The sequence below is a fragment of the Pterocles gutturalis genome, unplaced genomic scaffold, assembly GCF_000699245.1.
Source record: "Pterocles gutturalis isolate BGI_N339 unplaced genomic scaffold, ASM69924v1 scaffold45224, whole genome shotgun sequence".
NCBI lineage: Eukaryota > Metazoa > Chordata > Aves > Pterocliformes > Pteroclidae > Pterocles > Pterocles gutturalis.
The window spans coordinates 1-59,984 of NW_010134881.1; the positions used below are offsets into that span (position 1 = coordinate 1).

Here is a 59,984-nt window from a genome sequence, read left to right on the forward strand (position 1 = left end):
AGGGAGCCGCTGAGCTGTCCCTGAGCGGTAGCTCGGGCTGCGGTGACTTGTTGGAGGGGGCAGGTGTTGAGTTTTGTGAGACTCTGAAATCGCTTCTGTTTCTTAAGTGTGCTTAAAAGATATAATGCCGCTTGTCAATGTGATTGGCACAGGGACATTTCCAGAGACTTGTGCGAGCTACACAAAAGTGACTGACTTGAGAAGCCTTTCGGGGTGGAATCCCAGGTCTTCTGTGCTGCCTGCCTGCTCTGCCGTGACAGAGACAAGTTGAATCCCAAACATAGTGCGAGTTAGTGTAGGGCTAGTTGTAACTCATTTACTGGAGGGTATCACTATGCTCTGATTTCCTCCCTGTTATATTTTACTGTAATTTGTGCCCTTCATAATGGTGGTAGAGAGTGTCATCAGAGGGAGCTTTTTCAGACAGGTTTAATTGTTATGTAATGCAATTATCTTAAATAATTTTATAAAACCTCTGAAACATTTCATGGAAGACCCAAAAAAGATTATTGGTGAGGCGTTCAACTGTATGTTTTTCCTGTCAAGAAGTATAAATTAAAACCAGAATGGGGAATATCATTATCAGAAGTGCTGAAAACATGAACTTGGACTGTCAAGCTTTTATTCACTTTTTTTATTCATGGGTATGCATTGAAGACTTGATGCTTGGGAAATGTAAGAGAATTCCCTCCTTCCTGCCCTGACAGAGTATTCCTAGGTAGAATGTGCTTATTATCACAATGGACTTATCTGGTTTTTTACAGTTTAGGTTTCTTCTTATAACTGAAATCTTGCAATATTGACTCAGTGTTAAAATAGTTAGCTCAGGGATTTTGAAAGGCAGTACTTTGCTTTGGGATCTGGCTGTGTGTTGCTTTCACAAGGAGGCCTTGTGTGCTGGTTTTGGCTGGGACAGAGTTAATTGCCTTCATAGTAGCTAGCATGAGGCTGTGTTTTGGATTTGTGCTGAGAACAATGGTGATAACAGGGGGATGTTTTAGTTACTGCTGAGCAGCGCTTATGCAGAGTCAAGGCCTTTTCTGCTCCTCACAGCACCCTACCAGTCAGTAGGCTGGCGGTGCACAAAAAGTTGGGAGGGGACACAGCAGGGACAGCTGACCCCAGCTGACCAAAAGGGTATCCCATGCCATATGATGTCATGCTCAGCGTATAAAGCGGGGAGAAGAAAAAGGAAGTGGGGCATGTTCGGAGTGATGGCATTTGTCTTCCCAAGTAACTGTTAGGCATGATGGAGCCCTGCTTTCCTGGAGGTGGCTGAACACCTGCCTGCTGATGGGAAGTGGTGAATGAATTCCTGGTTTTGCTTTGCTTGTGCCCATGGCTTTTGCTTTACCTATTAAACTGTCTTTATCTCAGCCCAGGAGTTTTCTCACTTTTACTCTTCCAATTCTCTCCCCCATCCCACTGGGGGAGAGCGAGCGAGTGGCTGTGTGGGTCTCATTGCCAGGTGGGGTTAAACCATGACACCGTGTAACTGAGGGAAGGCAGAAGCAGGCATTCATATGAGGCCTTAAAATCATGTCACTCTAGAGCTGGCGTGTTTTCAGGGACCACTGCTTATAGTTGGTAGGTGTAGGTATTACCATAGAATAACGAATCAGAGGTAAGAAAATACAGAAATACAGTACTATGCCTTGAGGCAGGGTGGAGGTATGACTGGTCAATAGTGGGATTTTAAAGTAATGCTGGTTTGACTTTTCTGCCTTTAAAACTTCACATATTAAGAATCAGTATGTGGGCTTCTGGATTAGAGAGGAGATGGCAACTCAGAGTGCGCATTGAAATTCTGTTCCTGTTGAGAGTACGTGACGTTGTACAAGTTGTGTCTGTGGATGACAGTCAGTGAGACCCTAACATATGCAAGAGGTGCCGTTGACTTTGACAGCTGTCCTATTGTGGGAGTTCTTGATGGCCAAATAAATTGAGATCTGACTGCTTTTTGTGTTTTGCTAAATTATCTTGAACTATCAGTGCATTTGGAATTGAACCACTGCAGGTAATGTGTAGGCTAGATTGCAGTGCATAATGCTTGCTCTCTTGAAGATCCTGTCTGTAACGCCCTGCATAAAATACTCAGGATGGTTATAATTTTTGCCTGTGCTAGCAGTTTCTGTGGCTGCTTGCTCTCTTTGTAGAGTTGAACCAAGGATAGCAATACCCATAGATTTCCCTGTATTATGAGCAAAGTGCTTCCCAAATGGAGGCAGGTTGAAAGAAGCAGTCCTGTGGCATTAAAATGTGCTAACTCTTCATCTGGAAATGGCATTGGAGTGTTGGACTTCATGGAGAGCGGCCTGTAGAGTGGCTTCAGTGGAGCTGCATTAACGCTCAAGCTGAGGCATGAAGAGCTGCCTGTTTCATATGTGCACTGAGGATGCATCTGTCGATCCCATTTTGCACTAACATTAAACTCCCACAGTTCTTCTTCAACCCATTGTTAAATGTGGGATACAGTGGTGTTACATTGGAAATTTTTGTGGCACTTACGAAATGTGTTTATGAAAAAAAGGGATATGTGTATGTTATTTACTCATTAATGGCAAAATATCTGTACGTATATCTATGTGTACAGGATTTAACTGTCTTGTTTGGGGAATTTGTTAGCAATATTGATACAACTATAAAATTTATTAACTAAGTATGTACTTGTAAGGATCTGTAAAAGTATATTTCTTTAAGACAAAAAAAAATATTTTTTTGTCTGGGGTTGCACAGCACTTAGTTTAATGAAACCTGGATGGTTAAACCATGGAGTACATTGTCCGGGGTGATGTGCATGCCAATGGTTTGCCTGGGTTAGAACAGAGATTAGACAAAGTCGCAGGGCAAAAGGGTTACAAGGGCATTTTTTAAACACAAAGATAAAATTTCAGATATTTCTTGGCTGCTTATAAGAGGAAGCTGGATAAATGTCACTGTATTTACCCTACTGCTGTCATTTTCCCCCTGAGCTTTATTATAAACCAGTGTCAGACACAGGCTGTTAGGCTACTTTGGCCGTTGATCCATCCCGATACAGCTGTCCTTGTGTTCTGTAGTCGAGTTCCAGCACGCTCAGGGTACATGCCATTGGTGTCTCTGGAACAAACTTCTTCAGTTTATCTCAAAGAATTAAATGTGCTGCTTTGGCAAAACTGACATATCTTCTCTGAATTTTTTAACTGAGGGGAAATGGTTGAGTGATGATGAAATCTAGTTTTCTCTTTTTTTCATTTGATGCTAAAGTGCTTCAGACATTTTAACTGAAACATCTCATAATTGTTCTCAGATCCAAAGCTACAAAATATTTGGTAAACGTGAGGTAACTTCATTTGGAACTTGGTTTGGAGTGTCATCACTCGAAAATTGAATGGAAAAATAAATCTGCTTTAGATTAAAGTATTTAGTATATTGAGCATATGAGCAGCTTAGCTTCACAGTGTTGTTTGTATCAGCAGGATGCTTTATTCAGCTTTAAAAGCCAAGGAGATGTCTATTTACTTTGCCTGTGATCCTTTATATCTTTGCAGAGCAAAATGAATTTGTGTTTCCAGGGTTGTAGTGTTCTTTTCAAGTGGCTCTCTAGCCTTTTACATTCTCCTTACTAAAGCTGTAAATGGTTGAAATACCGCAGCTGAGAAGGTCCGTCTCAAGGAATTTGTTATGTGGTGTGGTGAAGAAGATAAAGCTGGTAGGAGTCACATGCTAGTATAACGCTGCCTGTCTTTCGAATAAATACTGAAGGGAAAAATCCTGAACACGTTTCCCCATCCCTCATCCCAAACTGCAGGAATTAAGTTTTCTTCTATTCAATTTGGCATATTATGTGTGTAGTCTAGTATATATGTACTCTAGTAACGTATTGTTTCATTTATATGTTGTTTTATAACCCTTTAAAATGAATGTAATTTACTTCAGGATGGCTGCATGACAGAGTTGGGTAATGCAAATTCTGTCTGTTGATTATGGAAGTAGATGACTAATATTTTGGTATAGAAGTGCTGGCATATCTTTAAATATCAAGTGTTCTCTAGATGTGTATGGTTGTTAGTTGAGTGCTTGTGGACATATTTAGATGAAAATCATGGGAGTGTGTATGTGTGGTTTGTGTCTGCGTGCAATGACAAGTCAAGCAAATTGTCTTATACAAGAGGCTAAACTACTCCTGGAGCAACACACTGAAATTTTTCTGCAGTGAGTAATAAAGAGGCAAGGATTTTTTGAGAGCTTTGCTGTTAGCTTGCAATGGCATTAGAACTTGTAAGACTAAATTTATAAGACCAAAAAAAACCCTGCAGCAGTCTTGGTTGATACTAAAGTGCAGAAGGCTGAAATAAACTTTTTTAACTTTTTCAGGTCATTGTGTAATGGAAAAAAATGGAGCTGACCGTGACGTTGCTATGGAAGGATCTAATGATTTGTTCATAGGCAACTGTAATAGCACAGGAGAGTCAGAAACAAGTGATCGGGTTTTTCAGGTGAGGTATGGGTGTCCTGTCTTTGTAGATACTTTACATCCTCTCTGTTGAATTTACAGTATGATATTTCGTCAATGTGTTTTTTCTTCCCTTTATAGTAATACGTTGCGTCTTTTAAAAAAGTACAGCAATTCCTTTCCTTGGATTCTTGTGCTATGCAGTTTTGAACTGATGAATATCTAGATGTTACATGTAACTACAACCTTTAGTAATTATATTAATAGATCCTGTTATAGGGCTGCATAAATATATGTTTCATTGTGTTAACAAAATCTTTTAATAAAGGAATACTTGATGACATGTCTTGGAGTAGGAGGGGTTCAGAACACTAGAAAATTGTGTCAAGTTGCTCAGTGACCAAATGTGGCAAATAAGAATCCAGGGACACAGGACATCTGTGTAGGTATCAGGGAACTGGGGTCTTTAGTGTGTTTATTATAAAATATTGCCAGATATTCCTAGTCAGAGCAATTTTTGTGCATGAATGTTTTTCTGCAGATTATTTCCACTAACATGAAATATCATTTGGGTAGTGATTTAGTAGTGTGTTTATGGTCTTTACACAATGTCTTTAACACAACTAATGTAATCTATTTGTTGCTGCTTTTCTGGTGTAGTTTACGGTAGACAGTTTCAGCACAGAAGATGTATACATGCAGAATTTTTAAGAAGTTTGTTTGACCTGGGTCTGGCTTTAGCGTAAAATTTAGAAACATTTTTCCTTTTTATTTGTAGTATACAAATTTTTGTAGCAGAAATGTCAGAGTTGTTCATGTGATTGCTGCAGGAGATACAACAAATTGCAGTACTTTCATTGGCCAAATGGCAGCCTGCAATGGTATTTTACACAAGAGCTGCCTATTTTCCATTATTTTTACATGTTTAGTATTTGTGTTGTCAGAGTTTCAACAAGACAGATACTTGTGCTTAAACATTTAAATTTAGTGAAAATGGGATGTGCTGTAAGGACTTGATCCTGCAAGCTTGATGAGAATAAGCTCTGAGTACCTATTTTTTGAGACTTGCAAAACCTGATTCTTGGTCTTGCACTGTGTAATTCCTGGACTTGAATTGGCAGGTTTGTGTTGCTTGTGTTTATTCTGTGGTAAAGAAATGTTTGTCTTCCTAGCTAAATGCATGTATCTAAAGGCCAAGTAGAATAGTATTTAGGATTTCTTGTGAAGTCAAATCAAGTTGGCAGATGTTTCACAGTTTTGTTTTGGTGTAAGTTCTGTCAGGTTCTGGGTAGACTTGTGATGTTTTAAAGTGATGAGAAGTTTTGGGGAACAGATTTTGGGCACAAGGGATTTTCTTTCCCCTTAGCAAAGAGAGTTTATTCTAGGAATGATAAATATAAATATATTTTCAGCATGGAAATGGAAAACAAGACGAGAGCTCCATCTGAGTAGACAACACAGCTCACTAGTTTTAAATGTTCTTTTCTTTTTCTTTTTTTTTAATAGAAATTGCTACTCAGGATTAAAGTACATTTTACTGTTTTTCCTCTGTGAAAGCACCTAACCTGCATGGATTCCAGGGATCCATTGTTTGGACAGAGTGACTCTCCCGCAGCCTTGCCCATCGCAGTACACCTCTCAGGCAGTTCTGCATCATCAGCTGCGCCTGCACGGCCACCCCAGCCACAGCCTCACTCTGCAGAGGAGTTCCACATGGTAGACCAAACCGGGCAGCCTCTCTATGAGCTGCAACCTGTAGGAGGGCCCACTGCGCAGATGGTGAGTGTGTCTGAAACAGGGCAGGTGGTGTGCTCACAGATGAGGGAGCCCTTTGAAGAACTTGTTGACATGGTGCTTGTTCGTTGTAACAACAGCTGATTCAGACTTTAGCAACAAGGTGAAACTTTTCAATGGTGCAGTTCATGTTCCAGTTGCTCTTCCTCAGGTAGGCATATCCTTTCTCCAGCCATTACTAATTTTATTAAACAACAACTTACATCTTTTGTCATTATCAAGCCTGGATGTTATTGTGAGATCTCATACTTCTGCGACTGCTGCTTTCTCTGTATTCCCTGGATAAGTCTCTCTGTGTTTTTTTGGGGAGACTGGAATACTAGCAATAAGCTAACCCATTATGTCTCTCTTCCCCCCGTCCCATTAATTTGCTTCAAACATCACTGTGTAATTCTTAATGCTTATTTTGTGAAAAGGTAACTCTCACCCAGAGGGTTTGGTTGGCATGTGTTGTACTCTCACTAAAGATACTTCACCCATGTAAAGTATAATAAATCTGAAAGAAGATAGTGTTTTGTATTATTCTACGTTTTCTAATGTTGTTGGTATCAAGTCCTTAATAATTATGGGAAAATATACTGTAGGGAGTTGTTTAAGTTTTCCAGAATTCTAGAATATTTAATTAAGTTTTTTTTTTTTTAAGTCCTGGAGCTTTTCTATCTGCTTTTGCATGAAATGCTGCCCATAGAGGTCAGTTTCTTAGGAGTAAAGGTCAAAATTTTTATATGTTGTAATTAATTCAGCTAGCCCACGAATGGGGTTACAGTGAATGGCTTTCAGGTTTTTGATGGCTTAATAATAGTGTTGTAAGTTTCAAATAAATATGGAATTCATTGTAGAATCCCTTAAGTTTTGTCTTTTTCTCTCATTTAATCAATTAAAGACTATTTTAAAAGGGGAAAAGTAATTTTAAGAAACTGGCAGTAAATAGGCAGTTTCCTTATAATGTGAAATTAAGTTAATTTACAGGTCTTAATTCCAACCAAAATATTTCCCATTCTGGTAGTAAGCAAACCCAGTTGTGCTGCATGATGATCACCGTACAAACTGGTGCCGTTCATGCCTTTGTGTGATTGCCTTACAGATGATTGTTGCCAGCCAGTCAGAACATGGACAGGTGCTGCATGTCATTCCTTCTGCCCAGCCAGGAATGGCCCAAGTGATTATTCCTCAAGGTCAGCTTCTGGATGTGACCAGCACACAGGGTGAGTTTAACCTGTGGGACTTGGGGTGTATGTTCCTGTGACTAAGCATATCCTACACAATCTTTTTAAGCACGTTGCTTTTATGTGTTTCCTTTCCTTAGTCATTTATAAGACAAAAATACATACTTACTGAATCTCCCTTCTGATTGTGAATCTGGCACCCCACACACCACATTTGCTGTTGGGCGAAAGCCTTATGAAATAAGAGCTAACATGCTCACTTTAGATATGTGACGTATAGATGAAGATATCAAACACGAAGCTGCTTCTTGCCTTTTTTACCATTGATAAGGATATTTGTGCCAAGTCAGACAGCTGTAATATCAACTTCAAATTTTCACTTTCTGTTTACTTAATTTTGAGTGAAGTAGTTAATTAATATAATGCAGATAGAAGAATTAATGTTCTTCTGGTCTGTTCCGGAGATCACTGGTGATGATGCATCTTTTGTAAAGCTAGAAATGAAGGACCTAGGTAGAAATTCAGTTCCCAATGAAGAAAATGAGATGTAACTTTCACTTCATTGCCAATTTCTTTCCCTTTCAGTGTGTTAAGTATCACATTTTAAGTATGTGGTGAGACATAAAACTAGAAGTGCAAATTTTAAGCTTTTCTCTAGAAAAGGGGTGTACTGAAATCTGCAAGCCTTGCTGGGTGGCAAAATGCTGTGCACTAGTTTGCATTCACAGAATAAGACTAAGAACTAGGTTGTCACGTTTTGTTAAACTCTCCAAGGTGTATTAAGCTGTTTTTGTGTTTTCTGTATGAAATTCTCAAAATCTGAGCAAATTCTCAAAATCTGAGTGCTAGTTAAGTGCTCCTGTGGAATGAGAGCTCAAAGGTAAGACTAGAGTCCTGATGTTGGGTGTATAGAAAAAAAGAGTTGGGATTCAGGTCATGATCTAGGCTTGCTCCTACCCTAATGCTCATCCTTCCCTTCCTCTCCACTTGCTCTTGCAGGGGTAAGACTACTCTCTGCTTAAGTGTAGTTGTACAGTCTTACGTGACTTAAGATGATTGTGATTGATTCAGTTGCTAAATAATTGCTACTACTTTTTGTAGGCAATAAGTTGCAACACTGAATATGAATAGTATTTCTGTATTCTCCTTTTTCATACTACATGGGGCTCCCTGTTTGCAAATAGCTCCATTTCACAGTATTTGAATACATGTTCTGCAACAGTGCTACAGGGGTTTTTTGTGTGTGTTTGTTTTTTTCCTAGAGACTTACTGTGTAAATGAGTTTATAGTTATTTGATCTTTAAAAGACAGTTAGGAAGACTTGTCAATGGTTTACTATGGAGATTAAAGGGGAAGGAGAATGGATTGCCAGTCCTTGAGTTTCACTTGCCTCCAGGTAGTAGTAATGTGTGAAATGGCACAGGCTTCAGAGCAGACCTTAGTGTCGCAAGCGCATGCCTATGTAGAAGGAACCAGCGCTATGAGCTTTGAGCCCGAGTGGTGTTTCTCTGAGGTGCATGCTTGTGAATCTTTTGGCACAAACTTTTTAGTGGAGTGATTTCTGTACTGAGTCAATAGCCTATCACTCTTGGGATGGGGGAGAGAAGGTTTCGTAATTGAACAGCAAAAATCCTGCATCTAAAGAGAGCTCACTTTTCTTTGTGTTGAGACCAAAATATCAAATGCCTGCTTTCACAGTTTTCCATTATGTTTTTGTTTGACTAAACACAGAGGCTTCAATCTAACTGTATTTTTTGGCTTATGGATTGCTCCCTGTTATCAAGAAACATTTGTTCGAACAGCATGTAGGATTCAATTACAAGAGCCCATTTTTTCTTGTTTAGTTGTTCTTTTCTAAGAACAAAGCAGTATCATAATCTTTTTTTCTTATTTTAAAAGCAACCAGTGTGTAATTTGTAGCTGAGCAAAATAGTTGTGCAATACTATATGGATTTGTGGAAATGTAAAGCAGAGTTCTTCTGATCATTTGCTTTGTGGTGAAAGGATTCGTTAGCAGTAGCATAATTGCCAAAGTCCTTGAGTACAAACAAACTTAAGAAGTGTATTTTCATATGTGTGCCTAGAGTTTTGAGTGTTGATTCACAACTACCAAACTACTTTATCATATAGAAATCTTACTTCATATATCAAAATGCTTGCGTTTCCAACACATAAAGTTTAATCATAGCTTGTAATTTCTCTATTCTGAGTCCAGTTATTAACCAGGAGGATGTTTTATTTTTGCAAAGATGTTTCAGAAGAGAAGCGTGGTGATGGGAGCTTGCAGACTGTGGCGGTGGCTGCTATAGCAGACAGTGCAAGTAGTTACATTCTACATCCACAGGCATCTCTCACTGTATCGAAAAAAACAACCACCAGGTAGGTCAGGAGTTAAAAAGATGAACAATCAGTTTGATCTGCTGTTACTACTGCCTTTTTTTCTTGCAGTTTATGTTTGCAGTGGTTATCATAAAATTACCATAGCATGCATGTTATGAACACTTAGTATTAGTGAATGATATGTAGCTAGCTGTGTTTGCAGGCAGCTTTTGTGTGTGCCAGAGCAGTGGATAAATCAATTAAAGTACCTGTTATTTCAGAGGTAGTTGGATATATTCTGTCCAGAGCAATAGGTGGGCATTTAGAGTAGCACAGTGCAAATTACTGAAATTACTCCAAATAGGCACTGACACTGTCAACCAAGAGTTGAAAGTGATCCAGTGAAGGAACTGCAGGGAAAGTTGAAGTTTGAGGGAGCAGAGTTTCTTGTATGACTATATTAAAACCTATATAAACCATCCTCCTGCAAGTAGGGTTGATTGTAGAGATGAAGTTTTTAGACAGAGATTTCAATGGTTGGCATTAACAGGGAAAGCCTACTCTTTGTTCTCTGGATAACTTCTTCAGCTTCCTTTCATAAAGTTTGAGAAAGTAGCTGCTAACTGTGTGTTTCAGTGGAATACTGAGACAGGCAGATTAGTTATCAAGGTTTCTAAAGATAAAATGGTTTTTATTCTCTTGATATCCACCAGTTTCTGTCTTCATGCTAAGTGATGCCTACTATTTTAATTCCTGAATACTCTTGATTCTTTTTTGCTAAAAAAAAAAAAAAAAAGGCGAACAACCAAATCAAACACAAACAAACAAAAGAACAAAAAAAACCTGACCCAAAGACGGCAGGCTGGCTTTGCATTGGTTTACGCTCTTTCAAAATCAAGATGTGGAAGAGATTAGAATAATCTCACCATGGCACAAATTATATAGATTCGAGAAACAATTAAATTAAGAGAAACAGTTTGTGAAAGGGTTTTGTGAACACAGTCTTTACATGTTAGAAAGATAATCCTGGAAAGGAGACATGTTTGTATGGACAGGAGGAGCTGATGCACTTGAATTTTGGAATAATAAAGATTGAGTTAGCATTGGTTCTGCCTTCGCATTTAGGGAATGCAGAAACTAGATACTTACTTGAAATAGTTATTGGAGCTGGTTTTCAGTAATTTAGAAATATACTGAAATGTGCAGCATTTAACAAGTGTTTGATACTGATTTTAACCTTTAGCATTCTACCGTCAGTCTGCATAAGAAAATTATCAAGACAATCAACTGGTCTGTTTCACCATGTTTTGTCTATTGTTGTCAAGCAACAATACTGAGAACACTGAATGCTCAGAGGTCTTCTTGAATTTAGAAAACAGTGGGTTTTTTAAAAATATGTATATTTACTGTGAATTATTTTAACAATGAAATTGAATAGGGGAAAATTTGGCCCCAGGTTTTTAAAGAAAGTTGATACAATATCTATAGTTTGATCATATGCTGTAGGGTTATACATAATGCACTGATGTTACATGTTACCTGTAGTTTAGACTAAATTGTCTGTATAGACTTCTACTATATGTTTTTGTTTTTCAGGGTGGTGGAAGATGCCTTTCCCATCCCTCTCCAGCCATTGCCGCCAAATACACCTGCATGGGCACGCCGTCTCAGGAACTGTGAGGTGGGCTGCAAAGAATTCTGACTTCATGTTTTGTCGTATAGGTTTAAGATACTGATCCTATTCTGTGAAAGGAGTAATGTTCATAGTTGCAGAAGTGGTGTTCAAGCTTCCTGATATTATGAAATAGTGCTGGTACTAGCTGGTACTACTAGCACATTTAAACACATAAAATGCTGTGGAATCCCATCCTTTTTTGGGAAAGCTTGAATAACTGACCATCAACTGTTCCTGAAGCAAACGGTGTGGTTCTGAAATCTCAATGCCCTACTGTGCTGGGAAGAGCTGTTCTGTGCCATGTTAGAGTTACTCTTGAACTGCAGTGCAAACTGCTGTCTTCTGCTGAGCAAACTAGTTTTTGGTGATCCATTAATTAAAGAATAAAATTGCTTTTGTATGGCCTAAGTCTGCAACTGTTCACAATTGTATTGTCACTTAGAAATCAAAATCCATGTGATTCACCAGAGTCAAGTCTAGAACTTATCAGAGCACCTTCATGTCAGTGTTTTATTAAGGATTTCTATTTAGATTTTCTTATTGATTTTTTTCTTTTTTTTTCTTTTTTTTTTTTTTTTTTTTTTTTTTTTTTGGTACCAGCATGGTTACCTGTGCTTGTTTTCTCTTTTGTTAAAAAATGCTCTGCCTTTATTCCCTATGATGGCTTTTGACCTAAACAGAACTCTCTCTTTACTTGCATATCGTAATATGTCTGCAGGACTGTCCTGATGACTGGGTTGATATCTACAGCTAGAATGTATCAGAAATCACTTAGGAGGAAGGGAGGGGAGATAGGAATGTTCTTGAGAGATCATCTACTCCTGCTACCAGACTCTTCCTAATAGATGTTTAGTTTACTTTCTCTTAATACTTCTCTTAAGGGAAAACTCATACTCTCTCTAGCTGGTTCACCTCATTAGATATCCCTCCCATTTGAGGTTTTTCCTATTGGCTTGGCCGCTGATAACTTGAAATTGCAGTTGCAGGGACTTAGAAATTGAATTTCTTTCTGTATCCACTTAGAAATAATTTTTAAATTAACTAAATATATTAATCTATTCCTCTTTGTTATATGCCTTTTGTTTCATACAAATGGTATTGCCCACTATTATATCCACCCAAACATTAAGAGGTCTGAAAACTAATAACATGAATTCTTCCATGGTGGAGATACTGTTTTCACTGAATGAGTCACTTGATTCAAATGGCTAGTTAGTGCTAAAAACACAGTAGCAACTATGTGGTACACACTTTCTTTTCCTAACATCAATGTAGCTTATCTGAATCCTGTATTATTGGTTTTATTTTATAGGAGGACTTGTATTGTGGTCTGCTTGGTCTGTCTGAGCCTATTACAAGAAATTTCACCTGCTACATTTAAAATTCACAGCAGCAGCATTTATAGAACTATTATTTTTAAAGAAAAATAAAATCAAAATATTGTCTGTTTTAGTGTGGTCTGAGGCTATAAACATCTGCCCCTGCTGTTCAACAGAACTGTTGCCTGTATACATTCATCTTCCTTGATCCTTTAAACAAACAAAGAAGAAATTTATTTCTGTTCTCCCTGCAGAGTCAGCTGATCCAAGGAGGAATAACCCAAATTCTCTTCCTCCTTGTGTGTTATCAGCAGAGTTGCTGTGCTGAGTTTGTCAATTACACAGTGGAAATCCACTGGAGACTGCTAGGATGCATGTGCCTTTTCATGGGCACAGACTAGAAACAATAGGATATTGAGGTGTTACCTTTCAGGTGTGACTGTCTTGCAGAATGTTTTGTTACTAGTAACAGGATTGAAGTGCCCAACTGTAATCTGGAGATGTAGCAGAGGTGCAGATGAATATGGCAACTCACAATTCCACTCTTTCAGTCACTCACCAGAATAGAAACAAACTTAATCAGTGTGGAAGTCTGTGTGAATTTCACAGAAGATACCAGCAGGTGAAGCCATGGCGTAGCCTCCATAGATGCTGCCAGTTGTATATCCCAGGGAGCTGAAATCCAAAGGACAATGAGTCTTTTGGCAAGGTAGTACTGCAGGCAAACATAAAAGCTGCAGCTGTCCAAAACTGGCACTAAGCTCTGTGTTTAGTGTTGATTCCCTGACTGCCTTGCAATGTTCAGTTTGCACTTGTTGTGGCCAGACAGTGTAATGCCTCTGCTATCCTGCTGTGTTAGTTCACTCAAGGAAAACTGCAGTGCTGGTGTGTGTACTTTAGTGTAATCTTTTATGTACTCCTGCTGAGATGAGGCTGGGGGAGAAAAGGAATTGTTCCTTCTTTTGGCTTGAAACTTGGCTGAAGTTAAAGGGTTGGAGAGTGTCTGATTACTTCAAGGTAATTGCATTGTTAATAAAAAGTGGATTGAAAAAAACTGGGTATTTTCTATAACCTACTTGGTTTTCAGTGATCTGATCAGAATGCATTTCCAGCATAAAGCAGCATACTGAAATAGAGTGTAATTAAAAACTGCATTAATTAATGAACAGTACAAAGCTAAGTTCATTTATTTGTGTGGAGCAGATGGCCTCCTTTGTCCATTTGTTCCTGCTTGGGAAGCTTCTAGAGAGCGGCGATCCTATGTGCTGTATAATATCCTTCTCTACCCCTTCTCCCGCCAATTTTGGGAAAATGATCTATCCTGTGCACAAGTAAAGCCAGAATATGAGACAGTGTCTTAACCGTTACGTCTACTTTTCTGGCACACCAGTTTTATCAGTCTTCTCTCATCTCCCTAGAACAAGGTCAGTGACCTAATTATAGTGACAGGTGTAAGATATGGAAAGAAAAATGCTGGTCACGCAATATTCACATTTGTAGTGGTACTGTAATACCTCTTGCGAAAGGGGGCATCCCAGGCTTCTGTGAAGAGGGTACTTGTTACACCTCTCAGGCTGCTTTGCTTCTCCTGAATTTTTCAGATCTAATTTTGGACAGAAATGTTATTTATAATTTCTGGCTAAACAATTGCCAGCATCTCTTCCTCACCACAGCTGTGTGAGTGCAGCCCATGTAGACTTTCTTAATTGCTGGAGCAGTGCTCCTGCAGTGCATGGAGCTGCTGAAGTGTAAGCAACTGGCGTCTCAATGACTGATGCAGCCGGTGCATACATAACCATCTGCTTTTGGGCTTGCACTAGCAGCAGTGCTGTGCTGGCCCAGTTCATTCACAAGGTGTTCATTTGTTCTTGGGCTTGACGTCTTGCTAACCACAGACATTTTGGGTTTTTTTAGGTGACTGTGAGGCAGGTTTTATGCACTTGTCTAGTGACAACTCACAAGTGTTTGTGACATAATAATCTTAGAGAGACACTGTTGCTGCTTTTGTTGTTGGTATTATTTAAATGTCTGTCTGCTCTGCCTTTGAAGGTGGCAAAATAGATCCATCAGACTTCAGTACTCATTCACCATGCATTTGCCCCACAGATATGCTATCTAAGACTGAGCTGACAGACTACTCTGGGTGTTACTTCCAGCTGCTTGGTCAGCCTGATCCCAAGCTGCATAAGAAGTGAGCATGGCGTTCTGAATTTGGATTGAAAGCTCTTTTCTGTCCCAGTGCTTTGGCTGCTTGCTGGCTGGCCCTGATACACCAGCTCTGAACCAGCCGTGATGGCACTGAGTAGCTAAACAGCTGTCACAGGGGATATTGCAAAGTCAGCAAAGTTGTTTGTGGTTTCTTTCTTTGTTGTTTTTTGGTTTGTGGGGTTTTTTTTACTTTGAGACAGGTTACATGCAGTTTTTCTGGAGTTGCCTAGAGCTTAGCAGAGTTCATTGAAACCATCATCAGTTTGCATGTGTCAAATTTGGTGTGTTATGTTTCTGTGTAACGTTGAGAATCAAGAGTGTGCTAAGTGGGTGAGGTGGTTACTGGTGGTACAAGCAGGTGTATTCTGCTCCAGCTTAGTGCGGCATGTGTGTGTTGAAGCAGATGCATAGACAATTTTTAGTGCTTCAGAGATTCTCTAAGTGAAAATGTTTGCCTAAGATGAATTTGTCTAGGAGGTGATTGCAACTGAAGTATGTGTTGGGGGAAACAACAGGAGTGAGGTTGTCCTATGGAAATAAGAGTTGGCAGTAACTATAATCTTTTCAAGGATTCTTGGTGTACTTATGGTCTTGGAGGGCTGACAAACTCCTGACCTCAGTGGGGACCGCTCTAGTGTTAGATCCTGTGGTAAATATATTTGTGAGGATACCAGTGGGGAAAAAAACATGAAACACCAAAAATCTGTGCCTGTGTCCTCACCTGACAGAGTCCCTGACTGCTTTTGTTTTCTTGTGTGATGTTCAGCAGTCAGATGGGAGAATAATCCTATTATTTCACCTCCTTTCCATGCAGAAAATTGGGGACTCATACCGCGGCTATTGTGTGAGCGAGACAGAATTAGAGAGCGTTCTAACGCTACACAAGCAGCAAACACAAAGTGTGTGGGGCACACGCCAGTCTCCAAGCCCAGCCAAACCTGCCACACGGTTGATGTGGAAATCTCAGTATGTCCCATATGATGGGATCCCCTTTGTCAATGCAGGTAACTAACTTTTATTCTAATAACTACTTTCAAAATTTCAACCGCAGTTGCCAACTGGCCATAAAGAAGGATCTTTATGGTGCTCCTTAGTGTTGATAAAGTCAAGGCACAAACATAAAAAAAGAACCGCTTGGGCACCTCCATGACACAGTCTGAAGGAGCTTGTTTACCTGAAACCATAGGGTTATGTTTTGTTGTGATTGCTTCCTTTTGTTCTTTAGAAATAAATTAGTTAAGCACTATTTGATGAGGGGTTCTTGTAATGAGATCTTTAGATGGAGGCCCTGTCTGCTCTATCAGGATGTGAAAGTTTTCATAAGGGTAAGAGCTTGTTTGAATATTCTTGCCTATCTTGGAGATCCTTTGACAAGTTTGTTCCACAGGAGGCAATAAACTATTTAAATGGCACCCTTTTAAAGAATCAAATACATTTAAAAAGCAAAATAAACATCAACATATCTCAGGAGATGTTTTTTCTTCTTTTAAATTAATGTTCAGACTACACAGGTTGGTAGTTTGCATATTTAGCTCATGCAATTCATACATGAAATTACTAAGAGCTCATTTGGATCTGAAATTAACAGGTTTTAATTGTTACATAGAGGTCACAAATGACTGAAATGTAGGGTATGTGCTTGTTATTTAATTATGTTTTTTCTGAAAGTAACTGAAAAAATGAAATGTTATCCCCAGTTTTAAAGTTTCAGCTGTAAACTGTGAGGCATAAGAAAGCTAAGAACAAAGCCAAAACAATTTATACTTTTATTTTTTCCTCAAAAAGCATGTGAGACATCTTTAGTTTCAGTAAGATCTACCTGATGAGTTACCCCACAGTAAGATATTTAGAGCAAAAACACACATAGATTTTTTTTTTCTTTAAAGGGTTGGAAACTAATAGAGACTCAGATTATGAAGTTGTAACATTTTTGCTTTGCTCAGAGCCCCCAGCAGGCTTTATGTATATTTCTAACATGTTGCCTTTCCACTATGTTCAGGTTATAACTCCTCTATGAAAAGCATTCATTAAAATCCTTTACACCTGTAGAGCGGAGGCTCCAAATATGATTTACTGAACTGCAGTGTAATTCCCAGATAACTGAATTCTAAACTGTGCAGGACAGAAGTGTTGAGCAATTTGTCCCTTCTGCATAAGTGGAACCAATCTGTAATAGTTTCCCTGCTGTGCTTCAGCTGTTGGGAAATAGGGAGAAGCTGGGTAGCTCCCTATAGTGTAAAGCGCGCACTAATCATCAAAATCTTTATTGTTATTTTTAATAAGAATTTTGGATAGTTGATACTTTTGTAGAAGAAGGGCTCCGTCAAATTGCTTTTGAGATTCATATTAGCAAGGACTAGTTTAAAGCTGTTGAAGTATTTTCAAGCCTAGAACTTTGATTTTTAAGTTTGTTTTTAAAAAAGAGACAAGATAGCTGTTTGTTATACATAATTTGCCTTTAAATTTTGTATTTCTTTATTTGCATGGATTTTATAATTTTTTTAAATGTCACAGTGTAAGGCAATAAATCATTTGGTACCTTATGGAAACACATGTTGCTGTTGTGATACTTAAAAAGCTTTTTGTTGTATCACTTGTGGTATAGGCAGCTCCTTGCCTGCATGCGTGTATATGAATTGTGAATAAAAGATAACTAAACTTGACATGGAAGAAATTTGGAAGAAGTTCCTTTCTTGACCACTTTAATGCTATGCCTATTACCCTTTTTGTTAGAGGTCTGACTGGAAGAAGTCACTTCAAGTTTAGAGTGAAGTAATATTTGTTTAAGCCTGTCTGGTTTTGTGGGGGTATGCCACACTGGAACAATGTAATTTAGCAGATAAGATTGGTCAGAATTCAAGTAAGAATTTATGGGACAGCATAGTCTGAAGTATTGATTTAAGACAGGAGGCTGGAAATAGCTGCTGACTTTTGATTTCAGCTGTGGATTTTCTCAGTTATTTTGGGGATTCTGCTTTTCTTATGTTTATTACCAGTATTGTACTCCTTTGGTAACTTGCAAGGCTGCTCATCTTGTGAAGTATTGGTGTTCACCAGGGCAGAATACTATTATTTTGCCTTCATGTATGTTGCAGGAGTGTTGCGAGGTTTAATAAGTTTGGGAAATGCTTTAAAAATGCTCTGTGTTCCTTACGTTCTGTGAGAGCAGCAGTTGCACTGTATTTGAATGCTTGATACACTTAAGGGTCAGATGGTAAACAGAAATAGCTGTTTTGGAATTCTCATCTTTTCTATAGTTACTGTTTTACTGTAATAGCTTCAGTGGTTCTTTGAATAAATAGAGTGTGTTACACTCTGTTCTCAGGAAGCAGAGCCATTGTAATGGAGTGCCAATATGGGCCAAGGAGGAAGGGGTTCCAGCCCAAAAAAGCTGGTGAGCAGGAAAGCACCTCTTGCCATCTGTACAAAGCCACTTGTCCAGCAAGGTGAGAATTGTCTATAAAGCTGGAATTGCTACTCAGCACCTAAGAAAGCATACTTTTTGCAAGCCTTGACAGAGCACCATTTGGAGGTGGTAGCAGATGTGCCCTTTAGCTTTGTTTCCTTGTTAACTTGAGGTTGGTACTTTTTTTGAGGGAAGGAGGAAATGCTGTCCTGTTAAACTGAAGAAGGCTGAGATTTGATAGGTTGCTCGATGCAAAGTAGTAGAACATCAGGATATGAAATACAAGTGGGAACTGTTTTCTACCTGGACATTATTTAGTTATTGTGGTGTCCTTTAGTAGCAACCATTTTTGGTCCTAAAACTTTGTCATCTTATTTGTTGTTTTTATTTCAGGCTTTTAATTACACTCGTATCAGTCAATCATCCTAATTTAGCAGATGTCCTATTTGCTGAAAGAGTTACAGTTCTTCCTGTTTGCTGGGGGCTTTCTCCTCATCCAACACTAATGTGTTTTTTCCTTGTCCTTGAGCATCCTCCTGGGTGCTTGTTCAGTTTTTACTGAGCTAAGAGTGTGTTTATCTGGACAGTTGCAGCTAGGTTTGTATGTGCTCAATTCTAGCTTCGAGCTGGGTGAACTACAGCCTGTTCAGAAATGGTGTTGTGCTTTTACTATACTGAGGGACAGAGGATTTTTGCTGAGGTGCAAAATCACCCTGAGTGACTTCCAGACTGTAACAGAAGTGTGTCTGTCTGTATCCATCTGCATCCATCTCTGTTCATGTATCCTTAACAATCCTACAGTTCTCTCAGAGGCTCCTCACCTCCTGCAACACTCTGCTTGAGCTTTTTCTATACTAATATCTGATATGAAGTAGGTGGGTTTTTTGCCTTCCCCATGAGGGCAAAGTATATTGAAGCAGAATTTTTTTTTTATTCCCCCTCCCACCCTCCACCCTTGGAAGGATCTATATTAAAAAGGTTCAAAAGTTTCCAGAATACAGAGTTCCTACTGACCCTAAAATTGACAAGAAAATCATAAGAATGGAGCAGGAGAAAGCATTCAACATGCTGAAGAAGAACTTGATAGATGCTGGCGGTGTCCTCAGGTGAAACTTCCACTTTTTTCTTTATCTTGACAAATGAAGCAAAAAAGAGCAATAATTTGCTTGTTTTGCTTTATTTTTTACTTAGTCACTTTATTAAGGTTCTTGCTTAATATCAATAGTAAACAATCCCCCAATGTCAGTAAGACTTCCGTGACTCTGGAGTATTTAGTTTGGTAAATGTGTGAAACACCAAGCTGTGGAACTTCAGCAGATGTTTCCCTGCTGGGAACAGATAGAAATAGTTGTATTATATGGGGGTGTTGAGGTGGTTTATTTTGCAGTGAAAGGTGTGAGAGGGCCCTGAGCTCTGAAAGGCAGTATCTTCCAGCTTGGGGGCTGTGAAAACTTGTCACTCTAACTAGGTCATCTGTGACTGTCAGACTGTGCCCCCAAGAGACTAATTTTTTTGCCTGCCGTTGAGAATTGTGTGTAGAAACTCTTTCCTTCTTGCCAGGTGGTACGTACAGTTACCCACTCAGCAAGCCCACCAATATCATGAAATGGAAACTTCCTGCCTCCCTTCTTCACCCTCCCATTTTTCTGTGTCTTCTCCTGAGGAGGAGGAGGAAGTTGTTAGAGATGAGAACTGTACTCTGCCTTCCCGACTTCATCCTCAAGTGGCAGACAAGATCCGAGAACTGGTGTCTCAGGGAATAGAGCAGGTCTATGCAGTGAGAAAGCAACTAAGGTACAGAACTGTCTGGCATGCTCTCAGTCTGTAGTGCTATATCTACTTTTGCATTTGGTTGATTTGGTTGGCAACTAAATTGTGAGTGCTGATGCATCATTTATATATTTCCCATAAGTCACGAGAATCTGTTTTCTGTTTTTCGCAGCTTTTTTTTTTTTTATTTCATTGTAGGTAGCCACTAAGAGCTGCTGTCCACTTTAAAGTTAGTTGAATAAATGGGGATTTTTAATTCCAAACTCTGTAGCAGACACACAAAAAACTGGATCAGAAGATCCTCTAGCTTGCTCTTGTTTTATTGCAGTAAGGGGAGGGAGAAGGTAGCAGTGTTTGTAACAGAGGGAAATAGCACAATATATTTTAAATACACATATTTTAATGTCCTTTAACATGTGACAGAAAGTATGTGGAAAGAGAATTATTCAAGCCTGATGAAGTGCCAGAAAGACATAACCTGTCCTTCTTCCCTACTGTGAATGACATCAAGAACCACATTCACGAAGTGCAGAAGTCCCTGAGGAATGGCGAGATGGTGTATAATTCAGAAAGTATCCCAGCAACGGTATGTTGGCCTTCATGTTTCTTTTTGATTTTTGGAGCTAAATATTGGAAGTCTTATTTTTAATTTTTACCACTTAGCTGTATTTCATCCAGAATTCTCTATGACTTTATATTTCCAGCAACAACATTTTCAGTGGAATCTCTGGCTGAGCAAGATTGGATTAAATGTGAATAAAACCTTCTGACCTTATTCGGTATTTATGTCATCAGCATTAGATCGCTATTAATTGATTGACAAATTATACAATACTAGCACTTCATGATGACTGCATGAACTGGAAGCCATGTATAGAAAAATTGACACGCGTCAGAAAATTTCAGTCATGGCTTTGTCGTGTTTTTGAGAAGTTACTACTACTTTTCTGTATCTGAAAAATAGAGATGAAGTATGTTTTGGGTGCAGTCTAAATTAGGGCTTGCACAACATTTTGAATGTGTAAATATTCATAAATGCACTTTATAGCAAGGGAAGTAAGCATGAAGTAGATACTTCAGAATGCTCAGTAACTCTTAGGCAGTGTTCCTTAATTTTCTTGTACCTATTGAGTAATAAGGGATACAGATTGATCCTAGTTTTCCCAGTTATGAGGCTGACTGCTAAGGAATTGCTGATTTAAAATAATCTTTGACAAACTGTGCTGTTAAATCATGCTGTATCGTCAGTCTTTTCCCTCTCCCTACACTGCTCTTGGCCCAGGTGAGTGCCTGATACTTGTTAATTAGCCAAATGGTTTGACTATTTTCTATTTTAAAGCCTTTGAACTGTCATGAGCAGACTTTAGCCTTCCTGCTATAATGCATGTTAAAAAATATTTTACAGGTTTGGGGGTTTTTTTGTAAGCCAAGACCTCCCAAAATACATAGTTATAAGAAAACAAGAAAGTGTAGTTTCAGACAGTGTTTTTCTATGAGTCCTGTATTTGGCCTGTGTTCCTGTAGTAGACAAACTTGCACGCTTTCTGAGAACTTAGATCTTCTTCCTTTCAGCTGCAGTGGACCACAGACAGTGGGAATGTTCTCACAGAAACAGTGACCGTTACATTTGCCTCACCACCTTCAGATGGTAGGACTGCATTAATAATTTCACTGTCTCCAAATGTGATTTGTTTCATTAACTGTGTCACAGAAGTTCAGTTTCCTTCCAGGGAAGTTGCTGTCATGTTCTGTCTCTCCGGTGAACTTAAGAAGGATTATTCTGATGTGTCTTATTTTGGCATGCTTTTTTTTTAACTGTTTGAGTGCATGTGTGGAAAATATGTGTAGTTATATGGGGTTAGCAGAATTATGAAAATTATAAATTTGGCTATTATTTAGCATCCTCAAGCAACTGAAGATTTTAGGGGGATGGTTATATGGAAAGAACATTTTGCCTTGAATGAAGGTTCTATTATCGCCTGTTTAGAGGGAATGAAATTCCTACTGAGCAGACAAGGCAGGGCACAGAAGACCCACAAGCCAACTGGGTCCTTGAGTTCCTTGATGATTTATGCTTCACAGGTGCTTAGACATCTTGCTAAAAAGGACTTGAATGCTTGTTAGGATTCCTCTTTCTCATAAAGTCATTGGCTTGATGAGTTCCACTGCTAGGATCAGGCCCTGAACAACCAATGCTGTATTTCTGTTGTCAGAATTGAGAACACACTTCCATTTTTCTTAGTGTTTGGAATAGAAATAGAAACACAGGTGTTTAGTGGCAGCAGGGCTGTGAGATTTGTTTCTTCAGTTCTTCATGTGGTGTTACTTCTTTACTGAAGCTTGGGTTTGTGTGTTCGTGGTCGACGGTCTGGTTTTTTTGAAGACACTAGTTACACTATTTTTCCTTTGTTGGAAGTGGGTTCCTGCTGCTATTACTTCAACTTCGAAACATATACTAAAACAAAGTTCAGGTGTTTGTAACCAGACATACTTGCAACCCACATAGTTAGGATTGCACATAGGCTGAGATGCTGTACTGGATCATGGTGGCTGATAATAAATTTAAAATGAAATTATTCTGCCCTTTTCCCCAGGTTTCAAGGATATTTTGACTAGTGTGACACCAAAAGAACTTTCCTGCATGTTGTAGATGCTTCCCCCATCCCTTCTTTAATACATTTGATATGAAGCTCATCGAAAAAGTTGTTGGCTTTTATCAGAGATATGATGGCAGCAATTTGGAAGAGCCTAGTCATTTGCATATGTTAAGATAATGCTGCAGAGTTCTTAGAGGTTTTTAATCTCAGTGGCACTGCCAGCTTGTTTCCTCATTTAACTGGAACATGGTGGTGGGTTCTTTTTGTTCCAGACAGGTGGTAGAGAAGTCCAATGGGACCAAAGGGGCTCTGCCACTGTTGTCAGGTTTAAAGATTTACTCATGTCGACAGTTATCCTCTAGCGTGGTTTTTGACTGAGGAAGTCCTGATGTGTTTGGGTTTCTTTCCCCTTTGGCCCCTTGTCGCTCTCTGATCTGTTTCTCATCTTTGTTGTAGCAGGAAAAATAAACCCCCAGAGGTTTGTCTCACTGTGTGATTTCTCCTAAATTACTTGGTGAACCTGATTTGTGTGGAGGAGTTTCATGTGCACCGGTGCATTTATAGTTAATAAAAAGACTAATGTTGGGCTTTGTTTTGTTTAGGTTTTTTTTAACTCCCAGGGATGACTTTTGGTATGAACTGTCTGAATGCTGGAGAAGGTTCAGAAAGACCAATTCTTGCTTTGTCTTTCACAGATAATTTTTTAAGGCAAAGTAGCCTATCAAACGTGTAAATTTCAATTCAGTGACATAACTGAATTTTAAAGGAAACTAGAGAATTGGATTTGTTTATTTTTTGCACATGTGCACCAATTCAGTGAACATAAGCAGATTTTTTTATTCCAGCATATCTTGTCTCCACTTAAATATGTGGGTATGTGTTTGTACACATTGCAAAAACATGTTTATAATTGTATTACAAGTCTAAGCAAAAAAAGAAGCCTGACTTTGAAAAAATCAGCTCTCGTTAGTGTTATGTGAAGTGGTAGCAAGGGAAAACAACACTGACTTCTCAAACTACTGTTTGTATACTTTTTTTTTTAATTTCAACTTGTGTCAAATGGGAGCAAATTTACATTTAAGAAGTCAAACAGTAATAGAACTAAATCCAGCTGTTTTGTTTTCTTGTTGTGCAGAACTCCCTATCTCCATGTGATAGAGCTTTCTCTGTTCTCTCCTAGGTGTAAGAATAACTCTAACTATCAAACTTAAGTGTGTTCCCCTTTTACATCGTTTATGAACTATAATGACTAGTGAGATAAAGTACCTATATATTTTTTTTTTTTTAAACTTTTGGCATTCATACTGAATGCCCATGCAGTGTAAGGAGTGGGTAGATTAGGAGTTGAACTATTAGCTTTATTCCTAGGAATGCTGGTGTAGAATGCAACCTAAGGAAAGAACTACCATGTCTTCCTACATGTGAATATTCACATATGCATGTGGAATCTCTGTGCAGTATTAAAAAGAGCCTAAATATTTGAAGTAGTTGTGTTCAAGGAGACTTACAGAGTGTATCTGATGGCCAGTTATGATAAAAAGTTAGAGTTTACAAATCAGTATATATTTTGAAAAATGTATCTCCACTCACTCAGATGTCTGGAAACTTCTGTATGATTTCCTGCTAGAAAGCTTTTTGTGATTGACCATTCTCAATTTTTTTCCATTCACCAGGCTCACTTTACGTCCACAGGGCAGGATCTTCTTTTACAGTTATAGCAGTGAAACTGCAAAATAAGAGGCTAAGCACTGTCTGCTTGTGTCTGGATAAACCTTATCCAAAGTGTTCTGGGTGGCTCAAACAGGAAACTGAAGTTTTCTTGCAAAAAACTGCTACAAGTGGATGTCAGTTTTTACGAATCTTCAGGAAATTAAGTCTGTCATTCTTTCATTAAATAAGAATTTTGAGGATATGATGTAATCTGTAGTCTGAAAGGCCTCCAGATAAATGGACTTTTGGTGTGATATTGCAAGTTATCCTCATTCCACAAAGATGTTTGGAAGGGAGTGGTGAGACTTAGAGGATTTCCTGTGTAGATTTTTATTTTGGAAGACAACACGTTCTTTTGATGCCTATCTGTTACTGAGCCCTTGTTGAGGTATATGTATTATCAAATTATTTGATTGCTAGTTTGATAGAAATATTTCAGCTTTTATGTTATAGCTAGAAATTCAAAGCACAGGGTAAGGTGCAATTACTTTGCTCTCTGAAATGGTTTTATTGGTGCTTCTTTTTTTTACTCTGAACAGTCATAGGAACATACAATCTTCCTGTAGTATTGTCTTTTCCTCATACCCAGCCTTTTTTTCTGTAGCGTCCAAGTTCTTCTGCAAGGAGAACAGCATATTTGTGTATATATATGTCTTTTATATGCCTATACTTAGATTGAAGGGGTTTGTTCTGTTTGTGGGGAAAGCTTTTAAATGGGAAGAGGAAATTTGTCATGACTGTTTGCTTCTTCTCTGTGGCACTGTAGGGAGCTCAGCAGGGGAATCGGTCATCACCAAAGCAGAATCCAGCCAGAGCGGGGAGCCCTTGCTACCAGAAACAGCTCAGCTTTTGTCTTCGCTCTCTTCACTTCAGCCTAAGATATTTGCACAACTTCAGGTACGGTCAAGTCGTTTACAGAACATGAAACATTTTGCACTGGGAATGCCAAAGGCGAGCTGAGAACAGCAAGTTCCCTCTCAGCTAATGATCCCAAACGCTGGCTAGGTAACACGGACTTTGAAATAGCTGTCAACTCTTACTTTGTCCTCTCTTGCTTGTCACATTTGGCATATAGACGTGGTGCAGCGGATCCCACTACCATCTTTTGACACTCTGTAGTTAAGGTCTCTTGTGAAGGCAAAACCAAGTAGGTGAAGGTAGTGGGCTTCTGCCTCAAACCAGGCACCTACTAATTTTCCACACAGTCCAGTCATTTTGTAACGAAAATGCTACAAAACTGAGGGGAGATAAGTCAGTCTTATTTATTCCTTATAAATCCTCCTCCAACCTCTAAGAAAATACTTTAAAATCCTAAAACTGCTCCCAGCTCAGATCTGTAAGCTTCTAGGTTGAAAGGCTGAAGAGTGGGGATAAGAATGTCATGCTAGAAGAGCTGCTTCTAAAGCTCATCTCCCTTCAAAGCTGGCTCTCTTAGCCTACTTCTCTAATTACTTTTTGAAAAGCTACCTTCATGCTTCCTCAACCCCAGTGAAATGCATGATCTCTTCCCTAGAAATACAATCTGCAGTAAGATGCTGTTTTACTTGCTGTTTCCCTTGTTTTCTGAAGGTGTCCTGGCTCAACCTCACTCTCTATTTTAAAGCAGTATGCTTAGCTTTTAGTGCCCACCTTTTGTGGGAATGGACAGTATTGGCTAATGATGTGAAACCAAATATCAATCCAAAATTAGAGCTTTATGGTCAAAAGTAGTCTTCTAGATGCTGCTGGATAGCATTGTCCTAATTGTTTTCTAATACAGCCTTAGCCTAGGGTTGCTGGGATTGACTGTTTGAAAGAGATGATGTATAGGAAGTCAGAAGGTATCTGGTTCCAGCATTGCAAAATACATGCCATTAAATGCAGATTCCTCCTGCTGCAAATACTGGTATGTTAGTTCTTCTGCCTTCTCTTTCACAGGGATTACAGCTGCAGTCAACTTTTACCTCCACAAATGGATCAACAGCCCTGATTGCTGTAAAAAACCGTTCCCCTCCCAGCCCTGCAAGTCTCTTGGATTCCATAGGGACTGCAGTAGCCAGTCATTCTCTAGTGCTTAGTCAGGGAAACAGTCTGCAAGCAAGTGCTGGCCTAACACAGCACAATACTACTGCCTCTGTTCTTGGGACTCCTCCTGTCTCTGATCAGAGTCTGGTCACCATGGGCCAGCTGGTGGCAGTTGGAGGGGTAGACGACTCCAGAAGCCTAGAAGGAGGAGTCCATCAGATTCTCTTGGGAGATGTACAGGCTATTCCAGTACGGATTGTGGACAGCCATCCAGCACTTAGTAAGTTGCAGTCTTCCTAATAATATGTAACTATAGAAACACAGTGGATTTTGTTCTGTGTGTCTTGAAGAAAGGAGAGAAATGTGTTGATAATGGGAAACTACAGCATAGAGTTATTTTGGCTGATTCTAGTTTCTACTGTGAAAACACGCTGACTGTAAAAAAAAAAAAAGTTTGCTGTAAAAAGATGGCTTCTTAGTTAAACTGATTATCATTTTCTTTGATGAAATACCATCTTATTTGATGAATACAGTATTTTTGCCAAAAATCCTAATATTTATCTAAAATCGTGGTCTTCAAAATAGTTTTTTAAATGGAAAATAAGAATAGAAAACAACCAATATTGAATTTAGTTAGAACTCTTTGGAAAGAAATGTGAGTTTTTTGATTACTTCTTTCTTTGCACTATCCCAGATTTCTGAATTTTTTTAATGAACTTTCACTAGGATCCTGTAGTCATCAATATGCTTTAGAAGTCATCAGTTGGAGTTGTATGTAATTGCTTGGAATTTCAAACTTCTGTTTGAAAAATATTTTTTAAAAAATACACAATAAACACCACAAATACCTTCCTGTCAAAACAGTAGGCTCCTTAAAACCACTGTTATCAAATATAAATACAGTCCTTGCATTATCACCTGTGGAATCTGATTGAGAATGAAAGCTTACATTCTCAAAGAATGATTTCTAATTCTTGGTGAAGAAAACCTATTAGATATGGAGCATATATAGATTAGTGCAACACATCCTTTTCACTTTCCAGAGAGTTTGAAATGTTAGCTGTGCAGTGCTGTATTGTTTATATATTATCTTTTCCTGTCATCTGTGACTTCTAAAAAGATGACTTTTGAGTAGTTTTGCAGGAATGTCTAGGTAAAGGTGTGCTAGATCATAGCCTACGCCTTCATAATGCCATAGTGATAATTATTTCCGTGTGTCCTGATGACTATTGCAGGTCAGCAAAACTTAATTTGTAATAAATTCTGTAATATTCTGAAATTGTAAATATAAGACTACATGAAGAAATAAGAAGGAAATAAAGGGTACATGAGGAAATATACTGAAATTAATATGTATTAAAGTAATACTGGGATATTTTACTGTGGCAGTATTGTCAAAGTTAAATTTAAGATATTTTCTGCCTGCTTTACCCAAATGTTTGTGGAACTGGTTGTTTTCCCTTTTATAATTGAATTAGACTAATCTGCTCAGAAATTATATTTTCTTTCAGGGTTAAAGAATTTCGGAGAGGTTGTCAAATGTACCTATTCCATTCAGTTGTTTAACCCATTTGTTCAATCTAGATGTTGATGCCTCTCAAAAATTTATATAAGTGATGAGTGTTAAGTGAATTTTAAAATACTATTTTACACAAAAATAAATGTAGTCAAACATTAAATTATATGACTGCAAGGACTAAAATCACTGTTCCCTTGGGATTTCCTGTCCGAGGTCTCAGTCTATCATCACCAGCCTGAACTTCGAAATTTTGAGAACAGTGGTGCCATTCCTAAGTTATTTGGAGGAATTGCCTGTAAAATGAACACATACTTTTTACTGGTTTTTTTTTTTGGTTTTTTTTTTTTTTCCTAGCAGCAGCAAGTTCTTTGGAGAGCAGGAGGCCAAAAAACAGTCTAGACTGAAGAGGGAATAATGTTATAGAGCTTATTTGGAGTAAACATCATATACTTGAACTTAGCAGTTCAGTCAGCGTATATATCTATTTTTTTTTTCTCCTGTGTGTACGCATGCACTTACGCACGTATGTGCTTGGCTAAAATTATGCTATATGTTCTGGATTTTCTCTTGTCCAAGTGCTAACTTAAGAATAAGCTGTTTTCTGCTGAAAATACATGTACAGTCATTGAGAAGTGGCCAGTCATGCCTGAAGTGTAAGTCATTCTCTAAATCTAAAAGAAAAAAAAATATATGGTAGCTTTATTTGTCCATGGGAAAGATGAAAGACATTTTGTGTGAGCATCATTTTTTTTCTTTATAAAATGTTTTAAATATTCTTACTCAAGGGGGTCCTTACTGCAGTAAATTCATGTCAACTTGCAATGTCGTATAGCACAGTATATGACATAACTGGCTGTCAAACTAAACAGCAGTTAACTTCACAAATGCCTTACCTCTTAGCTTGAGTTCCTGAAATGTTTTTGTTTTTAAATGCATACAGTTATTGGGGCTGAAGCGTTATCAGTGGAGTTTGAACTTCAATGTTTGATTTTTGTTTTGTTTTTAAGCTGAAGAAAATACAGAGGGTGTTATCTGTGTGAGCCAAGTTAAACAAGAGCCAAGAGAAAAAGCATTGTCTATGGAGCCAGATAAAATCAGAGACTGCCATAGTTCCTCACCTATTTAAATCTGTGAAGCCTGGAAGGATTTTTCAAATTGGAGAACTCTAAATGTCTTGGAAGGAAGGATGGGTGCTCTCAAAGTAATGCTATTCTTTAAAATCATACTGTGACATTCGGACTAGGCATATTTTACACTAGTTTTGACAGACAGCTGTTTTGACGTAGGAGTGATGTGACTCACTGCCAATTCCAGGTCATTCAGTTACCCTGTGGAACACCACCTCTCTCTTCTATTTCAAATTTTGAGTAATTTGGATGCTATCCAAATAGCCCATTTTGGTCAACATTTCTGAAGGTCTTCCACAATTTAATTCCTTAGCTTTAGAATGTGGATCACACAGCTGGGTTTGCTTTTCTCCTTGAGACCCTCGCCTGTTATGGCACTAGAGAGACCATAGAATCTACCAGCTTCAAGACCACGGAATCCAACAAACAGCAAAGTGTATCAATACTGCAATGGTTTTGTGACAAAACGAAGGCCCACGATGCTAAGCTTCAAAGTAATGAAGGACATGGATGCTTAAGAAAATGCAGCTTTGACCTGAATATAATGTTATATGGTGTGAAGATCAAAGAGAGGAGAAAGGTGAGGTTGCCAGATGAACATAAGGTTGTATGTTTAAGAAAAGTGTGTGAATTATAACATGAATGTTTTCAGCTTTGACATTTTTGCAGGTATGTTCTGGGTTTATGGTGAGGTTTATTGCTGCATGCAGCCTTTGTAATGGTACTGTATTAGCAGTTGATCATAACAACTAAAAGCAGGAGTCTTGTCTTGTGGAAAATTATTGATGCTGCCATTTCAGTTTATCTACTTTTTGATTTATGCACTTATGCTATCAGCTCAGATAAATATGATTTAACCTGCTGCTGTTTGTGATGGGTACATTACTAACAAAGAGAGACCCAAGAAAACAAAGCAAGTAATATAAATCCAAGCAATATATGCATGTGTACTGTCACTATAACACACAAAAAACAAACTTGTCTTTTTCAACGGTGGCAGCTTCGAAGTCTGAAGTGGTCTGTATTACTTAAACTCGTTACCAGGAACCTTTAAAAAACTGAATATGATAAATAAATATTTTAGCAATATTTAAGCCAAAGCTGTAATAAGTGACAAGCATGAGTTGTGTAATCTGTGACAGACATGTTTCTTTAAGAAAAAAAAAAGCCTGCAAATGGCTTGGAATTTACTTAAAGCAGTAAATGAAGTTAAATTCATGCCAACATAGATATCAACTTAAACAATGACATTATTTGCTTCAGATGTTGGATTCTTAGAGTAACATTCAGAGTATTTTGTATACAGCAATATCAGCACTTCTGTTGTCGGTTTCTACTAAGTGGTTGGAGCTTGATCATAAAATTAGATCTTTTTTTTCTGCATGCTGTACAAGAATGCAATCTGAAGAATTTCTGTTTTTCAGACTTAAAAAAGACCAAAAAAAAAAAAACCCAAAAAAAACAAAAACAGGAGAAAGAATAGTTCATTTATGTAGAGGAGAAAGTGTTACAAATATTGTATGAACATCTACCTGAACATGGTGCAAAGCATTTGACACTGCCCTGCATTACATCCTTGTCTGACAAGGATTGAGGGCACCGTCAGCAAGTTTGCTGATGACACCAAGCTGTGTGGCACGGTCGACACGCTGGAGGGAAGGGATGCCATCCAGAGGGACCTTGATGGGCTTGAGAGGTAGGCCAGTGCAAACCTCATGAAGTTCAACAAGGCCAAGTGCAAGGTCCTGCACCTGGGTCGGGGCAATCCCAAGCACAAATACAGGCTGGGTGGAGAATGGATAGAGAGCAGTCCTGAGGATAAGAACTTGGGGATGCTGGTTGATGAGAAGCTGAACATGACCCAGAGATGTGCACTGGCAGGTCAAAAAGCCAAACGTGTCCTGGGCTGCATCAAAAGAAGCATAACCAACAGGTCAAAGGAGGTGATTCTCCCCTTCTACTCTGCTCTCTTGAGACCCTACCTGCAGTGCTGTGTTCGCCTGTGAGACCCTCAACATAAAAAAGACATGGACCTGTTGGAGCAAGTCTGGAAGAGGGCCAGAGGGCTGGAGCACCTCCCCTATGAGGACAGGCTGACAGAGTTGGGGTTGTTCGGCCTGGAGAAGAGAAGGCTCTCGTGAGACCTTGCAGCAGCCTTCCAGTACATAAAGGGTGCCTACAGGAAAGATGGGGAGGGACTCTGTATCAGGGAGCGTAGTGATAGGACTAAGGGCAACGGTTGTAAACTGAAAGAGGTTAGATTTAGATTAGATAGTAGGAAGGAAATTCTCTACTGTGAGGCTGGTGAGATAGCAGAACGAGTTGCATAGAGAAGCTGTGGATGCCCCATCCCTGGAGGTGTTCAAGGCCAGGCTGGATGAGGCTTTGAGCAACCTGGGCTAGTGGGAGGTGTCCCTGCCCATGGCAGGGAGGTTGGGACTAGGTGATCTTTAAGGTCCCTTCCAACCCAAACCATTCTATGATAAAGACTAACATTTTAAATTGTTAAATTTGTTAATGTACGTTCAAGGCATTCACAAACATAATCTAAATAGTGGCCATTTAAAATTAATCTTTCATTTTCTTTTGAGTAGTTAAAGCTAAAGTTTTCAAAAGTCTCACATTGAACTTGGGTTCCTAATGCCTTTATATACAGCATCTGTTAGGTAGGTGCTATATCTTAGTCTTACCTTAAAATATATTAACTTCTGTGAGGTTAACTAACACTGTTAATTCTGTTCATTTAAAGATTATGGTTATGGGTTGGCTTAAATTAGAATTTTCCAACAGGATCATGCTCTTATTGAATAAGAGTCAGTGTTTTATCATGCAAGTGCATAGACAATCTCCAGTTCTTTGGAGTCTCGTATTTAGTTTCTACACTAACTTGTTTTGTGGTATGCCTTACTCCTTTCTGGGTAGGTGAAAATCCCACAACATTCACCCTCTTGGGGTTTTTTTGTTGCTGTTAATTGTGCAAATATGTCAAAACTGATGTTCTCTGCTGCAGTCATAGTTTGGGAGCACATAGGCAGCAGTGACATTTTCTTTTCCAACTCAGTAACTATATACCAGAATGGGTACCTCCTTCTGCACTGCTGTATTCAGTGATTTCATCACCTTTGTTTTTTCTTAGAGTTCAAACTAATGCATTCCAAAGTATATTGCCTTTCTCAATATTACTCATTTTTTTTGAGAATTGTTCCTCATTTTTGAGAATGCTTATTCTCAAAATAATAAGTTACAGCTAAAGATTACCAGCCAGAGGTTATTTCAGTTTTAGTTCTCTTCAATCCAAACAATACATCTGTGGTTGGAGTAAAAGCTTAAGGAAAGAGAAGTTACCTTTCCATCAGTTCTTGCTTAGTTCCCTCATTGACAGATCTGTTCTTTGACAGTCGCTGTTCTTCCCACAGTGAGCTACAGTCTCGTCTTGTGCTGAACAATCTTTCTGACAGTACTTCTATTTTTTGGTTTAGTGCTCACAGCTGGAGGAAGTAAGCTTTTAGTCCATCTTGAATTGCAGATTGTGAAATGGTTGTGAATTATTCATTTTATAATCCACCCTGATTTGAACAGTACTCGGAAAATAATAGAACAAGAAGTTGGGAGAAGTTTAAAGAAGCAGTAAATAATTGCTTGTTTTTAAAAGCTGGGGATGAGAGTTGCAATTCTGTTGATTGCTAATGTTTCTTTGAAATGCTTCTTCAGCCAATACTCACATTTTTGTTTTCATTTTCCTTCATTTTCATAGAATTTCAGTTCTTTATATTACAAATACATACTCCAGTTTATTACAGTGTTGTGTTTTAATTTAGTGTAACCTTTCCTCTTTAAAGAGTATGTTTACATAAGTTTTGTGCATGTTGCTAGTGGAGGAACACTATCTTATCACCACACGAACCCAGTCTCTATATTCAGCTCAACACCTTAGTTCACTAGTGTCCATGTAAATTTTACAGAAAAGGCTCTATTATGTATGTGAAAAAAAAATCACAGGTAAACAATACCACTTTCAGTGCAATTAAATTTGTCAAATAGCATGCTCAAGGCTGATTTTTCAGAGAAAGCTGTGTAGCTTGGTGCAAAGTAGTTGCTTATTACTTTGTGTTGGAATTGTAGATGTTTTTCTGATGTTTACTTTGTTCTCTTGTGTTTGTTATGTTTAAGCACTTATTTTGCAAACCTAAAAATCTTGGGCTTCCACAGTACTGTAAATGAACAAATTATTCTTCAGTTTATCCTCATTGTTGGTTAACTGTAACAGTGATTGGTTGGCTTGGCAAGAAGGGCTGTGCTTATGTATGTGCATGCTAGAATGTAGAGAAGACGTAAAAGGGCCACTTCCATAGCTCTTGTTCAAGGCTGGCAGCCTCTTGGATGGAAACCAGTAGTGTTAATGAGTCCTTTTCATGTTTTTCGAAAAAACAGACTTGGTCATGTGGTATGAAGATTGTTGCAGTTTGTACAAAATATAGAGAGACAAATGTATATGTATGTGTATATATATATATATTTACATAGTAACTTAATGTATAATATTCCTATTCAAATGTAAACTACTTTTTCTTTTAAAGTCATGGTCTGTGTTGTGGTTATGGGTGTTCATGGGGAGAACAAGAAGAGCTACTTGAGGGCAGTGGTTTCTAGGGATGAAGGAGAACAAGTAGGATAGCTCCAGGAAGACCGGGTGGAAGGAGGTTCTGAAGGTGTGTGAAAAGCAAGGGTCCTGCGGGGAGGGCTGGAGGGTGCTGCACTGGGGCAGCTCCAGGATCCTGGAAAGGGGTTCTGAGCCCATCAGAAAGGCTCAGTGCAGCTCCTGAATCTATACCAATAGTGGATAGGGTAAGTTCATGACAGGAATTTAAAGCTATGGAAGAAAAGGGTATGTCCTGCTCTCAAAACCAGCAGAACTGCTTGAGTTTTGGTGGGTACCAGAGGCAGGTAAATGATTTCCCGTAGTCTGAGACACCCATTCTTATCTTCCAGTATGAAGCAGAATCTCCTCTTGGAGCTTCAACCCGGGAGCATAGACTCTATTCCTTCACATGTTACTGAGGAAAATAGACTTTTTCTTCCCAACTGAATTAACTTGCTGCTGTCCTCGTCCCTCTGACTGCAGCTCTGTCTACCTCAAGCACACTTAGTATCCACCCACGTTTCTCTTCTTTCACACTTATTAGGGCTTCCACCCAAGTCCCATGCCCTCAGGCCCTCTGATTCTCAGTATTTCGCTGTTATACTGTTGGATCAGCTGGTGAGTTCACTGCACAAGTATGATGAGATTTCCTCCTGTAAGGTTTTTTTTTTTTTTGTTTGTTGTTGTTTTTTTTTTTTTCCCTGACTCTCCAGGATCTTAACTTCATATGTTCCCTTTAATTAGGTTTTTTCCTTGCTTGCTTTGGGGCTCATCGTCCTTACCTGGGTGGATATCAGACAGCCACATTTCACAGGACATTTGTTACATTCACAGCAGCTGAAAATAGGATAATTTCTGCCAGCTGTTAGGGCTATATGTTGAGAAACTGGCCTCTTCACTTTTGTGCCACTTGAGTTCCTGTTTATGACTGTGGATAGTAGCTGGTTGTTGACTAGTGTGTCTGTCGACAAAGTTACAATTTGCTCCTTTAAGCCTGTGCAAACAGACATGTTCTCAGAAGGCAGGAAGAATCTGTTTCATTAGGGATAGAAAGTGTGATATAACTGAAGATGGTGCTGTGCAAAGTCACTGCTCTTCGTGGATCCCTAATGAGAAGATTCTTCTTGATCTGCCCATCCCTTCTGAACAAAGCTTTTGTAGGAATAAACTTCAGAGCCTGTCTCATCAGTAATGATTATCTTCTCCCAGCAACAGTGCACCTCATTAATGGATGAAAAAAGTGTTGTGTAAAACAAGCTGTGTTGATTTTTTTAGGTCAGAAGCTATCCAGCAGGTCTATCCAACAAGCATCAACTAAGGTATGAATTGGGGTGAGAAGGAGGGAAAGGCAAAATCCTCATCACATGACAGGAATGTATGTGGATCTGTTTGGGGTTTTTTTTCCAGTGTAAGCTGTTATGCCTTAGTATCTCAATCCGTTTCGAATGCACGTGACAAGTGACATCTTTATTTTATGAAGTGATTTGATGTGTTTTTTTCTGGAGAGTCTTCAAAGGAGTGAAAACAGTGCTGCTGTATCATAGAAAGTATTAATGGGTGTTTGTCATCTAGGGCCCTAACCTGTCCTAGTACAGAAGGGATTTTAAAAGCATGGAATGCTTTCTGAGGACAAGTACTGAGTGTCCTCATCCTGAGAAGTCTTCCCTGGTCAGAAATTTAGGATCATTGAATGCTGTGAGAGTAATTCTCATCAGGAATCCATTAGCCTGCGCTATCTAGAAGAAAACTTGCAAAAGGCATCCATATGATAAACTTTTTAAGGAAGAAGTTACCTTTGGGTGCTTAATAGTTTTAAGTGATACATACAATCCCTTATGCATATATCTTGGGAAAAAAAAAAAAAAAAAGAAAATGGAGACGTGAATATAGTTATTTGCATGTAGTTCTTTAATACAGTTTTAATTACACTTAACTGTGGTTAAATGATGCAGATATTTTAGGGCACATATAATAAAATCTTTTAATGTGGATAATTGTAATTCATGTTTTTACTAGCATCCTTAGCGCTCTGCAGTGCGGCTCAGTTGGTCATTTGGCATGTGTTGGGCTTCTGCTAATGACAGTCTGCCTGTTTAAACAAGAGCATGCTGTTCTAAGCAAATTAAATTTCTCGCTCTTCCTGATCTTTTTTTCTAATAGAGATTGATAAGGTTCATAGGAGGATGAAAATCTGTTTGTAGTATAGTGATTTCGTAAGAGTTAATTTCTGGGTCCTCAGTAGGAAGGATGAGAGAGCAAAAACTTGCATACTATTGAAGCTGCCATTTGGTAATTTTTCTAATGTACTTGGATTTCTAGGGTGGGAGAGTCCTAATACAGCATAAGCTACCACTAAAATACTGTTAAAATTTTTGCTCTATCCTTTGGTTAAATGTTGATAGTTCAGTAGCTCCAAGAAATATTAGAGACTGTTTCTGCTCTTTGTAGTATAGTTTTTGTCTCTAGATACTATTTAAATTAGGTATGGCAGTCAAATGGCAGAAGGAGAGCCAGAAGCAGAGATGTGTGTGTGTTGACAGATCAGTGGGAGAGGGAGAAATTCAGTCCCAGTGTCCTCACGCCAGACTAACATTCTCTGTACTAGTCCCCTGAGAAACAGTGATGCTTTGTCTTTGTGTTCTGACATAGCTGTTCTTTCTGCTTGCCCACTCAAGAAGCTGTACAAGCCTGCAAGGGACATGGAGATTAAGAAGAAAGTGTGTGAGATACGGGAGGACCTGAAGGAAGAGAGTGGAGGAGATAAGAAGTTGATTACATGACTTCTATAAAGCTTGCATTCTTTGCTGGGAGGAAGAGGATTTTTCAATAGAGAATAAAAGTGAATCTTCTTTTTCTGAAGTATTAGGATTACTGTGTGTCTCTGATCTGCTTGACAAGATGTTTAGTGTTTGGACAGATCTCAGTGTTTTTATGAGTATGTACCAAAACATTGATGAATCCATGCATTGCCATCTTTGCATGTCATACTGAAACTGCAGGCCAGTGGTGCTTCCTGATCTGTGTATTGTCTGTGTACATTTTCTTAAAGTAGATGAAAACTTGTTTTATAGAGAAACAGTAGAGAGCTTTTGTCTGAAGTCCTTTCAGGTATATCATATGTATCCTTTTCACAGAGTAAGCTTTAACTTAAAGTGGATAATGTTGTCTTTTTGCAGAAATTTCTTATGAGGAAATATAAGTGTATACTTCTAACCCTGTGATAACCTAAAACGTCCAAAACCTTTTACAATTTTTTTTTTTTAATTTTTATCTGGAACAGGAGGCATTCCAAACTGTCCTTCAAAACCACCATGTTCAGAGCCTCAAAGGTTTGGCACTTTTGTTCATCTGTAGGTCACCTAACATCTGTGCTGCAAATCACTGTGTTCAGGACCTTCCACAAAAAAAGAACAGCAATTATAGAACCAAACTCGTGCAGGAGAAAAGGTGGGGTGGGAAACAGGGATGACACCAGAATCCTTACTTACCACATGTCCCATCACATGAGAGCACTTCCTCTTCATTTGCATAATCTGACCAGGTCACTTGACAGCATGCCAATAATGATATCTGCAAACCATAGTTTGTTTATGAACATCTGTCTCATTAAGTCTAGATGTGACAAATTTTCTTTGTGCTTGGAATTTGTATTGGTTTAGTTAGACTGATGGTGTCATAAATGGTCAAGTCTCAAGAACTGACAGAGCCTTCAGCTGTTAATTTGGTCTTAATCTGAGCTCTAGCTGAGCTAGGGAGAAATTCTGAGGCTGCGCCCATGTGTTCTGTAGTACTTGTTGAGCAGAAGAAAAACCTTCAGTTTCTTCCATCTCCCAAGAAGAGCTGCATTTGTGTTTCTACCTGATGCAGAGTTGTTCATATTTATCTCCTCAAGGATGGCTTGTGGAATTCTGCTTTCCAGCTTTAAGGGAAGATGGAGGTCTCACTGTGTGAAAACTTGATGGACAGTGTACATAGTCACAGTGAGCTGGGACCATCCAGAACAGTCACCCTCAAGCATGCTGTAATTTAAGCCGTGTTAGGAACGGGAGCTGGTAGAAGGAATAAGCAGCTGAATAATATAATGGTGAAAGCAGGCATTCTTGTTCTTCACGTAGTAACCTGCTCACACAGTACCTTTTCTCAAACATATTGAGAGAAACACTGGTCAGCATGAAAACAAATCTCAATTCTCCCCCAGCTTACAGTTTAACAGTGGTTTCACTAATTAGCCACAAATTAGACCTAAAAAATGTCTTGGCCTAAAACTTATCCTAGATCTGAGTGTACAGTGTTTAATTCCTAAAGGACCATGCTAAAAATTCAATTGTGCTTTGTCAGGTCACTCTGCTTTTAGATGTAGTTTTCTCACCAATGTTTCTCTTAAAGCTAAAATTAAATGGGAGACAGAATTGGAAATTAATTATGTTTCTTACACATGACACTCTTCAGTTTGCTGAAGTGTGCAGGTGTTTCCTCCTTGGCTTCTACTTTTAGCTCTCAGTTCACTATGCGTTGAATGTTTTCTCAGGATCACTTACCTCTGAGAGTACTCCAGATAATCAGCAAGAGACCAGAACAGAGAACAGAAGAGGAAGTGAAGTTTGTAAAAAGCTGCTTGCAGGAGATAGAAAGCTCTCAGAGTTGTAGCTCAAGATGGCAGTTTCTTCTGGCTGAAGCAGTTCACTTTAAAATGGTAATTTTTTCTTAATATATAACTTTTTTTACTGTTGATTTTGGTGGTATTTATGCTCTGGCTCACATCTAATAAAAGCTAGAATGGTAATAATGTATATTTGCTTTTGTCTTCAGTGCACTAGTTATCTTCTGAGTGCAAACTGATGTAACTACTCCATGTTCTTGGATGTTGACAAAGCTGTTATCAAATCTGAGGTGTTTTGTATGTTGAAGGAGATGCAGGAGTTGGGAACCTTCTTGACCTTATTACTTCTACTGAGAACTGATGATCTGTGGAAAGAGGGCTTTACCAGTTTTACGTGAATATCTTCACAATAATTTGGTGGCTGTACGGTTTTTCATGTCAGGTTCTAGTGCATGTCTAACTTTGAACATAATACAAACCATAAAATTACCTCTCCCTCACCTCCCCATATCTTTTTTTTTTGTCTCCTACTGCTGTGCTCATACTCGGCACTTTTTGGGAGTGGAGGAATTGTTTAACACGTTCTCATATGCCACTTTTCTGCCTGTCTGCCATTGCCTTTTTCTCCCATCCAGAGCAGCACAGAAACAAATATTTTTCTTTTTAAAGAACTGCTCTGTCATCCTCAGTTTTGCATGTTTGGGGATGAATTTCCTCCCTGCTTTATTGTCCTGGAGGTTGACTCCTTGCATGAATGAAATCTAAGATGCTGTTATATTTTGCTTGAGGTGTGGGAGATACTGGGTGAGCTCCTCTGCCCCCTTCACTCCAGAATTTCTTGCAGGAAGCACCTGCCACAGGTTCTTCTCCTGAACCTGCATCTCCACCCAGGCCAGCACAACTGCAGAGTCATGCTGATGAGAGCAGCATCTTGCACTACATGTACCAGCAAGTTATCAGTACAAATAACTGTCTTCCTTCCCCTTATATTGCTTTGAATCCAGATCAGTCTGGGGATCTGGCCTGGTGTGCACCCCAACAATTACTCTTTGGGCACAACTTGAAGGGAAGCACAGGAGAGGCAGAGGAAGTTCTTAATCTCAAGCATTTAGGTTCTGCTTCTGTATTGACTGCAGGTGCCTAGGTGTGGCTGGCCCTGTGCGGGACACAGCTGGTTCCAGCCAGCTCTGCAATGGACCCACTGCAGGACACAGCTGAGCTCAGCAGTGAAGCTGGTGGCATCTCTGTGAAAGTGTGTTTAAGAAAGGGGAAGAATGCTGCACGGCAGAGAGGAGTGAGGAAGAAAGTGAGAGAAACAGTCCTCTGAACACCAAGGTCAGAGAAGAAGGAGAGGGACAAATTGCTTCAGGTGCTGGAGGAGGTATTTCCCTGCAGCCCACAGAGGATCCCATGCCAGAGCAGGTGGAAATTTCCTGAAGGACCTGCAGTCCGCAGAGCAGAGCCATGCAGGAGCAGGCTTATGCTGAAGGACTGCAAACTGTGGAGAGCCCACGGAGAAGCAGGTTTATCCTGAAGGACTGCAGCCTGTGGAGAGGACCCACAATGGAGCAGGGGAAAAGTGTGAGGAGAAAGGAGCTGTTACAGACTGACTGCAACCCGCCATTCCCGTTTCCCCTGCACTGCTTTGGGCCGGGGGGGAGGTAGAGAGATTGGGGATGAAGGTGTGAAGTTGAGCTTGGGGAAATAGGGGAGGATGAGGGGAAGGTGCTGTTTTAATTTATATTTGCTTCTCACAATTTTGATCTATTTTGATTGGCAATAAATTTTCCTCACATTGAATCAAATACTTGAAATTTATATCTGAACTCAGGTCACAGTGGAAATATACTTAGTGATTTCTCTTTGATCGCTGCAAGCCATTATTGACTTTAATTTTTTAAGTAGGACAAAATGGATCAATTTTTTTATTAAGAAGTCATTTTGTGTGTGGAAAGGAGTGCATCTCGTTTGAATCAGGAGTTGCATTTTTGGATGTATTCTGTTTAGGCCTTTCAAGTTCTGCTTATTCACCTTTTCACTAGAGTAAGTCACAGCTGCAAAGCCAACTCAGGAACAGGTCTAATCCATTACGTTTCTGCTGGAGAAGAATACTGGCCATATTTTCACAGGTTTGAGCATGGGAGAGTAATTCTGGGGAAAGGATACTGCAGCAGTAGATTCTACTTTACCTACTTTGGTAGTGGTGTTGTTACAGATGGTAAGGATGCAGCATCTTCACAGGATTATATCTAGCTGTGCTTCAGAAGAGGGTGAAGTTTGGTGTGAGTGGCATCTTTGGTGAAAGTACTGTTAATCTTGGGAAAAGAAATAAGCAGAGTTTGGGATTGAGATTTATATTCCTATGCTTTTTCAGGTATTATTTTCCAGAATGAGAAGGGAACTTCCTTAGAAGGTAAGTTTTGTATGTGGGTTCTTATACCACCTACCACAAATATCTGGCACTGGGCACTAAGGGTATCTAGACAGGGTACTAGGTGACATGAAGTGTTAATGGTTTTGAATAGGGCACTGTTTGGAATACAAAATTCATGGATAGCTTACTAGCATTAGATAAACTAATATTTCATTTCTTCCCCTCTCTCCATGTCTTGCTATGAAAGGAAGATTCTCTGCTAAGAGGAACATGGTGAATTGTTCGTTGTCTGTATGGAGGAAACAAAGCTATTTGTGGTGGCTCAAGAATACTTCTTTGACAGTAAATTAGGTGATCTTCAGAAAGGATTGGACCATCATTATAACTTCAAGTAATTTCTTCCAATGATACCACTCACTTTTGATTATTGTTTTACTGTTTACTTATATTCTATTCCACAAGCTTTCCTGCCTATGTCAAGGCCGTAGAAGAAATGCATGTAACAGTCTCTTTTCTCTTGAAATTCTGTGAAAGGGAAAGGAATTCCCCGTTTTGCAGCTCTCAGGACAGCCATTTTTGCTTAGCCACCAGCTGCTCTGGAAGAATACATTATTATCTGTGATGCATAGATACCAAAAAATCTTTTGCACTGAAATACTCCATGAATCTGTGAACTTGTATCAGGCGAAGTGAATTTACCATCTTTAAAAAAAAAAAAAAAAAAAAAAAGGAAGGCAGACCAAAGGGAACCAAATGTAGCATCTTCAGGGGTCGTGGCATAGGTTTTATCAGTTGCAACTTTAAAAAGATCAATGTTTTCATAGTGAAACCTGTTTTTATTTAGCCAGTTCAATCTGAAGAAAAAGTGTCTCCATTCCTTTTATTTCAGACTTGTGAACTTCTTTGCAAAATGGTCTGAGGAGATCACTAGTGAGATTAGCTAGTAACTGCAAAGTGGAAAAGTTTCACTATGGACAGGTGATACCAAAAGATACCACAAAGTCAGCCAGCATGATTATCCTTAGTAAGGTAAGATCTTTCAGACATTAACCACAGGCTAGTACTTTTAGTGGTATGCCGACGTTTGTTCTGATCTTGCAAACAGAAACAGTGATTATGAGCCATTGCAGAAAGAACTGGGAAATAAAGCACTTCATAAAATAGCAGTCTGTGGTGGTTTTGGTTTCTCTTGGCTTTGTCATGCTTTACTCAGCATTCAGCTCCTTTGTGTATGCTGTGTGAATCTGTTTTATCCAGTCTCTTATGTAGAATAAGTTAAAATAAGTTAATAGTTAGCACATAGAGTACAATACACAAGTTCTTCATGGCAAGATATATGATATTTCATATATTTTCTAACAGAAATAGTTAAAGTGTTTGAATATTATTAGTAATTTTCAGAAGACTTTGAGAGAAACTTGACAGGTTCTATATTCACATCTGTTTTCTTTTGGAATTGATGAATTCCCATTTATTTGAGAAGAGTTATTAGCAATGAAATTATTACTTTCAAATTAGTTATAGGTTCCCGACTGCAGCAGAAATGGCTTCAGGCAGGGAAGCCAGAACCATATCAAATTTTGAGTGGGCAGAATATCTGAAGAGAAGAGGCATTGGCGCCACCTCTTTGCTCACAAAAAAATTACCTTATGGGCATAAAGATCAACAAGGTTTCCAGAGAGGTTTGACTGGCATTATAGACAAATAAAGTATGCTGTAAGACAGTGATGCTTCCTGCTTTGTTATGAGATACGTAGAATACTTTGTGTTCATTATTTAGTGTCTTGCTGCTGACATACCAGTGGGATAATACAAAGAAGAGAGTCCACAATAAGTATTTTGATTAAGCCTAGAAACAGAGGCATCAGCTGGCATATTTTTTTTCCATTGGTAACTCTCTTAGATATTTGAGGAGTAAAAAAAATTGTGGGTTTGTTTTGGTTTTTTTTTCTCTATAGTATTGTCTGGTGACAAAATATAATATATTAAGTTTATTTGGAGGGTTTTCCAGGATCAGGTGGTGCTAATAATATTGCAGATTTTTAATACTGCCATTTGGGCTTTTTTTCCATGTTTCCAATTGCCATAACTTAATTTCTTCAGGGCAGTTTTGTTCATACATTCCAGTGGCCATGCTGTCTCTGGCATGTGAAGTATTGTAGCTTTGTTTACTAATTTAGTCAGAAAATATTTGTTTGCCATTACTTAGATAATTTACAGAAAGGTAAGTACAGTTGGATGTCTAGATAAAAACTAGTTTTCCAGAGATGGAATTATTTAAGATTGCTTAGAAGGCAACACTGGCTTAAGATGGTGAGTGAGTACTGACCTTTTGAGGAACTGGGGGGAACAATTTTTTGGTGTTGTCATTGTTGAATCATAGCATTCACCAAGGGCTGATACCTGGAACAGAACTTCTTTTGCACAGGTCAGCAAGCATTTATCATCTTTGCCCACAGAGTAAGAAGTGAACTAGTATTATTGACTACTTGACCATCACTTACTCAGATTCCTTCTTGCTGTTTTTGAATGGATTGTTAACGTTTGGCTACATGAGAAGTGAAATTTCCCAACCAAATATTTTGGCTGTCTTCTCAGAGATAATGAGCTGTGTCAGAAATTTCTAGAAGAGAAGTGGTAGAAAATATTGAAGAAAGACTTAACAAAGGCTGTATCACAAAGAAAGTGTGCACCAAAACTAACTCCTGCTTTTGAAAAGCCTGTAGAACATGTTCATAAATGCTGGAGCCTGAACCAAGCTGGCATTGTGGACCTGAGCACTCTCTATCACAAACCTCCAAAACCCTTTCAGCAGCACCTACACAAGTTTTTTCTTTTTTATCTTGAGCAAGGAAAGGAGTCTCTAGTTAAGCCACATACTGAGTTAAAGTTAATTTATAGTGTCATTTCGCCACAGCCCAGTTTAAATGGGTTGCTTGAGAAAGCAGTTTAAAAGCACTGATGCAGCCAAAAATTGAAGCTCCATTTTTAAAACTAGAAGTTGGAAAAATAAATCCCTCCTTTTTTGCATTAGAAAGGAGGTAGAGCGGAAATAATATTTGCTTGACTATTGCTACTTTCTTATGCCTGTCATCTGTCCAGGACTGCTGCTGTGAACTTGGGTGTACATACCATTTTTTCCAGTGGTAATTTACTTTTCATTATGATAAGGAAATGTGTCTATGTCCTCAACCATTTTCACCTGTGTTTTCTTCTGTAGAATACACCTTTCAGATGAAGTATTCAGAGTCTTCTTAAGATTCAGAGATACTTTCATGCTTATATCTCCATTGAATACAACTAGGAGTAAAACTGAATAAAACTCTTGTCCCTCTTTCAGTTCAGGTGATAAGTTGCGTGATGTAATTGCTATGATATTTAAAGTATGTTGATTTATTACAGCTGTAATAAATGCAGTAATCTTTGTAAAATGTATTCTTCCGGGTATTTGGGAGGTTGATACTATTGAAACGTGGTAATTGGAATCACAGCACTATCTTCTCAACATTGGCAGGGTAAGTGGATTAAAGTTTTTGGTGAAACATGAAATAGGCAGTAGACATTGCTGGCAAGGTCTTGGTTAGTCTCAAGGGTTATTTTTGTAGCATTGAACTTAAAGGTAAGTAATCAAACCATAAAGACGTGCTCTTCCATTACATTTAAATCTCGAGAAATTTTGAGACCTACTTGGGCTTGCAACAGGTTTATGCTAGAGAAATGTCTGTCTGGTACCTTTGTGATAGTCCAGAAGCATAATGATCCTGTAAAATGCAATCCTACCAAGAGGCAGAAAGCTTGAAAGAGATGGTCAGTGGAGATCTTCCTGGACTATGTATGTGTGTAAGGTAGCTGTGGGCAGGTCTTATGCATGAGGAATACAGGGCTGGAATTTTCCCATGCTTAGATGGGAATCTGTCCATGACCTTAGCTGAGGTGGGCCACTTGACCTGTGGAGGCCCCTGTAGTGTAAATGACTGTTCAGTCAGTCTGTGTTGTTGAGGTTATAGAAAATATTCTATATGTGTATAGAGTGCACTAACAAGATGGACAGAGTAAGTGTAGCTTCTGATTATTTTGCATCTTCATCCTCCTGGTAATGTGAAAGTCATTTATTGCAGACTATAAATTGCAAGGACTGTGCTGTATTGTGCAAGGTACCTTGACTTAGGCTTTGGAGTTTTCAGTTTATCTGACCCAATTTTGTGCTTGAGCAATTAACACATTTCTAACATGCTGCTGTCTGAGGAAGAAAAGCTTATCCTGAGAGATTATCTATTTAAGTGTACCTAGAGAGATGGTGAAGTCTCTTACCTAGTACATTGAAAGAAAAATTAGGTCATGAACTTTGTCTGGAATGTATAAATTTACATGAGGTTCTGTAAGTAATTGGGGACCTAATTATTCACAAATGCTAGGCATTTGTAATGTAGGTGCTTAAAGCAGCAAAAGCACCAAGCTGATCTGACCTGTTTTCATCTGTTGAGAATTTAGCTTCTGCTGTAATAGGTACATTTGATAATTTTTGTTCTACAGTACTTGTTCTTTAACAGAAAAATATTCTATTTATTAAGTTCTCAATAGATAACTTAGCATGTGGATATAGCCCAGGTTATTGCTTCAAATCTAAGCCAAACTGGTAATGATCTAGTGATTTGTTTACCCCTGTTATGATAGACTCTAGTTTTAGATGGGTGCCTAGAAGTAATAATGACTGAGAACAAAAGCTAGCATTAACTGACACATCCCTCCTAAAAGATTCACTTCTAAAAACAACTTCCTGAATTGCTTTAAAGCAGGCTAATAGGAAATATGAGGAAGTTTTTTCTTGCTGCATTTGTTCTCAGGATGATAAAGGTGCACACAACATTGTGTGTACTACAAAGAAGATAAATTGACAGTTCCTCTTTTCCTTTTAGGAAAGGGTCTTCCAATTAAAAAATCAAAAGAATGAATTAAAGTGGAGAAAAAAAGTAATTCTTTACAAATACATTGTTAATCTGCAAAGGACGTGTCCACAAAGTAATACTGAGGTCAAACATCATTTAGAATGATAATTTAAAATGTCCATAGTTATGTTACTGTTGTTAGGTTGAAGAGATCTAAACCTTTAGTGTAGAAAGTACAAGCTAACCATGAACTGATGGGGATAGGAGTAACAGGATATTCTTTGGGGATCTGGAGAAGGTAGCATCCCTTGCAATTCATACAGAAATAATCCAGTACTGGCAACATTCAGTGACAGTTTGTTTGACTAAATGGGCCAGCAGTCTGATTCATTTATGCCAGAAAGGAGTGTTAATATTGACTTAAACTACTAGGACAAAAAGTACCATTCTTTTTGGTTTTCAGTGCATAAATATTTTCAATTTTCCTATATTTACTTGACCTGGTATTTTAATATGTTGTATGAAGAAAGCAGACTGTTTTTTGGATGGTCGCTCCTCATTGCTAATTCATAGCTTGAAGGTCTAATCCACATTTATGACATTATCACTTACAAAGGGACAAGCAGTGTCAGACAGGATTAGAGAATTAGCACAGAGTGAGGCATCCAAAACCATTTCTGCTGGCTTTTATAAGTTATTTGTTTGAGTGGCAGTAGCTAACTGACTTAATAATTATAGGGTCTTTAAGACTCCACTCTTTCCTTGGAAGGTCTATGCCCTGCTGAAAATTTTGTGTCGTCTACAGGGTCAAGCAAGAGACAGGCTGAAGGTGCTGCTGTTTGGAAAACAATAGCTACAGAGCTGTTCAGTGTTGGCAGGGGATACAACCATCATCCCCATGTCCAGAAGATGAGAGAACAAGGAAGGAAATAAAGATGGGTGTGAGCCCTGTTTTTCTTCTTGTTATCCCCATATTAGATCAGAAGACTTTTACGAGAATTAGTAAGCAGCGTTGCAAGAGGAAGCAGAGGTGGGAGCTCAGTGGTGGCAGCTGTTTGAACTCTTATAAGTCATCCAGCTGTTTCTGTAGCATTTGGAATGAGAAGTTACTTTCCCAGTTCTCCTTCAGGCTGCTTGGAAGGAGTATGTTTTATCACAATCTGTCCATTCTCTAGTTCTTGACTTTGGGGAAGGTGTGGGCCACTTAGGCCACCAGGTTTTGAAAGGGGATGGGTGTTGGACAAGTTCTCTCTGTTCAGACAACATTAGTAGCAGTTTTTCTAAAGCTGTTGACAGTTCTTTGTGCAGCAAGCAGCTCTGTATGCATTAAAGAGATAACAAATTTAGGAAATGGCTATACCTCTGGAGGCTGCAAAAAAACTGAAGTTCGTGTGTGTGTGTGTAGAGCCTCACACAACATGTACACACATGCACATGTAATTATCTATATATATTTATAATTTTTTCAGACTCAGTCATTTGTTGGTAATTACTTGCTATAAACAATTGTTGGCACAAAGCCATCTTCAGCCATTGTATGGAAAGCAAACAGCTTGTTTTCATGTGACAGCTCTTATAGTTGATGAGACAAGAACCTTAGAACCTGTTTATAGTCATGTACAGCTGTTTTACAGAGGCAGTAACTTAAAAATACATATTTCCTGAAGCGTTAGCTACCTTGCTTGTTACTTTCAGCATTTAGTGTGGCTGTTACCTTGTATCACTATTTGTGCCAAGGAGTCAGTGACTGAAATCTAAATTAGTCATGTACTCCGTAATTGGAAAATTTACCAAGACTGAATTTTAGTAGGTCTGAATGGTTTGCAAATCATTAGTGATTCTGCTGCTTTCTCCAGCTAGCATCAAAAAGATGTTTTCAGCTTGTATCAGCTGGTATCTAGGCGTTGCTTTGTTCTGCAAACAGATTGGAAGAGAGGGGGATTGCAATCCAAAGCAGTAGGGAAGGTAATCCCAGGCAGTTGTAGACAAGAGATGAGGCGGTGCGTGTAAGACATCAGAAGAAGTAGCAATGAATGAAGGAGACAGAGTGCCAAAGTTCTAGATCTAGATGAGTAGTAAGCAATACCAACATTATTAAACATCACTTCTTCTAGAGCATCTGCACTGCTAGACCTGTGCTTAGCTCGGCCTGGCCTGACCTGGTTCTCCACAACAGCTGGTTCTCTTGCACTTCACCATTTGTGTCTTTTCCCCCTGCCCTGGCGGTAGGGCGATGTGATGTATGTCAAGGACAAGGCTTTGATATCAAAGAAAGGGGAGTGGACACTAGTGCAGAGGACTCACTGGGAAGTGTCACAAGCAACTGAAATCTGCAGTGCCTGCCTGGACTACAGAGTTAGGCTTTCTCCTGAACAGGGGAGAAGGAACTCTCTAGCTGCTAAGCGCTCAGTGTAAAGGTTGGTGTCACTTCTACATACTATTTTGGCTTGCAGTTTTGACCAGCAACTGTGTGTAGCTGCAGGTCCATTTAATCTTGCCTCTCTTTTGTCAGTTTTGCCTCATTGTGTTTGGCACTCTTTGCTCTGTCTGTGTTTTGAAAGAACTGCTCTGCTGCAGAAGGAGGCTGCCTGGGCCCCTGGCCCTGCACAGCATTAATACTGTAGTGAGCAGAGCAGAGATACACAGACTTTAGCACACGTGCAATGGGCACAGTGGTCTCCCTTCATAGAAATCTTCTGCTAGAATCATCGTCTTGCCAGCTCACACTGTTCTCCTGTGAAAGCTGCTGACCAGGGTAGACTTTTGCAATTGTACCTGTTTCATGGATAAGGATGTAAACTAAGATCCCGCCTTTTCCTGTCCTGTGGGAGTGTTTGCCTCGTTATTCTTAAGGTGCCAGTGCTTAGCTATGTGCACCTAAGTAACTTCAAGGATTTTTTTTTTTCAAAAATTAAGAAAAAGGAGCAAAATTCCCTCATCTTGCTGATACATCTTTACAGCATTTGCTCTCTGTTCCTTTAGGATGGCAAAGGTACCAAATGCATTAATCCTGTTTGATACTAGAGGGAGCTCATGGCTTGGGCAGTCAGAGTGAAACGTGGTATCTTGGACAATTCTTGAGGAAACACAGATGGGATGTAAAGTGGCACTGGTGACTATAATGCACCTTTTTCCATCTCTGGCAAAACTAGAAGGTCTGAATTTATCTGCTTAGGAAATTACACATGGCTTTCAGAGACACTCAGAAAATGAAATAGTGTAGCTGCAATTTCTTCCAAATCTGAGCACCTCTCTGTCATGGCTGGATTTATCTTCACAACTTCCTCTGAGGAAATAAGCCCTCACACATCCATAGTAGTACATGGGGGACTGTAACACAGGGAGCACTCTTTGTAGTGCAGCTTTCAGTCTATCCCTGCCATAGTGACTTTAGTCAGGCATCAGTCTCGTACGCAGGCAGGAAAGCACCACATAAATGTTCTTGTGAAGTCCTGATGTGCTGCATTTCTGTGCTCAGCCGGTTCCTTGAGGCACAAATGCAGGCCTGTCACAATACCTTCTTGCCCACCCTAGCAAGACTTCAGTTGGGAGAGGCTGCTGGGTGGACAAAGCTCAGAGACATGCTTCTTAAGGCTCACTGTGTTGTGCTCTCTCCCCAGCTTTGGCTCAGCCAGCAGCAGTCATGGAGCTGGAGAGGGGCTGCTATCTCCGGGTAGGGAGGAGCTGACAGCAGGCATTTCATGTGCATTCCCATGAGATACCACTCAGCTAACAATTGTTCAGTGGGTCTGAGGCAGTGAAAGGCAAATACATGTTGCACTTTAAGGTCTGCTCTGAGACAATGAAGGCTGTGCCAGCCTGGTGGACCTAAAGCATCCAAGAAGCACCTCAACAAGACAAACAGCCAGCAGTAGGCTGTAAACAAAGATGTTTCTTACAGGCCAGAGGTGAGAAAGAGCTCACCAGTTGTCCAGAGAGAGAGTTAGCTAGAACAGAAGATTGGGAAAGGAAGCTGTCAGGATTTGTACTCTGGAAAACCCCAACTATGGGAAGGAAGTGTAGAAGGAACGTAAGCAGCATGACAGAGTATTGCTGTGTGCAGGGGTTGAATGGTCAGAGAAGAGTGTGTGCACATATGAACAGGTGTATGCAAACACACTCTGTGTGTGTGTGTATACATATGAACAAAGAAGTATTCTAAGGGGAATTTTCCAAAGCACCCAGAAGACTTGAAAGCACATGGTAACATCATGAAACATGTTGGCTGACTCTTTTGCCACCTCCTTTTTTTTCTGCGCTAGGGCTCTGTCACTGTAACAGAACTGTTGAGAGCAGATTACCCACCAGAAGCTGGGGTCTTTGGAGGCTGAGAAGCAGCCACACTTGAAATGAGCTAGCTTAAATGTCTTGGTAAAGATAACTTTGCATAATCAGAGCAAATCTAATTTACATTACAGCCACTTAATCACTTAGTGTCCTTACATGTGGACTTCTAATCCTAGTGAGCACTACCATGTTTCGACAAATACTTATTCCTTTTGAAGTAGCTCAGCTGTCACTTTGATGCTCAGTAAGGTTACTGAAAGTGTCAGGACAACAGTAAGTGGACAATCATATTCCTTCAATGCCTCAGGCAAAGCAAAATTAACTGCTCTGCTGAGTTTTAGCAACCAGGGCTCCGTGTTTGTGCAGGGGCAGATGTGCCCGGGAGAGGGCACTGATGATGCACAGACGCACACTCCAGCAACAGGGGCTGGTGGCTTGCGTGAACACAGACTTTTAGTGGCCATCTGCAAGTACAGCTGAACTGTTCTTCTTCTAACTTAATTTATTCTAAAAGTGAGGAGTTTAATGCAAAATAAACCGGTGCGATACCACTGGATGGAAGAGTGAGACTTCTTTGACCCTGTCCAGGGTCATGATTTTTCTCTTTACTCCACATCAGCAAGGAGAGAGCCGTGGCCTTCGGAGCGGCTTTCGGGTGCTATCAAGCCAGCATCAATGTAACTGGGAGCCTTTAGCCTGCTCTTCACCATAATAGCCGTGATGAGGAAAGTACAATATATCAGATAGGAAGGACCATACAGACAGGTGGATATTAGACATAGCACAGAATAATCACTCAAATGCAAGTCACAGTAGGGAGATTTCCGTGGAATATTACAGCCAGAAACATGCTCTCCTACTGGAATAGATGCTGTTCAGGAAATCATACAAGGGGGCTCTTGCAAAGGGCTGAAGATGGGAAGGCATTACAGCACTTGGACTTCATAGGCACCTGGGCTTAAGTACTACAGTTTGCCCAACATTAAGTGCTGACGATTACTATGATTAATAGCTCAGTCTGGTTTGTGGAATAGAAGATACTAGGGTATACTTGTCTGCAGAGGGCTGAAGCTTTTCCCCTCTGTATCTTGTAACACAATTGTGTAAAACTAGATTGCTTGGGCTTTACTCTTAAAGGATGCAGTAAGTACCAAAAGATGCTGTTACTTGCTCTCTTATAGGTGACACTGTAGAGAATCCTCTGGTCAAGGCAGTCATGTTCCTTTTTCATCTAAGCGGTTCATCTCCATGAACATCAGTGGCATCATCTTTATTTAGCTGGATTCCCTGTAAATTCTGTCAGCCTTTTTTTCCACTCTTTTTATTTGTGCCCTAACAATAGAAGTTGAAATGAAAAAGGCTGGGACTACTATAACACATACTATTCAGGATTTACAGAACGGCTGATCATGTTCTTGGATGTACTTTGAACATGGATACAATGATGGATACATGGAGTAAAGAAGAGTTTAGCTCTCAAGACAGTATTTGTATAGGAGTTGCAAGTTATGGGGATAAGTATACCTGCAGGTCATATTTATGCCCTCGCTCCTCATACTGTAGAGAAAAAGACCCTTGAGGCTAATCTGACTTGTGTCTTACTGCAGCTGCACCGGAATGGCTACATCAGCCAGAGATCTCGGGAATGCAGCAGCAATGCAATCTTGCTTCTTTCCCCCCTATGCTACTTGCTAATTAAATTAGCATTAAGATGAAGAGTCACTGTAGAGGGGCGCAGAGGCAGTCACTGAAGGTCTAGCTGTAACTTCTGTTCTGAGGAGAAAACAAGAGCAAGTTTCTCACAGCAACAACTAGCAACAGCAAGTTGTTAGAGACATTTTTAAAGTAGAGTCAGCATATTACCTTTTGAAAGCTCTGTCATCTCAGACTTCTTCTACATGAGATCTATTTCAGGACTCTCTATCCAAACCTTTCCAGGAAAGTTGGGGCTGGAGGTCATTGCTGTATAACATCTGTTCACTGATCTCCCTCCAGCTTCTGTATTGTCTTCCCACAGCATTTGCTGCCCAGCAAGGAGGCTGTATCTATATGGCATGCGAGCAGTGCCTTGTGAGAGATCCTCCTTGCATTGGCTGGAGGCTCCACGTAGTTGTGCTGCTATGCAGAGAGACTGGCCTAGGCTGTGGGTGCAGGATGGCTGTTAGCTTAGTGCCACAGGTAGGCAAGTTAAGTGTGGCACACCACTGAGGTGTCAGTATTACTCAGTCCCAAAACTGGCAGGATTGGCGCTGGCTAGGGGATCTCTGCATTTAGCAGTGTCCTGAGACCAGAATCAGGTCAATGCCTGTGACTGGGAAGCTGGAGAAACCATGGACTGCATCAAAACAGGCCATGAAAGGCTAAGAAACCAGGGTGGGACCAGGACAAGGGGGAGGATAAACCTGAAGCCAAGGCAGGCAGGGAGGGGTCAGAGACAGGGAGAGCAGATCAAAGGCATGTCAGGAAATGAACTGACAGTACTGAACATTCAGCTGCATCTTCTAAGGCTGCCTGCACCCCCATAACATGGAGAGGCTGAACACAGTGTCCTGATGATCCCAGTCCTTGGATTGTTTGGATGCAGAAGCCGCATCAGACTCATCAGGAGATGAGTTCATGAACTACCTAATTGCTCAGAGTTTAAGTGTTTTCAAATTTATCCTCACAGCAGCATTCCTCTTTCTGGACAGGGAGATGGAAATGTGGAGACAGATGCAGCTTGCCTAAACTCACACAGGAGGCCCACAGGATGCCTGAGGAGTAAAAGCAGAAAGTCACCACCCTAAACTGGCCTTCCGGCCTTTAAACCTTTCCAAACAGGGCTGCATGAGCAGACAAAAAATGTCACACAATTGCTGCTGTCCGCCCTGTTCTCGTGGGGCCTTGGTCTACCTGGCTACTAAGCAGGTGAGCACTTCTCCCCTGTACCACTCTTCTTGGTCAGGAGAATGGCCAGCAATGAAGAGCAGAGAGCAGGTGCAGCAAGTGTCAGTTGAGGGCATTTGAGGAAAAGGTTTTTGCTAAGCTGGCAAAGCAAAACCTGTTTTGTAGAGAAAGAAGAGCTGAAAGGATATGAAGACAAAGCAGGGAAGTTACATTGAACTAAACCGGGATGTGCTTGCAGAGATTAATAGCTGCTTCCTGTGACATATTTCAATGTCTTCTGCTTGCAGTAGTTTGCAAACATACACAAATTGTTTTCTGTAAAGGCATCTTTTACTCTTCCTTACTCCTGTTAATTTTTCCCTGGGTTTCAATGCACAGGTACAATCGAAAACATGTCTCAAATCTGTGCTAATAAGCTCAAACACAATTCAGGGCACAATCCAAAACTATACAGCCAATGCAGAGCTGTTCATTGTTTTAGAGGGATTCAGATCAGATCTCGGTTAGATAGTTTGATTAAAGTGTGACAAGATAACAGCAGTAGAGTGAAGCAGAGCAACCTGGAAGGAATCCACTTACACTCATTGTTGTTTAGCCTCAAATGCTAGCAGAATTAACACATAAAAAGAAGGGAAAAGTGAGGAGAAAATATCCCTGTACTAAATTATAGCTGTTAATGAGCAAATCTAAATAGAACTGGCTTAACGAGGTCCAATGTAGTCATTCTCTGCTCCCTGCAAGTTCTATACATGAAGGAAAATAAATTGAACAAAGACTTGCTGAGGTAATGGCTCTCAGACTGAAGCTTTTGTTTCAAGACCTTACTTGTTGTGTTCAAATCTCTTTCATACTAGATGCCTCACCTTCAACTCTACTGTTCTGGCTGAAGTTCCAAGAAATAGACCCACCAGCCTCTCATCACCCATCCTATCTCTGTCACTGCTGCTCTCTTGTCTTCTACCACAGTACCACCCCATTTCAGCCTGCCATGCCCAAGCTGCTCACTGAGTTGTCCTTCATATGGGGTCTCAAAACTCCCTTTTCTTATTATAGATTTCTTGGTCTGCCTTGGCCATCCCTACTTTCCCATGCTGCAGTTGCCTTTTCTGTGATAAGAAAAGGCATAAACCAATTTTATTTTTTCACCTCTCCATTCATTTCCCCTTGCTTTGGTTATCGATAAGATATCAGTTCTTCGAGTTGCTATTTTGTTTTTGTTCAATTAACATCTTAATTTGCCACAAAGCTGACTCAAGTATCTGCTAGTGGCAAAGAAGGATGACATTTAAAGACACTTACAAAGCAAAATCCGTACCAGTCAGAGGCCAGGTTGTACACTCCCAGTAATGTGTTGCTTTATGTATCAGTGTATTAACTCCCTCATTTGGATTGCAGAGGGCAGTTCCTCTGTATATGTTTTATGATTATTATTCTAAAAAAAAAGAAAGAGAATATGAACAGAAACTGTGATTAATGTGAAGAATTAAATGCTAAAAACAGGACTGATTTTCTGTTTCAGAAGTGTGATCCTCCAGACATTTCAAAATAGGGAGAAGGAATACCACTGATCTCAGAACAGTGCAGTAAGACTCTGGAGAAAGAACTATCTTCCACTTCCTAGCTCTGCCATGGTGAAAATGACCTCAGGTATTGTTATTTAATTTCCCTGTGACTTAGCTCTCTATGTGTAAAGGGTGATTGCTTTCTCTTTGACTTGCAAGGTTGTTCTGAGATGTTTTGATCCTATAGAGATGAGTCAGAGGAGCATCTATGAAAATTTTCTTTTGTTACAAGAGATGCAGTTACTGATGAAATGTTGAAAGGAAAAGGCCAAAATCATGAAAATTTCAAAACTACTAAGCCCTCAGGAAACAAGGGTGAAATCTTGTGTGGATTCTGTTTCCTCAAACCAGAGTCTTGTGGTTTAAGTGATGAGAAGTTTCCACGTAATCATTCTTCCTCTGATTGTGATAAACCTTTAGCACCAGGACATTGGCCCAAGTGGAGAGGGCTGGGTGGGTGTCTCTGCAGATAAGTTTGTCATTCCATACCTCAGCTGAATAAAACCATTTCTCATAACAAAAGAGGCAGCACCTACACTGGGTGGCTCTCAAGTGCAGTTCCTGAGACTGTTGACATGCACACATTCAGGGATGGGGGCACTGCTTTGTCTCTGTAGTCCACAGGCACAATCATCCATTAGGGGTGCATCACTTGAAGGTGAGGTAGAAGAGCACAGTGTCCAGGCCTTGGCTTCAGTAAAAGACCTACATAAACTTGGAAGAATAATTTCCTTTTACTGTTCTTTAGTTTCTTCACTGGCTAAAAATGAGCCTAGCCGTTCTCAATCTTGTATCTACAGTGCCTTGCACACTGTAGTTGAAAAAGGCTGTACATTCGTTATTCATATATATGTGTATCATTACAGTTCACTGCTTGAATTCTGGCTTTTGCAGAGACCTCCTGAAACCTCTTGCCACATTTCACTGTTTGAGACCATCCTCAGGATGGAGGTTCATTCTGGCTTTAGCCTTAGTCCATCCCTCCATCACCAAAAAAGCACCCACAGACAGAAGGCAGGAGCCGCTGCCCCGTGCTAGATCCCAGCCTGCCTTCTCCAGCAGTGTGGGGAGGGGAGGCTGCTTCAGTCCTGCCTTGCCAGCAGCATCTCCCAGTCACAGCTGCTGGGTAATGGACAGCAGCCCCAGGTTTTGCTGCGAGAACTTAATCTGCACTGTCGTCCCTCATTACTGCCACTCAGTGCCGTCGTGTCCAGCCATGAAGGGTCACAAGATGACATGAGAGAGGTCGGGCGGGGGTGTATAAAAGGGCCTGGCAAGCACCGGGAAATATGGAAAGGCTAAAAAGAGAACAGCTACCCAAACGATGCTCCCAGGGGCTTGGTGGGGATGGGGCTGAAAGCGGCTGGGTTCACGCTAAGTTTTCCCGAAGGTCACTCTGCAATATGGTAACTCCCAGCTCGGCTGTCAGCGCCCATAAAGGCAACTCTCCTCACAGCGCGGGGGTGGGGAAGGGAAGGAGGTTTGTTTAGAAGCATTAGCGTGCCCCTCCCCAGGCCCCATTAGTGGCCCTTATTAAACCAACACAGACAAAGAGCAAAGATGCCCTCGTTAATGGAGAGTCTCCGATAATTACTCTGCTCTGCCGCTTCTTTTGGGGCCTGAATGGCCTTTGAATAATGTTTCTCTTGCTGTGGTTGCAGACAATACCCTCGCAGACCGCTTTAAGCGGTGCCAATCCCATTAGCAGAAGAATAGCAGAGCTTTCTGGTTGTGAGGGTGTGTGTGCTCACCGGGAGGACAGCGGGCTCGGGCTCGCAGTGGGAACGGGGCTACGCTGCCCACTGCTTTGCTCACCTCTCTTGCCCTCCATGGCCTAACGAAGCGAAGCAGGGAAGTGCTGGGCAAAACTCTGTTTCAGAAACAATCTCCCTATTCAGACAGCACCCGAGCCAGGGAGCTTGCGAGAGCCGTGTTGCCCCTTGCTGCAGGAGCACAGAGGTGGGCATGTCTGCTCACCAAAAGGGAAGGGAAGAGCTGGGAGGCAGCAGGCCTGCAGGACCAAAGAAAATGAGGGCCTCCAGCCTTTCCTCATGTTTCCTGGGCACAGCTCTTCTCTCGCACTCACACAAGACACCAAAGGGGATGTAGGCCCAAAGAGTTTCTGAAATCAGAATCAGGCTGTGCTGCTGCTTTATTGTACAGAGAAAATGAGGTGACAGTCATCCCTCTGTATCCAGTTGATTACAGAGCATGAAAATGACTATACTGCCTAGTTTTGGGAGAGTTAATTTTGTGCTGCACACCCAAAGCAGGGAGCTAATTAGTGCGTTCAATAGGTAGCTATCAACCAAACTTGGAGGAGTTGGAAGAACTCTACCTGAGCCTTTCTCTTTGATCTCTCCTTCTGCATGATAAGTGAAAATAGTGTATAGCTGGGCTAGCTGTGGTGTTTAATTTAATCAACTGATGATATTTATTTTCACAAACATGAACTCCAGGAACAATTATCAGAAAGGTTTCATCTTGTGCTGAACGCTCCAGTTAGCGGCCTTTTTGTGAGGTAATAGCTTCTATGTAGGGAGTCAGTAATTAAAATGTGTGAAAAAGGCCCCTTCTTCAGAGGAAGGAGGGAAAGACAGTGGGTCTAACACTCAGCTGGTGTGAACTGGCAAGTCTGTCAATGGACACAATAAGTGGGCATTGCTCCTTCCACATTATGCCACTGAAGGATGTGCCCAAAGGGTTCTTGAGAATTTCCTAGTTTGAGAAAGATATTTGAATTCTTTTTAACAGGAGACAAACTCAGGAATATATGGTACAATCAGCTGGTCTTTGGAAGATGGTTCCTCAGTACTCATAGGAGATCTTCAGATCTAAAGAGCACTGGGCCCTGCAAACTCTACCACAAGGAAAGCAGCTAAGTTAAATTTCTAGTGTTAACAGATAGAGCCATTTTCTCCCCTTTTCAGTGTTAGCTCTCTAGACTTACAGGACCATAATCTAAAAGCTGAGCAAAAGCTTACATTTGAGATATTCCAAGTAGAAAGAAATGACTTCCTTTATGTCTTCATTGTGTGGACATATAGGGCATGATTTGTTTACCCCGTGCAGTTATCCACCTGATGGCTTTATGGACTCTGCAGTTTTGGGCCATATCTTGATGGCTGATGAGCAAGGGGGACAAAGCTGGAAGTCAAGCTATTGGAAGGTTCTGTTGGACTGACACAACCAGTATATCCTGCTTGAAACAACTTGTGATTTCATGTTGGAGGATGGTGATATGCTTTAACAATGAAAATCACAAAATCTGGAACAGGCATTCTTAAATATCTATAGTAATAAAAACAAAAAATTTGCCAGGGTTCATATTTCTGCAGAATTAGAGTGTGTTATCCTGCAGCTTTGAAAGATAAGGTTGATCATTTATTCTTTTCCACTGGCACACAGACTGCAGGAAGAAAAATCTCGAACAGACTAGAGGAAGAAAATGTAGAGTCATCTGTTCTCAGGTTCAGTTGTTTTAAACTGTGGTAGAGGGATATGTGATGGATCACAGATATACAAATGTCATTTAGAAAGGGGATGGAATCTCCTTCTCCTGTCAATTAAATGGTGACAACTGTTTATAAACTCCACTCAGAGTGGAAAATTTCCAACTTCAACCCAGACTGTTCCCTAGCAGCCAGTGTAAAGGTGAATGTTCATTGTATTTTGCCTAGGAAATGCAAAGTGTTACCCATCTCAGTATCTTTGCCAAGGGTTTCCAGCAGATAAGAACAGTTAGAAATGTCTAGAAAATGGGAAAAGTGCTGAGAAGGACAAAAATAAGAGACCAGTATCAGTCTCCTTCACTACGTGTTCCCCCTCTTTCTTGGGGAAACACAGTGTTCCCTTCAGACCCCCACAGTTCATAAGGCAATGCTGCGAGGATGTCAGGGTCCTTGGTGCTGGCTGGCCCCAGGTGAGTGTCTGGCAGGGCACGGAGCCCTGGCAGGAGGTGCCTTTCCCATCTCCTGCACAGTAAAGTGCTGGGCATTGCACAGTACCAACTGATGCAGTGCCTGGATGTATGGGGCACATGGGGTCCCAAGGTAGGACATGGTTGGGATGTAGGAAAGAGAGGGGGGCAGGAATAGTGCCTGTCTGCACTGGATGCCTGGGACTTGGCTTGGTGGCTGAGACAACTGGTATTGTTTTGGTTTCATGGCACATGGCTACTGTCCTTCCAGATTTATGTCTGACAAGTGTCTCTGGGAGTTTGTTTTTGAGCAGAAGGGGGATTGTTCTTGAACAAGGCTGCTCTGGTCTCCTCCCCTAAAAAGAAATTATGTCTGTGCTCTTCTGCAGCCCAAAATCACTTCTGCACTACAGGTGGAAAATGATACTGGGCCACTTCCCAGAAAACTAAGTATGGGTGTAATGTTAAATACAGACAATTTCTCTTCAACACAGCAGTGAAATCAGAACCAGGGGAGGGGTGGTGTTTTACATTTCTCTTTGAACTGCCCACCTGTTTTCCACCCCTGACTTTCATTTCCCATAGGTGATGGACCAGCGTGCCCCGTGTCTCCTGCACAATTATGCTGGGCCTGGAAGAGGAGCTTGTAGTTTGTACTCGGCAGAGAGGCAAAGTTCTGAAGCATCATCGGACTCAGGAGTCCAAGAGAGCCTCTTGCCTTCTGAGGAGCCCAAGAAATAAATGTCTCGGTACCATTTGAGAAAAGGCTGGATGGCAATAAATAACATTGCAGGTGGTGATACTGCCTTGTCCTTTGAGGGATTGCAGTGCATACAGCTGAATTAGAATAAAAAGATCAATCTCCAACTGTTACCCAGTGAAGAAGCCATTCATCTTTAGGAGCAGGACTTGAAATGTATCGTGCTGTAGTAATATATTATTTGTAAAGGCCAAGATTAATTTATTTTCAGTAAGATAAACTGATTTTTTTTTGTGCCAAAGGTTCTCATTCATCCTTGCTGTCACTGAAATGAGGTAACCCATGTGAATACAACTTTGTTAATTGTGCCAGTCACATTTTGCATGATATACTAAATGGTTAGTGTGTGAGGATGAGAAGAAAAACTACTGATGGAAGCTAACATAACACCTGCCTTTTGTTGCGGGTTGTGAATCTTCTTTATGGACTCGGTTCAGCACCACATTTTTGTGCAGTTACATTTCCTCACTAACCTTATCTCTGCTGCTCAGCACAGCACCACTGGCTCCCCGGGGACGCAGTGTCAGTGAAACAGTACGGCGCCCGTGATTTCAAACGTGGATGTGGCGCTACTCGGAATTGGTCTGCGTACACTGGACATTAAAATTCAATTACTTCGCTAATCCACACATGGGTATTTCTCACCATGAGGTTATTTTTACACTACGTGTATTTTTGGGTGGGGGTGCCATGTATAAATGAAATAAGCAATTTGTAATTGTCTTGTGACTTTTCGTTTTCTTTGGCGAACAGGTTGTGCGGGAGAGGGTTGTGCTGCCCTGGGGCAATATGAATTCCAGTGCTGCGTTGCTCCCTGCAGCCCTCGCGCCTCGGTAAGTGTGCTTGCACTCGGGATTTTTAAAATTCCGTCTAGTGTTTTGTCTTTGCCGTCTCTCCTGAAGTCAAGCAGCAGCTCCCTGAGAATCTCGGCTGCTTCACCCATGGAAAGGTGCAGCTTTACCCCTTATAACATAAACCTGAAGGCTTTTCTGTTATTATTTTTTTAAGGGGAAATACGAAGC

The 59,984-nt window shown here is 40.1% G+C and overlaps 1 protein-coding gene across 1 annotated transcript; it reads left to right on the forward strand.

Moving 5' to 3' along the window:
* The first annotated feature begins 4,367 nt into the window (after positions 1-4,367).
* CARF (calcium responsive transcription factor) lies at positions 4,368-29,048 on the forward strand. Its single transcript, XM_010081712.1, has 14 exons — positions 4,368-4,478; positions 5,993-6,214; positions 7,314-7,434; positions 9,645-9,774; positions 11,311-11,395; positions 15,731-15,920; positions 18,242-18,362; positions 19,285-19,428; positions 19,883-20,116; positions 20,516-20,678; positions 21,665-21,740; positions 25,166-25,296; positions 26,317-26,683; positions 28,930-29,048. Exons 1-14 carry the CDS (start codon positions 4,368-4,370, stop codon positions 29,046-29,048), a joined length of 2,214 nt encoding a protein of 737 aa, XP_010080014.1.
* Positions 29,049-59,984: the final 30,936 nt, after the last annotated feature.

What these genes read in the sequence shown, in the direction of transcription:
- CARF (XM_010081712.1), top strand. Translation starts at nt 4,368, where the DNA reads ATGGAAAAAAATGGAGCTGACCGTGACGTTGCTATGGAAGGATCTAAT. An exon ending in GCCGTCTCAGGAACTGTGAG is followed by an intron (nt 11,396 to 15,730) that starts GTGGGCTGCAAA and finishes CTTTCCATGCAG; the next exon opens with AAAATTGGGGACTCATACCG. An exon ending in AAAGCCACTTGTCCAGCAAG is followed by an intron (nt 18,363 to 19,284) that starts GTGAGAATTGTC and finishes CACCCTTGGAAG; the next exon opens with GATCTATATTAAAAAGGTTC.